The sequence below is a fragment of the Otolemur garnettii genome, unplaced genomic scaffold, assembly GCF_000181295.1.
Source record: "Otolemur garnettii isolate 467f Iridium unplaced genomic scaffold, OtoGar3 scaffold00238, whole genome shotgun sequence".
NCBI lineage: Eukaryota > Metazoa > Chordata > Mammalia > Primates > Galagidae > Otolemur > Otolemur garnettii.
The window spans coordinates 787,660-845,818 of NW_003852633.1; the positions used below are offsets into that span (position 1 = coordinate 787,660).

The 58,159-nt window shown below is 39.2% G+C and overlaps 1 long non-coding RNA gene and 1 pseudogene across 1 annotated transcript; one reads left to right on the forward strand and one right to left on the reverse strand.

The window, feature by feature from the left end:
- Window positions 1-23,777: 23,777 nt before the first annotated feature.
- Window positions 23,778-32,223, forward strand: LOC111722328. Its single transcript, XR_002771159.1, has 3 exons — window positions 23,778-23,787; window positions 24,439-24,441; window positions 32,134-32,223. It is a non-coding gene; the product is annotated as an uncharacterized LOC111722328 (long non-coding RNA).
- An 8,980-nt stretch (window positions 32,224-41,203) lies between these two features.
- Window positions 41,204-48,218, reverse strand: LOC100950789 (annotated as a pseudogene).
- Window positions 48,219-58,159: the final 9,941 nt, after the last annotated feature.

Genomic DNA, 58,159 nt, shown 5'->3' on the forward strand with positions numbered 1-58,159 from the left:
TTTTTTTTTTTTTTTTTGAAACAGAGTCTTACTATGTCACCCTTGGTGGAGTGCTGTGGCATCACATATCACAGCAGCCTCCAACTCTTGGGCCAAAGTGGTTTACCTGCCTAAGCCTCCCAAGTAACTGGGACTACAGGTGCCCACCACAATATTTGGCTATTTTTTGTTGCAGTTGTCATTGTTGTTTAGCTGGCCCAAGCCAGGATCAAACACACCACCTTTGGTGTATGTGGCTGGCTCTGTAACCACTGTGCTATGGGTGATGAGCCAGATATGTTAACTTTCTAATTAAAGTCCTGCAAGTTTGCTTCTAGTCTGATGGTATATAATCTCAATGTCAATGGAAATTTGACTTTGAGAGAACTTTCCAGCCTTTTTTATTATTTCCTTGAAGGGCAAACTTTGGATTTAGCCTTGCACTAGGATAGACCAATATTTTATAATTTTAGAACATACATGTAAACATAATCCACAGAAAATTAACCACCATTTTATATTTTATAATATTTTCCATACATTTTTAAAATACCAAAGAAGCCTAATATGTCTTTCTCAGACTTTCAGTGGTCTTAACATTTCAAAAAGATTAAATTTAGAGTTTTGACTTTGGAAAGTTTGTCAAATAACAAAGGCTTAAACATTTATTCAGCCAAGGTTACAAGCCAAAACATTCTAAAGGCAATACTTAAAGAACTGGATCACATTCAGATTCCTTCACAAATTTTCTTTTATGAGGTTTATTTAACATGCACAGACAATCTACAAACATTCTAAACCATCTTTCTGTCTTTTTTTCCCCCCTGACTTTTCTTTTTTTTTTTTTTTTAACCATTTTGTTTCAGGACAGAAATTTAGCACACAAGATCCTTTCTTACACAATGTCATTTTTATTTCTGTCTAATTATTCTTACTCTCAAAAAACCACTTTTCATAGCACAGGATCACAGTTTACTATGAAGTAAATTATTCACTAGCTATACTGCTAATTGAATTAGAAGGTCGAAAAGGTAAGAATCTTGTTCTTTGACAAAGATTCAGTTTCCAAAACAATCTAAACAACCAAATTATGACATTTTACAAATGAGAGATATTTAATGGACTATAACATGATTTTAACATTTTAAGTTACTTTAAAATGTTCTGAAACCACAACAGAGACATCATTTCTGATGTCTTTCATTGTTCCCTGAAGTCTTACATGGCCATGTGGCATCAAATATGGCCACAAGGAGAGAACCCATGTCCTTAATTCCTTTACCAGGTGCAGAGTTCAAGACAGAAAGTAGGAAACTGGAACATCCAGTTTCTTTCAGAATAGCCAGGGGATGAAGTCAGAGCAGAGAAGAAGGGGCTATGTGGGTTAGACTGTGTCTTGTGGATGCTGGCCTAAGTATTGGGAACATACCCTTATGCCTCACCATAGCTATCTCTCTAGACATCAGAATTCAGAGGTTTAAAATAAAGAACATAAGCTCACAGTCAAATCTAGCAAATTGAGAAATATTACAAAGGTGACAGTTTATAATCTTTGAACATTTGAACTTTAATAACAGATTTAAAACTAATTTAATCTCAAAGGATACCACAGTCACCTGAACAGCAAGGCATTTGAGTCATTCCTGCTCTCACAAAGTTCTTAGTCTCCCCAGTGACATAGTTACTGCATAATCTACTGCAAATCCTTTCTTAAAATGCTTCAGCACTGTTTCCAACAGGGTGTGCTTCCCCTTTGTGTTTCCCATTTCCTTCCCTCAGACAAATGACAAACATGTCACAGATAGGGTAAAAACAGGGATATGAACAGTGACCAGTGATAAAAACATTTTGCCCTGCGAGGTCTGGTGTTGGAGCCCCATGTATTGTTACTTATTTAAGTCAGTCTAGAAGTATTCATACACACACAATTCCAACCCATTTTCCCACCTAAGCAGCATTGGTTTCCCACTCAAACTGCTACTTAGCCATAGGAGGTGTTCTCCAGTACCATGGTTTGGAACCAACACTCCCCTAGGTCATGTGAGGGGACATCAGAACCCCCCACTTGGTGTCTGTCTCAGTCACACCACATCCATACTCTCTCATATACTTCTCACCAGGCCTGCAGGTGATCTAATGCCCAGGGGTTGATCAGACCCCTCTTCTGCCCTAATTTTGTGGGCCCTGACTAGCCCTACTTTGATTCAGATTCAATCTCCCAATGCAAGTGCCAATTCATGCATGCCAATTCCTCTGTGTGTTTGACTCCTGGAAGACACCTGAGGGGGTCCTTTTTATACCCATTTAAGGCCTCCATACAGGGATATGAAACTCATCCCTGGTGTACTCAGTAGTTCACGTTGCCCAGAATGACCAGGAGCCTCTCCATGGGTGTCCAGAGGATTGGTGGTAACAACCAGGTGTGCCTGAGCCTGTTCTTTCCTCAGGTGGTCTCATTTCCCAGTCAGGGAACCAGAAATGTTGCAGGAAGACAAGGCCCAAGGAAGAGAAAGAACACCATGTTTAAAAAAAGAAGGGTTTTATTTCAGCTACTCGAGAAATGGCACAGAAGAATTTAAAACAGCCACACTCCAGTCCTGGTTCAGTCTTCTCCTTTTTATCCCAGTCAAAAAGTTCTGCCTCAAAGGTACCCTTGAATCAAGCTGGAGAAGCAGCCTCCGGTTTTTGCAGAACTGTGGGTTTTTACAGAAGCCAAACCAAGTGTTAGTTCTCAGGTCCCAGGAAGTTAAATGTAATTCCTAAGAGCTGAGTCACCATGGGGAAGAACTTGCAGGTGTATCCTTGGCGTCTCGAGAAGACTTCTGTTCTCTTTGACCTTTTTCCAGGTATTCTCTCTCCCAAACACCTCATTTCTTAGTTCTATTTAAAATCTTGTCAGTGTAACCTTTAGTGTTTGTATTTATGTGAAGTACAATAAAATCTTAGCACCTCCCCCCCAACTAAATGGACTTCCTCTTGGCTGTGAGTACCCCAGAAAAATGTTAATATTGCCTTACTCTTTGAAAGGACAGTGCTGGTGTATATCCAGACACAAAACCAGAGAACAGAGAGGTTCAGGCCAGGTTTAATGAAAGGGATAGTGACTTGCCTGGACAGGACCAAAAATATCATCTGAACAGAGGATGGTTGGAAGCCTGTTTTTATATAGGGCAGTCAGGGTTGGTTAGATTACATTGCCTCTTGAACGATTTTAGTTGACTGGAACTTTTCATGAAGTTTTGGGGACAGGGCTAGCAAGACTTTTTGTAATCTTTAATTGCAAGGGAACATGAAAAGTGGGAGGGATCCTCTGGGCAATGTTAGTTCCCCAGCACTGTTCATGAAGTTGAAATTGGGAAACTGGAACCAGGAGCATGAATCAAATACTCTTGTGCTTTAAAGTAACCCTTTATTACCAAGATTTAGAATCCCAGGAAGACATGGAGATTATTTGCAAAGACTGCCTTCCATTGAGAGAACTTCATTGAGTTCTTATGCCCTCCCCTTTTTTCTATACATCACCCAGCCCAGTGCTCTGTATTTGAGGGATTTAGTATTTGTTACTTTCCTAAACTGTGCATCTGGTGTTTTTTCTTTAGCCTGGGATCATGATGGCCTTCATGTATCAGAATAAGGGTAGAACTGGCTGACATTGTTACCAGACAAAGGGGGTATGGCCACCTGTCACAGTCAGCCAATATGTAGAGATAGGAATAGGTCTACTAAACTTTGTCATAAGGCTAGCGATTGTAGAGAACACTGAATTGTGGCTGGTCCAAGACTATCCTATTCTTCCATTTCCAAAATCAGTTTTATACATGAACATTCAAAGTAAAAACCATGTTCTTCTTTATCTGAAACTGTTGTACAAAGATGATGCCTTGTAGAGAGAAACAATACCCAAATACTGTGTTTAAAAGAGGAAGGGTTTTATTCTAGCTGGGGAGTGATGGCACAGAAGAGTTCAAAATGGCTACGCTCCCCGATTGACTCAGTTTTCTGCTTTTTATCCCCAGTCATAAAGTTCCAGCCCATAGGTACCTTTCTCATTGGTCAGTTAGAATCCAGGTGGAGAAACAGACTCCAGCTTTTATAGAACCATGGGCTTTTACAGAAGCAGAAGCAAGCATTTGTTTCCAGGTCCCAGGAATTTAAGTTTCTACATACTCCTAAGACCAGAGTCACCAAGGGGAGGACCTTGCAGATGTATTGTTGGGATGAAAGGGAACATTAATGAAAGGGACAGTTACTTGCCTGGGCAGGGCTAAAGAACATCTCTATTCTTTTAGACTTAACTCTTTCTAGGTATCCTTCCTCAAAATAACAATAATCAGGATAGCATAAGACCCCAAACAAAATTCCAATTCAAAAATTAATACGCTAAATCAATCCTCCTAAACTACTAAAAATGGGCATCTTTAGGGTGGGAGAAAAATTTATAAAACAATAAGAATGGAAGACAGAAGGTAAAGGTCACTTACGATCTTAACCACCAGACCAGGTGTGTCATGTTGGCCACAGCCTGACAGACTCTATCTTAATTTCACCATATATACTTTCAATGTAATTGATGACTTGTTAGGTCATTAAGTAACCTTTACAGCTAAGGGAAAGCTGAAGCTAGCTTTTTTTTTTTTTTCTTACAAAGGGAGGGGAGGTTTAATAGGCCTTAGGCAGTAAGATACTAAATTATTTATTTATTATATAAACTATACCTATGCAGAGGAAAGGCTAAATCACCTACAAGCCATCAGTTTACTAAACAGAGACTCAAATGGGTATATGTGACTTGTACTTGATTAATATACTTCCTTATCTTAAAACATTTAGATAAAACTTCATTTTCTTTAACCAATCACAAATCAAATACTCTTTGAATTTACCTATAGCCTGTAAGCTTCTTCTTTTAGATGTCTAAACTTTGTTGCAGGAAGATGAGGCCCAGTGGAGAGAAAGAGCACCCAAACACCATGTTTATAAGAGGAAGAGTTTTATTTCAGCCTGTGGAGCTTACGGCATAGAAGAATTCAAAATGGCCATGCTCCCTGACTGGCTTGGTCTTTCCCATTTTATCTCCAGTCAAAAAGTTCCAACCCTTTCTCATTGGTCAGTTTGAATCAAGCAGGAGATGCTGTTTAAGCCCCCACAGAACTACAGGATTTCATAGAAGTTGAAATTTCCAAGTTCCAGGAATTTGAGTCTACAAATTCCCTAGAGCTGAGTCACCATGGAAAGGACACTGCAAATATATCCTTGTGGTCTCCTTGAGAAGACCTGTTCTCCTGGACCTCACCCTTCTCAAGTATCCTCTTTCATCTTCTCAGGCCAAACAAATGTATGTTTTCTAAGTATTGATTCATGATTTTTCCTGTAATTCTTATCCCTCTAAAATGTATAAAACCAAGCTGTGATCTAGCCCCTGCAGGACCACTTGCTCAGGAATCCTTGGGCATAGCATCTATTAGAGCCAAAGACCCTGAAAAGAACCAGGGTGAGTAGAATTAATATGTGACATTTTTTAGAACATCTTCAAACAGGTAGACTGTCATTAAAAATGGTTTTAGGCCCTAGTTATGGAAAGAAGGATATTTGAAAGCAGTTTAGGTTGTGACCCAGGTGCAACTTGCGAAATGATGAGCATATCAGTCATAGCTCAGTAACTCAGGACGTGGTGGAAAGGACTACAAGTTCATAAGCTAGAGGTCTTGTAAAAGGTCAGAGGGTTATCTTCGGGAAATTTACTGTAACCTGAAAGAAGTATTTAAACAGAACTAAAAAGCAAACAAACAAACAAAAAAAAACAGTAATAGTTCTGCTTTTTGGTTAATGGATGTCCAGACCTACCAGAGCTAACAGCCTGGTAGCTAACAGCTAGGATATTTGTTAAGGTGAAAGAGAAACCTAAGTCCATTTTGATATAATTATCTTTCCAGAGAATCAGTGGGAAGGCAAATTAGACCCAATTGCATTCTGTTGTTTTGCTACATTGTATTGCTTTTTTAAAAAAACTGGTTCCACTTGCCTCCCTGCCCATAGCATAGTATTTTAAGTGTACCTGGTTATAACTGTTAAAATTATTAATATTGTGTAGAAATTCACTAACTACCCTTGTGACAAACAACCTTTTTGATTAGTTTAAAGTGATCTTCATACCATCAGTATATAATATTGAAATGTTAACAGAACAAGCTTAACTCCATTTTACTGAAATTCCCAGGTTTAGAGAGAACAAGAATGTGCTGGTAATGGTGTATCAGACTTGGAATAGGTAAAAGCCTTCTCCACCAGGATAAAAAGGACTCCTGAATTAGCAAAAGTATTGCCCAGAGAAATCATCCCATGGTTTAGGTTGCCATTCTGGTTTAAATTTGACAATGGGCTAGCCTTCATAACAAAACTAGTGCAAATAATAAGCTATGTTTTAAATAACTTATAGGCCTCAATGCTTACACAGGATAAAGTTCATGAATCAGGACCATAAGAGCAGAAATCGGGAAACTCTTCCAGGAAGTAAAGCTTAATTGCGTACTGGCCTTGCCACTGGTGTTGTTCAAAGAGGCTTTTGTCAATCCTCTGCAATTTAGCAGGAACTCCTAAAAGAACTGGGAAAGACTGAACTGAATAGAGAAAAACCCTAGAAAGAGTGACAAGGAAAATCTCCACTGGGGTAATTACCCATGTTCTGTTTAGTCTTTTGTGTCTGTATATCCTTTCTATCTGGAGGATCAAGGGCACCAAGTCTAGTTCTAGAATCAGAAACTAGTCCCCCTGAAACCAAGGTAAAAAGGACTTTCCACCATCATCATGACCACATGCACAGCAGTAAAGGTGGAAAGAATCCTCACCTGGAGCCATCACAGCTTGCTGAATAGGACTTCACTGCCTCTTGGGAAGTAAAGGTAACTTTTAAGACAGTCAACATGCCCTGCTCCAGCACATATTGGGAGCTGTCTGGTCAATGCATGGCTGAAGCCTGAGGAAACTCTTTGAGGGACTTGTCTTAATTGGACTTTGGACTTTGGGAAAAGGGGAGAAAATATCACAAGGAAAAGTAAAAACTCGTATGAATATTAACCCACCACCATGGTACTATTAAGGCCTCAGTAGAGAACCCAAGAACAGTAATAGTCCCTAAAACCTCAGTGCTAAAAAGTAATTACTATCAGCACCTGCAGAAACAAGCTGATATTGAGACCCCAAATTAAAAATATATTGGAGTCTCAAAAGGGGAGGGGGATGAGAAAGAATTCCCGAGAAGGGTGAGATCTAGAAGAACAGGTCTTCTCAACGAGACCATGAGGATACACCTATAGGGTCCTCTCCATGGTGACTCAGCTCTTGGGAATTTGGAACTTGGAAATTTCCAAGTTCTGTAAAATCCTGTAGTTCTGTAGGGGCTGGAATAGCATCTCCCACTTGATTTAACTGGCCAATGAGAAGGGTACCTGTGAGATGGAACTTTTTGACTGTTGATAAAAAGAGAAAGACCAAGCCAGTCAGGGAGCATGGCCATTTAGAAATCTTCTATGCCACAAGCTCCCGCCGGTAATTAAAGCCCTTCCTCTTATAAATGTGGTGTTTGGGTGCTCTTTCTGTCTGTTGGGCCTGTCTTCCTGCAACATGAGTACTTAACATAAAGAATATTTTGAAATAAATCCATTCACAATCAGAAAGCATTGAGGGGATCTTCCTCTATCTGCATAAAACCAGAAAGACCTGATCAGGGGATCAAAAGGGGCAATTGACTTCCTTGCCTCCCCCTGAATGCAAGGGGACCAGGCCCAAATCATTTAAAACACAGTATCTGTCTTTCAGGTTAATTTACAAGTCAATCTGTTTCCCCTATCTGTTCATCTTCCCTAGTAACCACTTGTTGCACCCATACTTCACATTCTTTTTCCTCCCTTCAAAAAGGCATCTATAAATGTACCTGACCATTGTTGACACATTGGGTAATAATTCTTGTGGTTCCTCCCATGGGCATGGTATTTGAAAATAAATCTTTCTGCTATTAATCTGCATAATTGTGAGTTGATCTTTCAGAGAACCAACCAAGGGAAAAGGGGCAAGTTTCCCTGTGATCCCTATAATAGCAACACCCAGTGTCAGTTTTCTGGATTAGTCTCTTTTCTGTTGCTTATAACACAATACATACTATTGGGGAATTCATAAAGAAAATACATTTATTTCTAACAGTTTCAGAGCTAATGAGTCCCTTGTTGAAGGCTCACATCTGTTGAGAGCCTTCTTGCTGGCTAAGACTCTGAGTAGTCCTTTAGTCCTTTAAGCGTTCAGGTGGCCTGAGGGCTGAGCAAGGAACTTCAGGTCTCTGTTCTTCTTTAAAAGTTACCTATTGCCTTCATTATTCCATTAAAATATTAATCTTCTAATTCAGGAATGGATTGACCCATTCATGAGAGTAGAATACTCATGATTCAATCACCCCTTAAAGACCTCATTATTCAATACTGCCACATTGAATAGTAATTGAAGATTAAATTTCAAAGTGAATTTGGTAAGGGACAAATAGTCAAACAAAATCAGATGCCAGAGAATCTTACATATTCCAAACATACACCTCCCAAAATTCATCAGGAGTATTAGTCTAATACCCTACTGATAGCCTGGATCAGTCAACCCAACAAACATTGCAAACCCCACTTTAGAGTGTTGACTCAGGGACATGAGCCCTAACTGGCTGGACATCAGTCTTGCAATCCTTGCCTGTGCCTCCTAGGGGCAGAATTTCCCTTCTGAAACAAAGACCTCTATTCTTGTAGAACATAAATTTGCAAGAACAGGAAACAAACAAACAAAAAGTTTCTAGTGGATCAATGGGAGTAAGAGCAAGCGGCACCACTTTAACTTTTCTTTGTTTCAAATTAATATGAGGGTACATATTTTTAGGTTACATTCTTCTCACTTCCGTGGTAAAATTCTCCTGGAAAAGAAAAGAGCCCCTCACCACCACTCACTATGTGCACATTAGGTGAGGCCGCGCAGCCCCCTTCTGCCTCTCTCTACCTCTCTACTAGTCTATATTTGTTTTTTATTGTTAATATGAGCATGTAATTATTTATAGGTTGGTTTCATTTTAGTATACATTATATTGAATAAGAGTCAGTGGCTCCAATCTCATTTTTATCTCTTGATTCCAGAATCTGTGAATTCTGTTTATAGGAGAAATAGTACTTATATACTGGATGCTGATTCAGACCATAAGCAGCCTCTTGGATAACTTGCCCCAGTCCCAGTATTGTTCCATAGCTGGCGATGAGACTGTAATTTACAAGGGGACATTGCACCATTTCATCAAGCTGACTCCTTCAGGATTATGAGGAACATGGTAAGAACAGTGAAGTCGAGGAATGTGAGTTCATTGATTCCCTTCTTTGGCTGTGAATGAGTTCCTTGGTCAGAAGCAATGCTGTGTAAATATGAAGATGGTGGATGAGGCTTTCTACAAGTCCACATATGGTAGGTTTGGCAGAAAAGTTGTGTACAGAGAAGGGAAAAGTCTATATCCACAGTGTGATACTGGTAAGGACAAAAGGCTGTCCCCTCTGTGATGGAAGTGGCACGGTGCAACCTACCTTCCAGCAGGCAGCTGGCTGATCATTGCCAGAGAGTGGTAATGTATTGGGGGGAGACATGTGTAGTGCTGGTTTTTGACACTCAGAAGGGTCCATAGTGAAAGGGTGGCACTCAACTGACAGAAATCTCACAGACCACCAAGGCTTGTACAAAAGGTCTTTATTGATGGAGGAGGGAGGCTGCAGAGTAGCACCAAGGAGGAAAGAAAAGAGAAGAGAAAAAAGGAGAGAAAAAAGGAGAGAGAGTGGAGGAGAAGAGAGAGAGAAAAGAGAAGCTTGTTTTTATATAGGGAAGTCTTAGAATGGTGACGGCATGGTGAGATAGCCAATAAGGAGTTACTACTCCAGTGGGAAGAGCCATTAAGGGTGGGCAATGGGTAATTGGAACAGAGTGATGAGGTAAGTAGGCCATTCCCTGTGCTTGGGAAGGAGTTTTAACTTTCAGAGCATGTTGGGGCTTTCTGAAGAAGGGTCTTTCTGAGGCAATTATCTAACATTCTTCTCTTCTTGATATATAAAAATAGGAAGTTGGCCTTGGGATAGTGGACATTGAGTTCTCTCTTCTATAATTTCTTCCTGTTGGGAGGGGCACATAGTTTCAATTGGCCAACTAGAGAATGATTATGGTTTTTCATTGGGAAGATGTAAGTTTTTCCTCTCAGACTGCCCTTTCAGCGGTGGTTTTTTAGAAATGGTGTTTAGGAAGGTCTTGTGGCCTGGAGTAGAGTGTAGGCCATTCACGGAGAATAGTTTTTTTGTTTGTTTGTTTGTTTTTCTTGTAGGTTGGGAGCTGTATCTGGGGGTAGTTACCTGTTAAGACAACTTTTGAGAGTTTAGATTCAATAAAACAAGTTATGTATGGAGCCATAGTTATTAGTTTAAGGATGACAACTATAGGTGTGAGGAAAGGTAGAAATGTAATTTAGAGTGGGTTTTGAGTGAATTACTAATATTAAGAGGTATTTATAATGTTTGATTTTAGGCATCTGTGTGAAATTAAGTTGTCAGTCTTTTTTAGGAAGAAGTTCATTAGTCTGGTGATTTGGAAAGTGTGGGAGGTGACTTTGTGGGTTGGAGTGTTGGTACATTTTATAGGATGATGTAAGTTGATTTAGAAACTTTGAATTTATCTGTGAGAGAGGAAAGAAAGTTTTGAGAAATTGTAGTAAAGTTTGCCAGTTGGGGCCAAAACATCTTGTGGAGAGAGATGAGGAGGTTGTGAGTGAGAGGTTGATTTGTTTCTTTTATTATATTAGTAATAGGGGTAGAAGTAAGCGGGAGGTGAGAGGAGGTGTTAGAAGATGAGTTGATATGTAATTTTAATTGTGAGTGGATGACGAGTTAGAGGCAGTAGGTAAGAGGGATATAGGATTTAGTGTGGGGCATTTGTTAAAAGATAATGATAGGTTAGATAAGAGAGAGGTTTGAAAGTTAAGAATGCGGCATGGTGGTAGGGTTTGAAGATTTTTGTATGTTAAAAGATCAGATAGAGAATGAGGGAACTAGATAGTAGTAGGGGAACTAAAAGTGAGTTTTTCAATTCTTGTATTAGAGTAACTGCTGCTGCTAATGCCTGAGACAAGATGCCCAACCTCAAACAATGTGATTTAATTATTTTGAGAGATAAGTAACTGGAATAAAGGTGGGGCCTAGCTGATGTCTAAGTACATTGAGAGTAAACACAGTTTTTTGTGATATATAGGAGGAAGTGGTGAGAAAGATTAAGAAGGTGGAGGGCTGGAGGTTTTAATAAAGTATGCTGTAGAGATTTAAAAGGAGTGGAAATGAAGGTTATTTTGAGTAGTATTATATAAAGGAGCGGTTAGGAGAGAAAAGTTGGGAATTTATGTTTTGAGGTATTCATCTAATCTTAAAAAGGAGAGGAATTCTTGTTTTGTAGTGTGTAGAGGAAAGTTGTGAAGAAGGTTTTTTCTGTCTATGGCAATTTCTTTGAAGTCTGGGGACAAAAGGCTTGTATAATAGGTTGAAGTTTTAAGAGATTAGATTGGGGAAGTGGATATTGATGTTGAGAAGGAAAAAAATAAAGGGTTTTTTTAGTTTAACAAGACTTGGAGAGTAGGAGGTAATTGAGGGGGGTTTTGTATGTCAAATCTTAGGATTTACTTATTCAGGTGGAATGGGCCAGGGCAAGGGGTATTTGGTGGCTTGGGAAAGGATGAGGCAGAGTGAGGCAGAAGGAGATGGGTCAGCATCTATTAATTTAAAATTAAAAGTGAGGGTGGGGGTGGCACCTGTGGCTCAGAGGAGTAAGGAACTGGCCCCATATGCCAGAGGTGGTGGGTTCAAACCCAGCCCTGGCCAAAAACTGCAAAAAAAAAAAAAAAAGTGAGGATGGTATCTAATTTGGAATGTATGTCATGTTCCAGAAGGGGAACTGGACAGGAAGGTAATACTAAAAGGAATATATAAATGAGAAATTGTCTATTATGTAGTGTAAAAAAGGAGTCTGATGTGGATGGTAGGAAAATTACTTTATCCCGACAATAGAGTTAGGTAATAGGAGGTAATAGGAGGTAGGACCACTGAACTCTTTAAGATCTAAGAAGCTAGCTCCTGTGTCTAATAAGAAGGTGATCATTCTACCTGCGATCATCAGGGTTATTCTTGGCTCTGTAGAGGTGCATCAGGTGAGAGAAGCCAGGGTCCCAGTCAGTCTTCAGAAGAGGCAAGCTCCGACAAGTTTGCTGTGTGTAAGTGCTGTATGTTGGTTGGCTCCGTGGCCTCTTTGGGCCAAAGGGCAGTCAGCCTTCCAATGGCCCTTTTTTTTGCAGAACAGGCATGGCCCTGGTGAAGGCTTGAGATCAGAGTAACATTGTACTCAGTGGCCTTCTTCACCATATTTGTAGTATGGTTCAGGTGTTGAGTTATGAGGTGGCCCTTGGCCCTGATGATTTAGGCAGGTTAGGAATGATGGCCTTAGTGATACTGCTTGTAATGTTTTGAGCTAGCATTTGATAATTTTGAGTTTGAGAATTTTTATTCTCCCTTCAGAAAATATCATCTCACCCTGTGTAAACTTTAAAGACTGTGTCTAAGATCACGGCCTGGGGTGTCAGAGGTCCATGCTCCAAGTGCTTTAGCTTAAGTTTGGTGTTGGGGTAACTTTGGTTAAATAAATAAGTTATAAGAATGTTTTTCTCATTTATTGTTTTAGGATTTAAGTTAGTATACTTTATAAAAGCCTCCATAAGATGCTGGAGGAAAGATGAAGGATTTTTAGATTTCTTTTGTATGATTTTTCATAATTTATCATAATTGATAGTCTTTTGGTGGAAGCTCTAAGTTCACAAAGAATGCAGGTAATAATTTTTTTTTTTTTATATTTTAAAACTATTTTACAACTATTTTTAAAACTATATTTTAAAACTATTTTAATACTTTTTCTCCCAGTATTATTATTATAATTTTAATTTAGTTGGGAGTTAAGGATTGTAGTGTTATTTGTAGGATGCTTATTTTACTTATGAAATTGATCTGCTGCCTCTTTTGCCCTCTGCCACACTCATTTGCACTTGTTAGAGGTTATTATTAGGTAAAATAATACAAATACTATGTTAGGTAAGTTGATAGAACATAGTAATAAATTGAAATTTGTGAATAAAATGAGAAGGATTAGAAGTAAAGGAACTTAGTTTACATGGTGGCACTATAGGACCATTACATGGAGGAGTTGGAGGAAGAAAGGGGTAAAGAGGTTCGGAAGTGTTTTTTTTTTTTTTTTTTAAGTAGTCAGTATTGACCTGAGAGACCTGAAAGAATTTTGAGGCCTAGTTGGAGGGGAGGAGTTAGGAGATAAGCTTAGATTAGTTGACAGGGAAGTAGGAGGGACAGAGGGTGGAGGCAACTGGGCGTTTGAGGGAGGAGCCAAATATGGCGGGGCTGAAACAAAAATCACTTCATTTCTAGGACCTGTGGTTGCATGCCTATGCAGCAGGGGTTCGTTGGCCAGGTTCAATAGGTTTTGTTTAGGGAGATAGAGAATGGAAGAGTTCTTTGTTATAAGAATTTTAGAATTATTTGAACACAAATTTGGTTTGGTTCTAAGATATGAGAAGTCTTGAATATAGGGGACCTTGCTCCATTTGCCAAGGTTCTCACAATAGTTATATAAGTCTTGAATTAAAGAAAAATTAAATGAACTATAGCTTGGCTAGATACTTTGGTTGTTTAGTTTGTAAAGTGACCAAACCTGGGTGGAGAGTTTAACTGATTTTTTGGCTTTAAGTTTAATCCTAATTCTACCAGGTGGCATGATAAGTACCTTGAGGGGGAGTTAGGTGGGACAGAATTGCCTGCACTCTTGGAAATTCATTGCAGGAATAAAGCATGAGTATAATCATGCAAGGATGAGGACAAAGGGAGGACATCTCTGCTGCTTTGTGGCTGGCCATGAGAATGAGGACACAGTCTAGGACAGTATTCACTGTACCCAGATCAGTCAGACCCATGGGACTGAGGAGAGCTTGAGACCTGGCACCAGGAATTTTCCTGCAAGCTGTGGAAGCCCTGGGCTAAGGCCACACAAGGTTGATGGGAATAGGGAACTCAAGCCTCGATAAATGGGTGAATCACCAGGAATGTAAGCCCATGATTATGGAAAATTCACTCCCACATGGGTACTCACCAAGTTTGGATGAGGCTGGTGTTGCATGCTGGTTAGAGCACCTTGGCGGATGGACACAAGCCGAAGTGGTGGTGAGCCACCAGACGTGCGGAAAGAGAATAGGGAATCTCCAGTAGCTAAAACCCTGTGGAGGGAGTACAAGTTACATTGGGGAGTGTTCCTTAATTAAATCCCAGTTCTGACACCAGATGAAAGGGTGGCACTTGACTGGCAGAAATCTCACAGACCACCAAGGCTTGTACAAAAGGTCTTTATTGATGGAGGAGGGAGGCTGCAGAGCAGCACCAAGGAGGAAAGAAAAGAGAAGAGAAAAAGGGAGAGAAAGGAGGAGAGAGAGCAGAGAGGAGAGTGAGAAAAGAAAAGCTAATCTTTATATAGGGAAGTCTCAGAATGTTGAGGAGGTGGTGGGATAGCCAATAAGGAGTTACTTCTCTGGTGGGAAGAGCCCTTAGTGGTGGGCAGTGGGCAATTGAAACAGGGTGATGAGGTAAGTGGCCATTCCCTGTGCTTGGGAAGAAGTTTTAACTTTAAGAGCAGGAGGGGGCTTTCTGAAGAAGGGGCTTTCTGAAGCAATTATCGAACACATAGCCAAGTTGTCCTTAATGATTTGAGGTTTATATTGCTGAGCTCATGTGTCACCTTCACTCCTGCCACCACAGCTACATTGTTCATGAGCCCATTGGGCAATGACAGATGTGGCTAAGGCACAATAATGTGTTATCCTCCCCACTTTTGTTATTAGAGTTTTCCTCTGGTGACAAACATTTAGTAAGCATTCCAATCATACATAAATATCTCCCCCCCAAACAATTTGTCCATATAGTTCTTTGTCACTCATTTTAAAATTGTATATGTTCAAAGCCCCTGATCTTCTGGCCAAAACATTGTATTGGCAAAGTAATGGCCAAAGTTTAAAGCCAATTTCTCACCATTTTCTTTCCAACTAAAGTGCCCAACTAGGTCTGTGGCCTGAAGTTCTGGTCATTGAGAAAATTTTTCTTAACTGCTGACCTTCAAGGAAGTCACAGAGAGGGGCTGTGGTGCTAAAGCTGTGTACATTTTTTTTTGGGGGGGGGTAACTGTATGTCCTGCAGAGCCATCAGTAACCAGGCCCCAAGCTTTCCTTCCTTTGTAAAATCATATGGAGGCCTCCAGGAGGCCATGGGTACAGTTGGGAGAGAGAAGGCAGTGCAGCAGAGTGGGGACCTGAACTTCTGGAACATGAAAGCATGTTGTACCTTTAGGTTTTCTCTGGCCTGAGCACATGTATACCACTCCATTTGACCCCTACAAATTTCACTAAAGTTGAAGGCCCCTGAATTTTAGTTGAATATATTCTCCACTGTCTGATATTCAAATATCCTAGGAATATGGCCAGTTACCACTCTATAGGCTCAGTTAGCTTATTGTTATCAATGTATCAGAGCAGTGAGATAGCTTATATCTCCCCTTATTGCAGAAGGGGAAAGTGATCAAGATTCTTCCAAATTGGGAGTTAAGAATGGAGCTTTGATGTACCCCTGAGGTACGGCACTTAATTTGAATTTCTGGCATTGTTAACTAATAGCAAACTGTTTCTGGTTAGCCTTATGGCCAGAAATAGGAAAATAAGAAGAGGAAACAACAAATACAAAATGTTCATCAGATCAATCCTGAAGTAATCTTTATAAGATATGTTATGTGTTACTTCACTCAAGCAATAAAACCATATCTAGTACAACAGCTGCAATTTGAGTTACCACTACATTAAGGTAACAGTAATCCATCTTTTCCTCTAGGTTCCATCTTTGCTCTACAAAGGCCAAATAGAAGGATTGAGTGGAGATGATGTGGGAATCACCACCCATGCATCTTCTAAACCCTTGATGGTGGCACTAATCCCTGTAGTACTTTCAAGAATGTGGTTCTGTTTTTGAATCTCTACCTTGAGCTCTGATGGCTTCCACTAGTCTTTCCCCCAATCATAGCCCTCACTCCACAGGTTGGGGAACCAGTGCGGGGATTCTGCCAGGTACTCAGTGTGCCTATTGTAATTATGCCCCCTGTATATGGGGAAATGTCTAGAGGTTTGGTTTGGGGACCAACCAGACCAACTGTGAATAGAACTGATCTAAGACTGTGCAAAGTATCTGACATCTGTAGGGTCCTACTCTAACTATTGTGGTGTTTTAGGCCTCCTGGCATCATTGTCATTTCAGAGCCAGTGTCCAATAGCGCCCCAAAGTTATTATTTGTTTTTCCACAAAGCACAGTTTCTCTGTTGAAAGAATGTAAGTCCCTTTTAGGAAGGATGGGAGGAAGATTTACAGTATGAAGTTTTAATAGTGTATGAATAGTATGAAGTTTTAAAGTGCTTCATTTAGGGGACCTTTGCCCCATATTTCAAAAGATTTGAAAAAGTAAAGAGGCTCAAATCTGGGAAGTTAGGGAAGCACTGTCATTCATTGTGTTAGTGATTTGATTTGTGTTTTATTCACTTGACCTGAATATTTTCTGCTTATTGAAATTAAGTCAGAATTTAATAGGCCTTATACATATGTCATGTCTAAGAACACCCTTGTTAACAAGCCAGCATCAAGTATCTACAGGAGTCAGTCCAGTCTGAATAGTTCTGTGCCTTTACTGTCCTGTAAATTATCTGTCCCACCTTGTCTTTGAAGATTGACTGCTGCCACTTGGTCCCTTAGCCCTGTGAGGTCCAATTATTCCCACTGACATTTTCCCATTGAGTGACCATGATTCCAACTATAAGGTCTAAACTACAGAGAAGAGCAAATCAGGAAGCTCTTCAGGGAGCTGGGGCTTCCCCAACAAATGTGTTTATCAGTGTATTGGTGAAAAGCGTGCCTTCTGGAACCTTCCACTGTTGCTGAGTTGGTTTTAAATGTTAAATCCACTCTAGTAATCTTGTCTCCCTGAGCTATTGAATACTTTCTGCAGGGTCATCCAAGGCAGATGGTGTTATTGGCAAGGAGGGTCCAGATGCCTGTCACACTGTCAGTCAGATGTAGAGACAGGGATTTATGTCCACCAGACTTTATTTGTCACTGTTCTGGGAATTCTGGACAATAGTGAAAGTGGTCTATTAAAGACTATTCTGTCTCAGTTACCATTCTAATAATTTTTATAGTAGGAAGACCGGGACACAAACCTAAAATATTTAACCTTATCTGAATGAAAACAAATTCAATGTAGTCTTTGCTGTAACAATGCAAAATGCTTAAACAACATAAAGGTAATTTCACTTTAAGAAAATATCTAAGGGAATTATTGAGAAAAACATATCATCAAAGTAACCTTTACCAATATCAGAACACTTATTATCTGTGTGTGACTACTTCCTCACAGTCTTCTGAGACAAACCTCCTCACAGTCATGGTGGAACCTTGACTAGATAATCACATGGGGAGTGTGGAAAATAATGTGAACTGAGCAGACTAGGTCAGCTCTACTGCTTCAGCTCAGCTTCTCAGCCTCCAACTTGCAGCCCATTTTTCTAGCTTCAATAGGCCATTTCCATCTTGCTTGAGGAGGATCATATTTTAATCCAAGTTTCAGCCAACCAGTCAACAAACTTTTAGAGCCATTTCTAGTTCCCTGAGCTGCAACAGTAAATGTAGAATTTGTACCTAGTGGGTTCATGTCAATAAAATTGGCCTGATCCAATGTTACGTTCCTTCAGCACTATTCCAATCCTAAATCTACATTTCCACACACGTTCCTAATTTATGCTTATATAAATTAGCAAATTCAAGTAGTGCTTGTGAAGTGTAATACTCACCCTATGGGTCACTTTGTGAAATAGCACTGGTCAGCCTTGAGTCTGGTTATAGGTCTGGAAGCAAAGAGGAGTGATGAGGGTGCATCCTGAAAACAATCAGGAGTGTCTTGCTTGGCACCTGTCTCAGAGGAAGCCATGATCTTTTCCTCAGATAGTGTAGAAGGAGGTAGACAGAGGAGAAAAGGCCTGGACCACCTTTAGTGGGCATGTTGCTACCTTGAGCTGTGCATGGGGAGGCCACTAACTTTGGTAAACAAAACTCATCAAAATTTCAGAGCTCATTGACTACAGACTCATCAAAATGTTCCCAAAGGTACCCATTAATGTTTAGAGAATCCCTTTTTTTCCAACCAATGCTATCAAATTACTGTGTTGTCCTTGCTAGACTGAGAATTCAACTTTCCTTATAAATTATTCAGTCACATTATGAAGGTTTACATTAGATTTCACCAACTTCAGTCCTATGGCTAGAGGAAAGGGGATTCTCATTCAAAGCACATTTAAAAGATCCAAAGCTATTTATGAGGAGCTTATCCATGTAAGTTGCACCCTTGAGCTTATCTTTCATTCAACTGGTTTCAGGTTATAACAGGCAGTGTCACCCATTCCATATATGGACAATTACATTACTAGAGCAATGTTAAGTACCCTGTGTGCTTTTGCACCTGGATTCTCCACTCTCTTTTCAGTGTAACAGGAATGACCTGATTTCTCAGTTTTCACAGGTGATAGGTGTCAGTGAGGTGGAGTGTGTTGTATCCAAGTGTCCTATGTAGAGTGGCCTCCTAGAGTGGTTCCATAAAGAAATAACTGGAATGGTCATACTGAGGAACACAGAGGAGGCCATGCAGTAGGAACTGTCATAAATGACTAGACCCCATTTCTGGTGTGAGTTTGCCAAACTGACATGTACAACGAGCACCCGGGTAGTGTAAAATGATAAGAATTTATTGCAACATAAAAATAGGAATATCCATCACCAAATAATAATGTCAGAAGGGAACCTTCCACTTTACTCTGGAACAATCAACTCACAGAGAGCCGATTAATAAGAGCACAGTTTGTTTCCTGTTACATGAGGAGAATCACAGAGTGATTATCCAGTATAACAATGTGGTCTAGAAATTTAAATACCTTTATTTGACAGGTGAGGAGAGAGATGAGAATATAAGTAATGCTATTTCAGGGCAATAAATGGTTACTATGGAAGATGAATAGATAATTGGGAGAGTGAATTGATGGAGCTGGAAAAGATTGATTTGTAAATGATTCTCTTTGAAAATGAAATTAACCTGAGAGGTAGGAATTGTATTTAAAATTATTGGGGCCTGGTCTTACTACATTCTTGATCTTATCTCCTATAATATAGTGAAATAACAGTAAGGGGATGGGAAATCTGTTGTTCTTTATGATAGGTCTGTCTGGGTTGATGCAGATAGAGGGAAAGCCCCTGTGGAAAGCTTGTGGATCTCTTAGAGCCTTTAATTCAAAATTATCTTTATACAAATTAGTCACATATTAGGTGAAATTTTCTGAAATCTTTCAATAACTTATAGTAAACTCTATTCAAACATGTTTCTTCAATAAGAGAGCATAATATAGTAGATAAGCTTAAAAGGTGTAGGAAGTGGCACTCAGAGATGAGAGCAGAGCTGAAATGTTCAGGCCTAGTTTATTGAAATGGGAGAGGGACCAACCTGGGCAGTGCAAAAGTGGCATCTGTGCTGAGAAGCAGTTAGGGACCCCTTTTTATGGGGCCATAGGGGGTAGACAAATTTCACAGCCTGCCCAGAAGGTTAGGGTCCCTTGCTGTAAACTTTGGGGGTGGGGCTAAGTAGACCCTTTGTGTTCTTGTCTTAGGAGGAGAAAAGGAGGAACAGTTGAAAGGGTTCATGTGTGGCTGTGTTAGGCCCCTCAACACTCCTAACTCTTTTTAAAATGGATGATGAGGATGAAAATCTTTCTTCCAAAATTGCTACTGGCTGGATAGGGTCATAGTTGTCCTCAATGGGATGGACTGGATGTTGGTAAGGCTGTGAGGGTTTGGTGTACACAGGGACAGGGTTTGGGGAGTAGAAGGAATTGGGTTGTAATTGTGGCTGACATCTTTTTTACCCTATCTTGAATAAATGAGGGCAGAAATTGGATTAGACCAGGGGCAATTGTTAATAGCAGGAGGATTGCAGGGAGGGGGCTCAAGAGGAGTAAGATCCAACATCCTCATGTGAGTATTGAAGTAGGATCCCTCATTTTGAGAGTCTAGCTGGGCAGCTGGTTCTCAGAACCAGGTAATGCCCTCTTAAACCAGACCACACTTATTGGTGCAGAAAAAGCTGGTTTCCTGTAAAAAGCACAATGATCTCTTTCTCCTGCTGTGAGTAGATTTAAGCCTCTAAGATGATTGTAGAAAGGATAACTGGAAAGTAATAAAAGGATGAGCAAAATAACTTTATCATCCAGTGAACTGAGAAACTGTGGGGTGCAAATTGCCATTTTAGTGTTGGTGATAGGTAAGAAAAATAGAGGTCTGTAAAATTTAGGAAGACTAGAGGACAAGGGTCTGGTATTTATTAGCATTAACTTACTTACCTGCATTACAGTTTAAGTTACATAAGGCCATCCTGATGTGATGAAGTTGAGCCCATTTTCAAGTCAGAAATGTCAGTTGAAAGCCATTCCCATGGGTCTATGGTTATGGAGGATGTTGATTCAGGGACCACTGGTTCCAGAAGGTGAATATAATGTCCTATTTTAAGAATATAATCATGTTAAAATGGGAAATTATATGTTCTCTTCTAGTGCCTTTTTTGTTGAGAAGAAAGTTCCAGGGTTCTAGAAAAAGATGCCTATTGGGGCATTTTATTTTAGTAACCAAGAATCATAGTAGTGGCCAGAGGTCCATTCTGTAGAAGAGTGTAGTCTTCTTGCTTGGGTCTTTTGAGTCACTATCTCTGGAGAAGGTGCAAAGTGGCAGCCACTACTTTTTTTTTTTTTTTTTTTTAAGTAAACTTATTTCAGGTTAATGCAAAGGTACAAACAACCAGGTCAAAACATTTGATTCTGTTAAGTAAAGTCCCTCTTATGGCTATGTTCCCCACACAAAAAGTGTGCCATAAGCCCTCACCCCTGTGTATATTCAATGAAAGCACCCCAAAACCTTCCCCCTCCCTTTCCCTCCTCATCTCTCCCTCCAACTTGAATTGAAATGGGTTTTTCAACCAGGTTAGCATGCATCTTGTCTACTAGCTTTATATTAGTATTGTGGACATTGAATAATTGCTTTTCAATTCCTTTTTTCTTTTTTTTTTTTTTGAGACAGAGTCTAAAGTGCTATGGCATCACAGCTCACAGTAACCTCAGACTCTTGGGCTAAAGCAATTCTCTTTCCTCAGCCTCCTAGGTAACTTGAACTATAGGCACCCACCACCACACTCACAATTTTTTGTTGCAGTTGTCATTGTTTGTTAGCAGAGCTGGGCTGGGTTTGAACCCACCAGCTCTGGTGTATGTGGCTGATGCCTTACCCACTGAGTATGGGCACTCCCCCAAGAAGTATGAAACTATGAATTAGAACCTTTTTTTTTTTTTTTTTTTTTTGAGACAGAGTCTCACTATGTCACCTTCAGTACAGTGCCATGCTGTTACAGCTCACAGCAACCTCAAACTCTTGGGCTAAAGCAATTCTCTTTCCTCAGCCCCCCTGTAGCTTGGACTACAGGAACCTGGCACAATGACTGGCTATGTTTTTGTTGTTGTCATTTTTGTTTAGCAGTCCCAGGCCGAGTATGAACCTTTCAGCCCTGGTGTATGTGGCCAGCACCCTAACTCCTGCACTACAGGCACTGAGCCTTGCTTTTCAATTCTTGTGATTCTTTATTAAGAAGAATGTATTTCAATTCCATCTAGGATATTACAAAAGGTGTTAAGTCACTGCCTTTTTATGGCTGAAAAATATTCCATGGTGTGCTTGTACCACAATTTGTTAATCCATTCCTGAGTTGATGGTCATTTAGGTTGTCTTCACATCTTGGCAATTCTAAATTGAGCTGCAATAAATAGTCCAGTGGCAGATATCCTTAAGATAAAAGGTTTTTTTTTCTTTTTTTCTTTTAGGTAGATGCCTAGTAGTGGAATTGCAGGGTCAACTGGGAGATCTAATTTGAGATCTTTGAAGATTCTCCATACTCCTTTCCAGACAGGCTGTATTATTTTGCAGTCCTATGAAAAATGTAAGAGTATTCCCTTCTTGCCACATCCCTGCGATCATCTGCAAATTTGGGACTTTGCAATGTGGGGTAATCTTACTGGGGGTGGGTCATATCTCAGGGGGATTTTAATTTGTATTTCTTTGATGATTAGGGCTGAAGAGAATTTTTTCATATGTTTGTTAGTCTTTCATCTGTGTTTCATAGAGCAGGTTCTATCCATGTTTTGCCCAATGATCTATGGGATTGTTTGCTTTTTTTGTTGATTAATTTGAATTCTCTGTAGATTCTAGTTATCAAATCATAAAATCAAATACAAAATCATAAAATTCAAATACCTTTTCCATTCTGAAGTTTGTCTATTTGCTTTGCTTGTTGTCTACTTAGCAGTACAAAAACTTTTCCATTTGATTAAGTCCCATTTATTTATTTTTGTTGTTGCAATTGCCCCATAAAAGTCTTCTTCATAAAATCTTTCCCCATGTTGATATCTTCAAGTGTTTTTACCACATTTTCTTTGAGGGTTTTTATCCTTTCATGCCTTAGATTTAAATCTTTCATCCTTCTTGAATCAATTTTTGTGAGTTGTGAGAGGTATGGGTCTAATTCCAGCCTTTTACATGTGGTAAACCAGTTCTTCCAGCACCATTTACTGAATATAGATTCTTTTCTTCATGGTGTGCTCTTGTTTGGTTTATCAAAGATCAAGTACCTGTAAAATGTTAACTTCTTCTTATGGTTTTCTATTGAATTCCAAATCTCTATGTCTCTATTTTTGTCCCAATACTATACTGTTTTGATTACTATGAACTTTTAATATACCCTAAAGTCTGGCAAGGTGGTGATTCTGAATTTGTTTTTATTACCAACAATTACCTTGGCTATACAGGTTTTTTTTTTTTTTTTTTTTTTTGGTTTCACATAAAATGAAGAATTATTTTCAAAGCATGTTGGTAGAATTTTAATGGGGGATTGGATTAAATCAGTAGATTGCTTTGGGAAGAATAGACATTTTAACAATGTTAATTCTTCCCAGCCATGATCCTGATATGTCTTCCATTTGTTAATAACTTTTGCTATTTCTTGTATTAAAGTTTGGTAATTTTATTTGTAGAGTTCCTTCACCTCTTTATGTATATTACAGAGGTATATTCCTAGGTATTTAATTTTTTAGAAGCGACTGTGAAGGGAATTGTGTCCTTGATTAGTTTCTCATCTTGGCTATTATTGGCATAAACAAAGGATACTGGTTTGTAGACATTGATTTTATATCGTGAGACCTTACTGTATTTTTTGATCACTTCCAGGACTCTTGTGGTTGAGTCTTTGGGGTTATCTGATTTAAGACCATCTCATCAGCATAGAGCAAGAGTTCATCTTCCTCTGCCCCCATTTGGATGCCCTTTATTTCCTTGTCTTGCCTATTGTATTGGCTCAAACTTCCAGCACTATGTTGAATCAGAGTGGTGATAGAGGACTACCTTGTCTGGTTCCAGTTTTATGTAAAAATCTTTTAGTTTTATTCCATTCAGTATGATATTATCTGTGGGTTTGTCATAGATGGCTTAAATTGGTTTCAAAAATGTGCCACCTCTGCCTGTATTCCTAAGTGTTCTTGTTAGAAAAAAGTGCTGAATATTACCAAATACTTTTATGCATCTATTGAACTGTTCATTTGGCCTTTGTTTATATATCCCAGGGATACAAGTTTGGCTTTACATATAAAAATACATAAATGTAATTGACTATATCAACAGAGACAGCCACTATTGAAAAAAATTTCTGCTTTTAGGACTGCAGTCAGTCCATTTTTCTCTCTTTCTCTATCCTTTCTATGGGCATATGGAAGTTTTCAGGGTAGAGGTAAGTCTTCTGTGGTATCAAGGAAATTCTGCATTACAGCAGAAGGAAGACGGCAGTGGGGAGGAATGTTGTCAAAGGGTATTGGGCAAGGCAGCTGCCAGGCCTGTGAGCTTGCCTTGCCCTGCCCTTTCCTGCTGTAGCTCATACCCATGCTTGTGTCTGCTGCAACCCAGGGAGCATGCATGGTTTCCTGAGCCAATGCCATTGGAGTTTTCATGTCTGCAAGCTCATGGTTGGTGTCTTGTGCCCACAGCCCTGCTTGTGCTGGGAGAGGATTCATGCAGCTGTTGGGCAGGGGAGGAAGCCATGAGAAGTCCAAGAATCGGTGGGATAGGGAAGAGAAGAGGGTGTTTATGCTCAGAGGCAGGTTAGGAAGTGGAAGAGCCATAGGAGCTGGAGGAATCCCTGCAGGAGGGGAGATAGAGAGGAGGACTGAGATGATGTGGGGTGTGTTGAAATAATGAGTGAAATCAGAGGGAGAGAAAAGCCTGAAGATAGGACATTTTACACCATCTACCATTTTTTTGTTTGTTTTTTGAGGAAATTAAGTTTTGTAAGACATTAAAATTAAAGGTCATGTTTTTTAATTTGTATTGAGGATGAAGGAAATACCTTTGGAGTGTCTTTGTTTATGGGGTTAGAAGGGTTGTCTCCTATGTCCAGATGTCTTTCTCCTACCTGGGTTGAAAAGAAGGCATCCCTTGTTTCACAAAAACCAGGACATGGAGAAGCAAAAATATGGAAAAAGAAATAAAGGTCAGACATTCTTATTTTTTTCTCAGAAAACTTGAGGTGCCTAGAATCTTAAAAACCTAAACAAGGATCCAGGATTGGACTTGAAGCAAAAAACAAAAGACAACATATTTTAAGGTCCCCAGGACTCCAGGAGAGAGCACAGTACTAGGACAAAACCTTCTAATAAAATGTGAACAAATGAGTGAACAAAGAAGAGGAAGAAGTGAGGGGGATGTGAAGACATAGCAGCAGGGAGCAAGACCAAGAGGGATCACAGGGAGGTTCTGTGTGAAGCTGTTTCAGAACTAAACTCACCCTTAAATGGTAGTTGGGATGAAGTCCTGTAGGATTCTCCCACAGATGGGTCAGTGGAATAAGGTCTGGGCAAAACTGGACTAGGTTCCAAAGAAACTGAGATGACTATGGAGGCCACCCAGAGACAAGGCTAGAGGTGAGATGTTTAGGTCAGGTTTAGTGACCCAAGTGGGTCATACATAGGTGCCATCTGTGTCAAGGGGGAAGTTTCAGACCCTTTTTATATACAGCCATAGGGGGTAAGAAAATTTCACTATTTGATTTGAAGTTTATGGTCCTTTGGCACGAACTTTCAGGGTGGGGCTATCCAGATCCTTTGTGTCTTTGTCTTAGGAGGAAAGGAAAAAGAGGCAGAGAAAAGGTTCATGTGTTGCTGCAATTAGGCCTTCCAACAGAGCAACCTTGATTTGACTTTGAGAAATGGGAAGTAGGAGGTGCCTGTGGCTCAAAGGAGTAAGGCACCGGCTCCATATGTAAGAGGTGGCAGGTTCAAACCCAGCTCCGTCCAAAAAAAAAAAAAAGAAAAAGATAAACGGGCAGTCATATAACAAATGCTGCATTTAATTTATTCTAAAAGATACGTTCTTACATCATTCAAATAGAGATGTGTCTTAACACTGACACCATGAAAGCACTGTAGCTCAGAAGGCAGTCGTAAGGTTGTTACTCTCATACATGATGTTGGTGTAAAAATTTCCCATTGTCATCTTCTGGTGATATTGTCAACAAGCAGACTTACACATGATGTAGGTAGGTTAGGAAGATAAATTAATAGAAAGCCTTCTAGGACACTCAGAATAAATGTAGCACCAACAAAACTTCTAATTAGCAGAGATAATGTCAACCTGGAAAAAAATCATAGACAAGAAGAATTGAAAAATTTTTCAGAACAGTGTAGTTTCAATGGCATTAAATTTATAGCACCTTAGTATATTTTGTCTTTATTTCTCATCACATATAATCATAGGAGTGATGAAAGGTAAAAATTGTACTCTCATAATCACTGTAACTTGGGAGTTTGAGGAGGGAGGATCACTTTGAAGCTGCAACAAGCTGTAAAGAAAAACATTGCACTTCAGCCTAGGTGACTGAATAAGACTCCATCTCAAATACATAACAATATAAAAATACATATTTTTATAAAAGTCCATAACTTTACTTATTATAAAGAGTTAACTTCTTATATATAAGTAAGAGGTAATATTTTAGAGTGATAAGAAGTATTCGTATCATAGTTTGTCAGTATTTTTATGTTTTCATTATACCTTACAGAGGCATTTACAATGAAGTCAAACAATACATCTTGCAATTACTTAGACAAAGCTGCCAATATTAGCAAATACTAACTTATTATTTACTATAGACTGATGAACTTATACACTTTGTGTCTTACCAGTTAATATTCAATCATAGCAACCTCTGAACAGACAGCTACTAATTACCACTCCCATGGTCCATTTGTGAATCTGAGTTAAAGAAAAATAATAGAAAAGGAATAGAAGTACATAAACTTAACTATGTCTATTCCCCCAGAAAAAGGAATAGAAGTACATAAGCTTAACTATGTCTATTCCAGAGTCTCTGCTCACATCAGCTATGTTAGAATATCTTTTTTCTTATAGGGCAAAAGTATTCTAGATGCTTCTTAAGAATTTGTACCCTACCTTATGGTCATGAAATTATTCTCTTAAATTCTAAATGCTGTATTATTTTTTTTAAATAGTCTTTAAATAGTTAGTACACCTGAAATAGATTTTGTATGTAATTTAAGGGCACGTTTTATTTTACTAAATAGATACTGAATATTCTAGAATATTTGCTGAAAATTCAACTTTTCTACATTCATCGCTTTTCATAAATTATTTGCATATGTATACATGCTTGTGTTCAAATGCCACCATTTTCTTGAAAAGATAATTCATTTAACACAAATTTTTTTCTTCCAGAACCCTTTCTCTAAACCACTGTGCCACTGGGCCATAAAAGCAGAGAAAAGTATAAACATTCATGCCTTGATACCAGGCCAGTATTCACAGTTTTACCTAGAAAAAGAAAAAAAAGAGAGAGAGAGAGAGAGAGAGAGAAAGGTTTAGTTTAGAACTTCAGAAGATTTCTTTTGTTGATAAGGTTCTAGTGAATCTAAGACGCCCCCCCACACACACACACAAATACCACTCTCCTTGTTACTTTTTAATATATTCTTAGGGAATTTCTTTTACTTCCATGCCTCCATTCTCAGTTCTGCTTTCTAGGGCCTAGGGCAACATCTCCTTCCCCCAGCCACAGAGAGCAGGGCAAGAGCTTGTACAGACCTCCTTCAGTGTCCCCTCATAGCCACCCACAGCCCAGTGGGCGTGGCCTGACTACTTTAAACCACACCCACCACTGACAGAAAGGGCGGATGAAGGGGGTCCACAACTGTGCTGTGAAGGGACCTGAGACAGGGGTATGGGGATGGTGACAAGCTAGGAGCAAAGTGTTTTTGCAAGGAGGTGGACAGCAGGGGCCAGTAAGCAGCGTGCAGGGGGCCAGCTGTACAGGACATTTCTCTGATGGGATGCACATTCACCCATCTATTTCTGTGTCTTCTTCTTCTTCTTCTTTTTTTTTTTGATATTCTCATGTAAACCTCATGATATTCCTGTGTTTATCAGACTGTGACATGTATTTTAACTTCATTCTTTGTATTACATGGGTCCTTTTATGTATGTAGGAAGAAATAGTCCTAAATTTCTTATCTGTGGATTATTCATAAGTAAATAATTTTCCAACTTATTTATTTTTAATTGATAAATAATAATTATATATGTTGCTTACCACATGATACAGTAGAAGGTCTGTAAGTTGACCACCCAAGGGACTATAACAAACTTGTTAACATGTAGAGGTGATCAACATAAGGAACTAGGCCTACTGTACTGATATGTCCATGTGGTGTACATTTGGTCTATGAAAATTAGGCCAACTTAAGAAGGTAGTCAGTTTATGGGGCTGGTCAACTGTATATGTGTTTTGGTCTATCTATACATTATAGAAATGTTCAATCAAGCCAATTAACATATCCATCACTTTACCAAATTATCATCATCACACACTAATTTTGTGTTGAGAATGTTAAAAATGTACTACTTTAGGAACAGTGAAACTTTCAACTGACTAAATAAGTGTGATTACCTCAATATGCCTTTCGTTGATCATTTCTGAAAACCAGTTATCACTTCCTGGGTTTGGGCTGCTGTGTTTTCTCTCTGAACTTTTAATGCTTCCATTTTCCTGTGAATTATTAATCTAACCATTTATTTAAAAATTCCAGTAACATGGTTTAGTTTTTCTTTCATTTTTATTCTCATAGCAGTAGTATACTTTTTCCATTGCTTACTATGAATTTAATTAGTTTATCTTTTTCTAGATTCTGAAATTTGAAACTAAGATGATTGACTTTACATCTTCCATCTTTTCTAATGTATACATTTGGTGCCATAGGTTTTCTTTTACCCTTTACTTTCCTTGCATACCATCAGGTCCAATGAGTTCTAGTTTCATTTTTCTTTTCTTTTCTTTTCTTTTTTCAGTTATTGGCTGGGGCTGGGTTTGAACCCACCACCTCTGGCATATGGGGCCAGCACCCTACTCCTTTGAGCCACAGGTGCCACCCTCATTTTTCTTTTTTTAGTTTAAAATATTTTTTAGAAGTTGTCTGGAAATGTTTTATTTGGCCCATATGTTGCTTAGACCTCAGTTCTTCATTCCTTATGCATTTTAGAATATTCCAATTACCTTACCAGTTATCCTTTGATTTCTAGTTTGATTTTATTATGATCTGAGAGCAGTCATGATATTGAAACAGGATTTGATTTCAAGTTTTGAACATTTGTTATGGTATTTTTTATGCCCCAGAATGTGTTCTATCTTGGGGTAATGTTCCATGTGGACTTAATAAGAATGTGTAATCCATGTGTGGTGGCTCACACCTGTAATTCTAGTACATTGGGATTCCAAAATGGAGGATTGCTTAAGTTCAGGAGTTCAAAACCAGCCTGAGCAAATAAAAGACCCATGGTCTTTCATTCCTGTCAACCCAGCTACTCAGGAGGCTAAGGGAGGCGGATCACTTGAGGCTAGGAATTTGACATTTCTGTGAGCTATGATGATGTCACTACATTCTGACTGGGATGACAATGTGAGGCAGAAGAAGAAAAAGAAGGAGAAGGAGGAAGAGGAGGAAGAGGAAGAAAAAAGAAGAAAGAGAAAGGAAGAAAAGGAAGAAGGAGGAGGAGAAGAAAAAGACAAAAAGAAGAAGGGGAGGAAAAGAAGGAGAAAGAAGGAAGAGGAGAAAGATGAAGGAAAAAAGAGGAGAAAGTGGAAGGAAGGAAGAAGAGAAAAAGGAGGAGGGGAAAAGAGAGGCAGAGGAGGAATCAACATAGCTATCCTTGCTATATCTGATTAGTAGTAGTGTTGCCTATCCTGTTCTACTCATTTACCTTTGTTTGGTACATGTCTTTATATTTAATAAGTTTTCCTTGTCTTTACTGTTACACTCTGGCAATTTCTATTTTTTACATGACGGTTTTATGCTACTGACATTCAAATTGACTACTACAATAAGGGATTAATATATATTATATTTTTTACTGTCTTCTAATTTTTGCTTTTTATCAAATATTTTTGTCTTTATTCATTCTATGTCTTTTATAATTTTAATTGAGCATTTCATATGTTCTATTTTAACTCCATTTTTAACATACCAGTTACATATCTTTTCCTGGTTGTGCCAGGAAACAAAACCTTTATTTTTCATATTCTTAATTTATTGTAACCCATAAGTTTCTTCAAAGTAATAATGGCATCAATGTATTTGATTATTTATATTTTAAAGGTTATATAACCTTAAAAAAGTAACTCCATCATGGAAAAGACTCCACCTTGCATTTCAAAGGAATCAGGCCTTCAGGCACCATATGTTCACCTAATCAGTAGAGAATGTACCCAGCCAGACAAGGCATAACTCTTTACTATCAACCTTAACCAGAGGACTTAGGAATCTTAAAAAGAGCAGGATATCACCATATTGATGTTGCCATCTCAGTAGATATTGTCTTACTGTCACTCATGCTGACTCCCCCCACCCCATTGTATGCTACGCAAAGCTCTGCTAATATCAAGAACTCTGCCTTGTAAGAAGTCGAGGCCTTTCTGGCTTAGCACAGAGCACCCTCCTTGTCTGTGTCACTCTCCTTGAACTGGTTTCTGAATGCCTTTTTCTATCCTCCTATTCTCTTGATTATAAATGTTACTGTGAGGTGAAAATGTTTATCTATAACAGTAATATGTATGTTAAGCATGCTACTATGTGTATATGTGGTTTGCAATATCTATTGACTTGTGGATCAGCTTCCATCTGTGTGCCCTTGGCTCAGACTACAGAGTGAACAGGTCATACTAACAATTGACCCCTTGGGAAGTTCATGTAACTCATTTTTTTAATGATTGAATAGGCATTGATAAATGACTGATTATAGAATAACACAAATGTGTGTGGACCTGGCTATGTCTGACCTTCTACCACACAACTATTGGCATAATGAGCACCTGTCCTCCACTGTCAGATAGATTTCTGAAATTAAAATCAACTGACATTTATAATAACAGAACTGGGATAACCAGATTAAGAAATTTCATAAAGCCCAAGGCCACACTAACATTTAAATTAGCAATTGAGCCATTTGACAAAACAAATTTCCACCTTTTCTAAAAAGAGCCATAATCTGTGTCACCTTGAAAGACTGGATCCTTGAGGAAAACACTGGGAAAGGGAGTGAATTTACCCATGTTAGGCAGATTTAAAGCTAACAAGGTCTTGGTTGATGCCAGGCTAGGAAGCTAGTGGGGCCAAAAGAGCTCACACTGAGCAGGGTCTGAACCTCTGAGATAGGACATACTAGGAACACTCAAGTCAAAAACAACAATGGTGAAAACAGACATTTTATAAACATTTTATTTTTATTGTTTGGTCAAAAATCTAAAACTCTTTAGTGAAGTGCATAATACTCAAACCTGGGAATAAAAGAGCAGGTATACAACTGTACAAATTACCAATTGTACACAGATACACACCTTTGTTTTAGGTAACTGAATAAAAGTAAGCCTTCTGGACATAACACATCACACTGTGACAGAAACACTGGAGGAAGATTAACCAAGGCTTCCCAAAATCTGCTATTATACTGCCCTATAACTGTAATGCTGTACTTTATACTTCTCACTGTTCACTCAAATTAGAAAACAATATAGAAATGGATCTGACCTGGAAACTTTTTAGCCTTTGGTGGCCTATTAAGAAATTTAAGGAACTTAAATTCTTTAACTTAACATTAATTAAAATGAATCCCATAACATTGCCTATACCACACCAGGCTACATATAATAAATAATACCCATGAAAGGGGGGCATAAATATGTAACCCTAAAGATTCTAGAACTCCTTAAGAAATACATAGTTACAATTGGCATTTCAATGAACTCTAATAGTTCAGTACAGTCTGTCTGAAAATCAAATGGAAGCCAGGTAACTATCAACCATGGTAATTTGAAGAATATATCTCCTAAAATGCCAGGAATATTACCAGATGTAAAGAAGTCATTTCATCAGATTCCTAACTAGAATGGCAAATAAATTTTACTTACATATACATTAGACATGTTCTTAGTCATACAAGTAAAAAAATATATATATACCATAATAAGTTTGGGTAGCCAAAAAATACTGCTTAAAAGGTGACTATAAGAACATTAAAAGAGTTCAGTAACAGCTCACTTTATTTTATCATTATACATAGGTGACATTACAATGGTAAACAATTGCCAGGAAAAACATATAAAGACAAAAGTAATCAATAACACAGTTATGATTGTTGAGATAGATTATGTGTATTATTACAGAAGAGACAAGTAATTGCAAATTTGTAAGGCTTCAGTGGTCATCACCAGGGATAAATAACCATGGTGATGTATAAAAAGCATGGGGTGGTGCCTGTGGCTCAAAGGAATAGGACACTGGCTTCATATGACAGAGGTGGAGAACTCAAACCTAGCCCTGGCCAAAAACTGTAAAAAAAAAAAAAAAAAAAAGCATATGACATAAAACAATAAGCAGGAAGCAGCAACATTAATGGATACTGGAGACAGCATGTACATGCTTCAGCATCATCCTGAAACAATATGTAAGATAAGTAGAAAGTCCTAAGACTCGAACTGGGGACAAGAACAATCAACTGAAACACTCAACTAGAGACATTACCACATTCCAAAAATTGCATCATCTATCTCTAGATTCACTCTTCAGTTAGAAATTTTGATGAGTGAGGAATATTGAATGTATACATTATAGATAAAACCAGACTCTGCACAGGGTGTCATAGCTCACTTCTGTAATTCCAGACATTTGGGAGGCTAAGGTGGGCAGATCATGTGAGGCCAGGAATTCAAGACCAGTCTGGACAACATAGTGAGAACCTATTTCTGCACACAAAGGAAAACAAACAAACATGTACTCGTAGGCTTAGATACTTAGGAGGTCGAAGTAGTAGAATAGTTGAGCCTTTGAGCCCAGGAGTTCAAGTTTACAGTGAGCTATGATCCTGCCCTGCACTCTACCTGGGAAACAGAGAAAGACCCTATCTCAAATTTTTTTGGTAGAACTAAAAAAAAAAAAAGTCTCAGAGTCCTTTCTACTGGTAAGATTATGGACAACAAAAAATATCCCATACTTCAACAATAAATTATGCTAATTTGAAATATATATATGGCTTACAAATGAAGCTGTTAAAAACCCTGAGTCTCTGACTGATAGCAACAACAGCACAATGAAATGCCATGTGCCTGTCCTTCCTTGGATAACACTGAGTCCTGAAGAATTGATAGGTATCCAAATTGATCAAGGGCTGCTCCCATGGACATGGTACATCCAGGGTTGAGACGTAGGCTTTAAGAGTCAACTAGGTCTTCTCACAGAGGTGAGTCACAAGACTGAAATAGACTTGCTGGAGTGCACTCCAAGGACAGGGACAATCCATGCCAGTACAGCAGAATGGGGTCCTGTCTGGTCTAATATCTTGCCTAAAACCTGGTTACGACGGATCAGCCTCTGTGACCCCAGGCCAGACCCGGTGGACAGCAGCAGCCCTCAGATCCAGGACCAAACAATCCAGAGGAGCTGGGCAAATTGCTTTGCATGCAGCATGCAGGGCTGACTGAAGCTGTTCTGACATCAGACACTCAGTGTCATAAAGTGAAAAGAAAAGATGCATATTCACAGACTTATGGGCAGTCATGAATGGCATAGCCCTATAGTCACACAAATGGAAATAATATAATTATACAATTATTGATAAAGATATATGGTCCAAATCTTACTGAGAGGAACTGTATGAATTGTGAAACAGAATTAAGATGTTTGTGACATGTATCAGAACACCATAAATATTAATCTGAGACAGTAAAATTTAATACCAGGTTAAGGCTCTGACAAGAAGCACAAGCATTGACACACAAATCGGACCTAAATTAAAACTGCACAGATATCAAGACAAATTTTGGAGACTTTTATTACCACTACTACATCTCAGGAGAAAATCAAAGAAGAAATGTGAGGTACCACGGGGACTCACAGTGACTATACTACAACAGAGATGGATGACTTTAACATGAAACAAACACCAGAAGCAGGTTACATACCACAAAAACTCCTACCATTACATAAGCAAAAAATACATTTAGGCACACAATAAAATGTGCCTAATAGACAAAAATCAAAATTGACTTTGCACAAGGTTAATAAGGCTGCAGCTAATTGTGAACCATGTAAAAGTCACCTAGACAAATAGAGATATACTAAACCCAAATATGCATGTTAACCCAGCAACTTTATCTTCTTATAGATAGATTTCATAGTACCATGAAAGCATCCCTACCCAAGGAAATACACAGTAACAAAGATGGAGATAGAATATGCTTAAATGTAAGTCTGACCTTATGGAAAGACACAAATTTAGGTGGACCTGGTGATGTTGCACCTCTCATGATATGTGTGTATATGCATACTATGTGCTTGTATGCTTGCATACCTGTGTAAGTAAAATGTATAATAGTTATAAGGATGAGGGAGAAGTAGGATTATTTTGTTATTGAAAGGCAATCACTTTACTTGTGAAGTGATAGAATGTCTTTTTGAAAAGTGCCTTGGAATAAATGTAAATAATACTGGAAAGTTTAAGGCAGGCTATTGAACCAAGGACATCAGTTTCTTCCTGGTCATTGACCTGCAGAGTTCTTTATCATGTGGGCTTCTCCCAAAGTTCATAAGCCTTAATCAAATCCATGGAGATATTCCTAATAAGATTCAAAACACAAAGTTATGTAATGTAACCTTTTGGTTAATTTTTCTTTATCTTTGTTATGTAACATAATCAACTGAGTCTTGTCCCATCACATTTGCTGTATTGTATAGATTCAAAGCAAACCATAGCCCCTAACCATTCTCATTAGGAGAATATTTGAACAGATGTTGTAGGATAAAAAGTGGGGATCATTCTTTAGGATTGGTAAGTCCATCTGGGTGTTGATGTTTCCTGGATCATACTTCCAGCACCAAAGCATGAGCACTTGTGCCTAGCCAGTGCCAGAGTTCTCACAAGTGTAAGTAATCACAATCACAAATATACACACATTTATTGCAGAAGAAAGTAAACTGCAATGAGTATGCATCTCAAAGTGTGAGGTATGCCCTTCTCCCTAAGTTGAAAGAGATGCCACAGACTGAACAATCCCCTTCTTTGGTATACTAGCTAGTTTGTCCTGCATTTCACAGGCAGGATTGGCTGTTACTTCCCACTTTTGGGGTAGTTGACAGGTTGGGATTACACAGAAAATGTTTTAATACATAAAAGTTTTCTGCCACCCTTCCTGAAGCATCCACATGGGGTATAAATTTGCAATTTTAAGTACATGATAATGAGCCCAGCTCACTTTAAGGTCCCTAGGAGCTCTTCACTAACCTACCAGGGAACAGTCCTTATCTGTAAAGTGCTTTCTGCTGTCTGCCCTTAGCCACTCCCTTTTTCTTCCGCCCTACCTATCAAGAATAGAAGCTAGGGGCAGCAGTGTAAATCTACTTCCAACCCCAGCTGCTTCCACATTGTCAAAGGGAGAAGCTGGGAACCACAAGGGAACATCTCCCCCTGGATAGAAAGTCAGAAGCTGAGATCAAAGGCAGGATGTCTCCCCATAGACCCAGCAATCCCAGAGAGTGGGACAAGGTTATGTTTTGTGACAACAGTGACTTTGCTGGATCAGAGTCATGACTTCATTGGAGGCCTCTGTGTATGAGCAATGCTCAGTGCAAAGCAAAAAGAGGTGGTGCCAAGCCAGGTCAGTACTGCTCAACATTCTCCTACTTGAGAGACATGAAACCTGAAGAACTTAGTGGATTAGGGGTGAAGATCCATCTTCTGTAGCTCCTTGAAGACAACTAGGGACACACCATTTTTCTAGTTCCTGATTCCATTGGGAAGACTACAGGTGGAACTTGCTTGCAATTGGGTCCAGTGGCTCAAGGAGTATCAAAAGGATGGGTTCAATGTGTTCTTGTCTGGGAAGAACATGGAATCTGTGGCCTAACATAAGCTTTATATCAAACTATTGGGGTCTAGAAGACACAAACTTTACCCTAAGTTTAAAAAGATATGGTCTAAACCAGGGGTCCTCAAACTTTTAAAATGGGCCAGTTCCCTGTCCCTCAGACCATTGGAGGGCCAGAACCATGGGCCATGGGATGAGTTGGCTGCTAAGCAGGATAGGCAGCTGTGGCAAAAACACCCAGCAGGCCAGATAAATGTCCTAGGTGGGCTGCAGTTTGAGGACACCTAGTAGAAGAATTATTATTATTAATGGTCCCACAAAAGGAAGAAACATAGTTCTTTCCTGGCCCCCAAGATCCACTGAGGTCGGGAATAAATTGATATATACAAAGTCATAGATGGCTTTAATCAACTTAAGAATTATGAAACTAATCTAAACCTTTTTATATGAAAGCTATAACCTAATAACAACCTAAGGATATGGGGAGGGGGGAGCTAGGGGGGAGAGAGTGGAGGGAGAGGGATTCGAGGGTTCACTTCTGTGGTTCATCTTGCAAGGGTACAAGTGAATCTTTCTATGAGTAGAATATGAATGTTTTGACATAATAACTAAGAAAGTTACATGAAGGCTATGTTAACCAGTTTGATGGAAGTGTCTTGGATTGTGTATGAAAACACCACACTGTACCCCCAAAGTGCATCAATGTACACAGTTACCATTCAAAAAAAAAAAAAAAAAAAAAAAGAATGGGCGACCTAAGCCTGTTTTCTTAAGTATTCTTATTAGGAAAGGATGTAAGAATTTTTTTATTCTCTATTAAATCATAACTGTGTACATTAATGCATTTATAGGGTAAAATGTGCTGATTTTATTTACAATATGGAATGCTTACATCTAACTGATTAACATACCCATCTCCTTGCTTACTTGTTGTGTCAAGACATTTACACTCTATTCTTAATAGTTTTGAAATGTATTATTGCATTATGCACATAAGGTGTGGTCCCCCCAAATACCCTCCCTCCTCCAGATTTCCCCCCTCCCCTCTCCCTCCTCTTTCCTCCTTCTTTCTGGACTATAGTTATGTTTTACCCTTCCTATGAATGTGTAGGTTATTGTATACTGATTTCACAGTAGTACTGAATACATTAGATACTTTTTTCCCCACCTTTCTTGAGATACTTTACTAAGAAGTGTATGTTCTAGCTCCATCCAGGTAAACATAAAAGATGTTAAGTCTTCATCTTTTTATGGTTGTATAGTATTGCATGGTATACATATACTATAATTTGTTAATCCATTCATGGGTCAATGGGCATTTGGGCTGCTTCCATAACTTGGTGATTATGAATTAGACTTCAATAAACATTATAGTCTACATGTCTTTGTTGTAAAATGATTTTTGATCATCTGGGTAGCTATCTAATAGAGGAATTGCAGGACCAAATGGTAGGTCCACTTTTAGTTCCTTGAGTGTTCTCAAAACTTCTTTCCAGAAAGGTCGTATTAGCTTGCTTTCCTACGAGCAGTGCAGAAGTGTTCCCTTCTCTTTGCATCCATGCCAACATTTGTGATTTTGTGATGTGGGCTAATCTTACTGGAGTTAGATGATATCTCAAAGTGGTTTTGATTTGCATTTATCTGATGATTAAAGGTGACTAGCATTGTTTTCATGTATTTGTAGGCCATGCGCCTATCTTCTGAGAAGCTTCTGTTCAAGTCTCTGACCCACATAGAAATGGGGTTATTTGTTATTTTCTTATTGATTAGTTTGAGTTCTCTGTAGATTCTAGTTATCAGACCTTTGTCAGAAGCACAACCTGCAAATATCTTTTCCTATTCTGAAAGCTGTCTGTTTGCTTTACTTATTGTGCTCTTGGCTGTGCAGAACATTTTGAGTTTGATCACATCTCAGTAATATATTTTTGGTGTTTCTTCAGTTTCCAGGGGGGTCCTCCTCAAAAAATTCTCCCAGGCTAACTTTTTCAAGTATTTTCCCTGCACTCTTTTCTAATATTTTTTATAGTTTCATGTCTTAAATTTAAATCTTTTATCCAGTGAGAATCAATTTTTGTTAATGGTGAAAGGTGTGGGTCAAGTTTTAGTCTTCTACAAGTTGCCATCCAGTAAACCCAGCAACATTTGTTAAATAGGGAATCTTTCCCTCATGTTGAAAAACATTCAAAAAATGAATGTTTTTGATAAGCTTATCAAAGATCAAATGATGATACGTGATCTATATCAATACAATACAAAATCTCCCAAGAAAGAAAAGTCCTGGACCAGATGGCTTCACATCAGAATTGTATCAAACCTCTAAAGAAGAACTAGTTCCTATAGTACATAACCTTTTCCAAAACATAGAATAAGAATGAATATTCCCCAACATATGCTATGAAGCAAAGGTCACCTTGATCCCCAAATCAGAAAAAGACCCAACAAGGAAAGAAAACTATAGACCAATATCATTAATGAATATTGATGAAAAAATGCTCAATAAGATCCTAGCAAACATAATTCAACAATACATCTAAAAAATTATACACCATGATCAAGTTTTTACCCCAGGGTTACAAGGTTGGTTCAACATACATAAATCCATAAATATAATACATCACATAAATAAAATATAAAACAAAGACCACATTATTCTCTAAATTGATACAGGAAAAGATTTTGATAATATCCAACACCCTTTTATGATCAGAACACTCAAGAATGTAGGCTTAGAAGGGTCATTTCTGAAACTTATAGAGGCCATCAATAGCAAACCCATAGCTAATATCATACTGAATGGAGTAAAATCGAAAACATTTCCACTCAGATCTGGAATTAAGCAAGGATGCCCATCATCTCCACTGCTATTCAACATAGTAATGGAAATTCTAGCCATTGGAATCAGGCAAAAGAAGGGGATTAGAGGTATTCAAATGGGGTCAGAGGAGATAAAACTCTCTTCATGGATGATATAATCCTATACCTGGAAAACCCCAGGTACTCAACTGCAAAACTTTTAGAAATGATTAAGAAATATAGCAGTGCCTCAGGATACAAAATCAATACTTACAAATCAGTATCTTTTATATGTCAACAATAGTCAAGCTGAAAATATAGTCAAAGACTCTATTCCTTTTTAAGTAGTGCCAAAGAATATGAAATATCTGGGAATTCATCTAACAAAGGATGTAAATGATCTCTATTAAAAGCATTATGAAACTCTGAGAAAAGAAATAGCTGAAGATGTTGATAAATGGAAAAACATACCATGCTCATAGTTCAGAAAAATAAAATATGTTAAAAGATTTATACTACCCAAAGTAATATGCAGATTTAATGCAATCCCTATTAAAGCACCATTGTCATAATTATGGATCTTGAAAAAAGTGCTTCATTTTATATGTAATCAGAAAAAACTTCAAATGGCCAATACATTAATCAGAAATAAAAATCAGGAGGTATCACATTACCAGACTTCAGGCTATACTATAAATCTATAGTGGTCAAAACAGCCTGGTACAGGCACAAAAACAGAGAAGTAGATTTATAGAACAAAATAGAGAATGAAGAAAGGAAGCAGGATTTTGTCAAATGTTTTTTTTGCATCTGTTGAGAGGATCACATGGTCTTTTTTTTGCTTCTATTGATATGATGTATTATGTTTATGAGTTTGTGTATGTTAAACCAGATGTACATCCCTGAGATGAAGCCTACTTGACTAAGATGTATATATACATATATATGCATACATATAAATATATATTTAATGTGTAGCTGCAGTCTATTAGCTAAGATTATTTTGAGAACATTGCCTCACTATTTATTAGGGACACTGGTCTGTAGTTCTCCTTTTTGGCTGAGTCCTTTCCTTGTTTTGGAATCAAGGTGATATTTGTCTCATAGAATGTTGGGGAAGACTTCTTCCTTCTTGATGTTCTGGAATAGGTTCTGCAATATAGGTGAAAGCTCATCTGTGAAGATTTGATAGAATTATGATGTGACACCATCTGGAACTGGGCTTTTTTTTTTTTTTGTCAGAAGCTTCTTTATTATTTCTTTAATCTTAGTGCTTCATATTGATCTGTTCAAGATATCTATTTCTTCCTGGTTAAGTTTAGGGGGATGATGTGATTCCAGGTATTGGTACATTTCCTCCACATGGTGAAATTTCTGAGCATAAAATTTTTGGTTGTAGTCAAAATAAACTCTTATATTTCTTTAGTACCAGTTGTTATAAGATTTTACTTTTCTATTTCTAGTTAATAGGGTCAATGCTTATCAATTTTATTTATCTTTTTAAAGAACTGACTTTTTGTTTGATTACTTTTCTGAATGATTCTTTTATTTTCTATCTCATTTATTTCTGATTTAATTTTGGTTATTTCTTTTCTTCTGCTAGGCTTAGAATTGAACTGATCTTCCTTTTCTGTTTCCTTAAGATGATTAATTACATTGTCAATGTGCTCTCCTTCTGTTTTTTCAGATGTAAGCATCTAATGTGTTAAACTTTTCTCTTAGGATGTCTTTTGCAGTGTCCCACAGATTTTGGTAGCTTGTGAATTTATTGTTGTTATGCTCAAGGAAATTCATAGTTTTTTTTTGCTTTTTTTTTTTTTAATTTCTTCCTTGACCCAACTGTCATTCATCATAAGGTTGTTTAATTTCCATGCCTTTGTGTAGGGATGACTATTTTTGCTAGAGTTGAGTTCTACCTTAATTGCTTTGTGGTCTGAGAAGATACAAGGTAAAGTTTCAATTCTTTTGATTTTGTTGAGGTTTTATTGGTGTTCTAGGATATGATCTCTTTTGGAGAATGTTCCCTGGGTTGAAGAGAAGAAGATACATTCTTTAGCTTTGGGATGGGGTGTTCTGTATATGTCTATTAAGCACAGTTGTTCTTGGGTCACGTTTAAGTCTTTTGTATCTTTGTTTTGTTTCTGTTTAGAGGATCTGTTCAACTCTGTATGAGAAATATTAATGTTCCCTTCTGATATTGAGTTATAAAATATCATATTGCTCAGACTAATTAAAGTCTGTTTCATAAAAATGGGAACATTTAAGGAGGGTGCATAAATATTTAGAATTAAAATATCCTCTTGTTGCATTGTTCCCTTGACCAAAATGAAGTGTCCATCTTTTTTTATTATTATTAAATGATAGCTGCATACATTAATGCAATCATGGGGTACAGTGTGGTGTTTTCATATACAGTTTGAAATATTTTCCATCTTTGACACTTTTTTTTTTTTTTTTTTGTCTTTTGGTTTGTTAATGGGATTGGGGCTAGTTTTGCCACAAGTGGTTCACATTTTGGGTTGAGAAGGAAGGCTAGCTTTATTACTACTTTTGTGTGTTTGTCAAAGCTGAAAAGGATTTGTTGGTTTCCTTTCATTTGGAAGTCAGAGTTGGAGTCTCTGTATAATTCCTACTTTCCAGATTAGAGTTCCTTCTGAGATCAGGCTCCCATGCTGCTTCTGCCTGCTGGGAAAGATCCTGCAGCCTCAGCAGCCATGGTGATAGACTCCTGAGTGTCCAGGGTGATATTAAGGAAGCTGGCCTTGGTAGCACCACCTCCCTTGGGGGAAAGACAGGCTGTGGTGACACCCCAGCCTGGCAGCACAGAAACTGCTTCTCTTCCTAGGTTGCTCCTAGGTCCTTGTGGAACCTCCAGGCCTGATATCCCACCCCAGAGGCTGAGGCTATGGGTCCCTTGGCAGTCTGAGGGCAGGCCCAGGTCACAGTCCACATCCTCTGGAATGATGAGTATGCACTGGTTCAGGTCCCAGGTCCCTGTGTAGCAGCTGGGCAGTGGCTCCTCAGTAAGTGTGTACTGTATACTCACTGAATAGTCCTCAGTGTAGCAGCCTCACCCTCTGCCACCACCATGGGTCAAGTGCTTCTCTTCATAGAAGCAGCAGGGCAGGCCCTCATATTTCACCCCATCTATGCTGGGCAAATGGTCTTGGTGAAAGCTGTATAGGCCCTGGGCATTTCCTGGCTGTGGCTTTCCCACTTGCAGGGCCACAGCCCTCATAGAAGGGGTCCCCAGGTATAAGGTGCTGCTGTTGGCTGCCCCTACACTGGGCCCCACCCCCTTCCAGGTTGTTCTGAGATCGGGGGCAGCTCCAGGAGCAGCCTCAAGCCCCACTTCTGGGCTCCAGGGAGGAGTTGCTGCTGTAGTTTATCTCTAGGCTGCAGGTGGACAGCTGGTCCCCTGAGGAAAAGGTAGGGCCCAGCCAAGTCTCCTCTCACTCAGTACCATCACCGGGTGTCATCAGAAGATCCTTAGGTGGCACAGAGGCCTCGAAGCACACAGTAGGCACCCAGCCCAAGCTGCCTGAACCTCCCCCCCAAGTCTCCATTGGTGCAACAGGGGCTCTGTCTGTGGTAGATGAATGGGTCGTAGTCACTGCTGAGGGAGCTGCAGAAGGTATAGCAGCTGCCATACGGGCCCTGGTTGCTGACCTCAGTGCAGTCTACCACAGAGTCACTGGAGGAAGAGTAGCACTGGCTAGAGCTTCTGCTGCTGCTGCTGTCACTCCATGGGCAGTTAGCCAGTTAGCCACAGCACACAGAGCATTGGCTGTGGTAGCAGCTGAAGCTGGATGTGTTGTCACTCTCCAGGTGTGTGTGTTGGCAGGGTGTACATGCACCACAATGGGGAAAAGCAGGTTGCTGCTGATGCTTGGTAGAAAGGCACAGGACTGGCCCCTGGCAATGAGACTGGATAACGGCTGCCCTTCCTACTCTGGGTAGGTGAAGCCCTGGAAGTAGTAGTGTTGGTACATGGTCTCATACTGGGAAAAGCAAACTGCCTTGGAGAAGCTGTGGCCACTGAACTTGGGTCTGTGGATGGGTTGAGCTGGGGAGTAGGCCTGGTGCTTCAGATCACAGCGGTGGGTGGCCAGTGCATGGTCCAGTTGGAGGGGCGGGTACTGATGGATATAGGCTGGGGTCTGTGGGGGATAGAGGCTCTGCTCCTGGTGCTGGTCCACGGTCAGCAGTGTGACAGGGTTTCCATGGGAGTCCATGCTTGTCTTTGTAGTGTAGACCGGATGGCACTGGTCCTATGCATGCAGCAGAGGTAATGCACCCTCAAGGTCACTCTCCTTTGCTGACTGGGAATGAGGTTGTTCATCTCCACACACACATGTTCTACGATGTTATGCTGACAGTGAGGGCAGGTGTGGTGCTGTAGCAGCCATGGGTCCATGTACTTTCTGTGAAGCTGGCAAGTATAAGGGATAATCTGAAGCTGCTCTTCATCAATGTACTTCTCTAGGCAGATGGCACAGTCAGATGTAGAACTGCTTCTGAGTATGTCCAGGGGCCCACAGCTCCCCTCCCAGCGCCCTTGCTCTCGGAGTTGAACTTCCTGGTTTCCATATTCTCCAGAGCCTGCACAGCCAATCTGTTCATAGAATTTTGACTGTGTCACTGCTTCAGTTTTATTTTGATAAGGAGGATGAGGCAGACCAAGGAGACTACGAAGAAGAAAGCCAGGAAAATTCTCAGGTCAAAATACTCAGTGGGTGTCAAAGAGGGCAGTGTTGGATCTTTACTGGAGCCACTTTCTGCTTGTTGATAATGTTCATAAGCTTAATGGCATCTGCATTCTTCACATACATCACTGGCCTCTTGAGTGGGTCTTCCAAGGCCTTGTTTAGCTTCTGGGTTTTCAGACACATCAAAGATGACCACAGCAGCTCCTCACTGCACCACTCACTTGGCCTTGCCCAGGACAGTAAGGAATGGTTTCTGGTCCAATTCTGGCTGTTCCAGCTTCACCACTCCTACCCAGCCATATTTATACAAGGCCTCTTCATGACTGTTATTACACTTGCCCAGTGGGTATATCTACATGGTCTCACCCTGGACACTGAGTGTGGCCCAGCCCACCAGAAGTGGCAGGTGAGACCCGTGGTGTAGGTGGTTTAGCTGGGGCTTGACTCAAACAGTACCACCTCCCTGAACACCATCTCATTGTCCTACATTGTGCAGAGTTTGAGGCCACCAGCAGCAGCCTGAGAAGCAGTGGCCATGGCCACTGGGCCCTAGGGTGGCTGAAGCATCCTGGGGCCCCTGCATGCCTGCCCTAGTGCAGCTTCATTATACAGTGGTGGAAGGGCATGTAGGGCAAGCTCAGCTGGGCATAGTCGTGGGCAGAGGACTGAGTGTAGGTGGATGCCTCACAGCCTCCAGTGGGCTCCCTGGACCTCTCCCTTGGCCCTTTCATCTGCTCCATGTGAGGGGTTATCCCCCCATCTTTGACATTTTTTACTTTAGTTGCTTTAAATTCTCTTGTATCTGAAAATAAGATTGCAACTCCTTTCTTCTGATTTCCATTTGCCTGAAAAATTGTTTTCTATCCCGTAACTCTGACTTTTACTTTGTCCTTCAAGGCTAGGCGTATTTCCTATGGGCAGCAAATATATGTCTTCTGCCTTTTTCCCCCCTCCAATCAGCCAGCCTATGCCACTTCAGTGGGGAATTCAAAACATTAACATTTCTTGAGATAATTGATTAAGTGTGGTAGAGTTCTATTCATCTTATTTTGTGAAAGTCCATTGCTTAGTTTTTTTTATTATTATTAAATCATAGTTGTGCACATTACTACTATCATGGGGTACAGTGTGTTGTTTCCATATACAATTTGAAACATTCTCATCCAATTGGCCAACATAACCTTCATGTCATTCTCATAGTCGTTGTGTAAAGACATTTATATTCCACATTTAGAGAGAATCACGTGTACCCTTATAGGATAGATCATAGGCATGATCCCAACCATATCCCTCTCTTCACTCATCCTCCCACCTCCCCTCCCCTCCCTCTCCCCTTTCCCTGTAATCTTGGGCTTAACTTGGGTTATAGCTTTCCTATGATAGCTAACTATCAGTTTCATAGTAGGGTTGAGTACATTGGATACTTTGTCTTCCATTCTTGAGATACTTTGCTAAGAAGAATATTTTCCAGCTCCATCCATGTAAACATGAAGGAAGTAAAGTCTCCATCTTTCTTTATGACTGCATAGTATTCCATGGTGTACATATACCACAATTTATTGATCCATTCATGGGTCGATGGGCACTTGGGCTTCTTTCATGTCCTAGCAATTGTGAATTGGGCTGCAATGAACATTCTGGTACAAATATCTGTATTGTAGCATGATTTTTGGTCTTCTCAATATATACCTAGCAGAGGAATTATAGGATCAAATGGAAGATCTACTTTTAGTTCTCTAAGTGTTCTCCAGATGACTTTCCAAAAGGGGCATATTAGTTTGCAATCCCACCAGCAGTGTAGAAGTGTTCCCTTTTCTCCACAACCCCACCAGCATCTGTAATTTTGGGATTTTGTGACATGGGCTAATCTTACTGGTGTTAGATGATATCTCAAAGTAGTTTTGATTTGAATTTCTCTGATGATTAATGATGGTGAGCATTTTTTCATATGTCTGTAGGCCATGCATCTGTCTTCTTCAGAGAAGTTTCTCTTCAAGTCCCTTGCCCACCCTGAGATGGGATCACTTGTTCTCTTCTTGCTAATACGTTTGAGTTCTTTGGGGATTCTGGTTATTAAACCTTTGTCGGAAACATAACCAGCAAGTATCTTTTCCCATTCTGAGGGCTGTCTTCTTGCTTTCCTTACAGTGTTCTTGGCTGTGCAGAAGCTTTTAATTTGAGGAGGTCCCAGTAGTATATTTTTGGTGTTGCTTCAATTGCCCAGGGGGTCCTCCTCAAAAAATTCACCCAGGCAAATTTCTTCAAGTGTTTTACCTACACTTTCTTCTAGTGTTTTTATAGTTTCGTGTCTTAAATTTAAATCTTTAATCCAATGAAGTCTACCTTAGTTAGTGGTGACAGGTATGGGTCCAGTTTCAGTCTTCTGCATGTCGCTAGCCAGTTTGTCCAGCACCATTTTTTAAATAGGAAATCTTTACTCTGTTCAATGTTTTTAATTGGCTTGCACATTTTTGTTTGGGTCTGCAGATTTCTGTTGTTGCTGAGTTCAACTTTTATTCCATGGTGGCAAGGGATAATTTCTGTTCTTTTAAATTTACTGAGGTTAGACTTGTGACCTAGAATGTGGTCTATTTTGGAGTATGTTCTGTGGGCTGATGAGTAAAATGTGTACTCAGTTTTATTAGGGTGAAATGTTCTATAGATGTCCGTTAAATCCAAATGCTGAATGGTTAAGTTTAAATCCAAGATGTCTTTTCTAAGCTTCTTGTTGGAGGATCTGTCCAGTATTGCCAAAGGAGTATTAAAATCTCTGACTATGATGGAGCTGGGAGTAATCAGGTTGCTCATGTCTGTTAGAGTGTCTCTTATAAATTGAGTGCATTCTGGTTGGGTGCATAAATATTGATAATTGAAATCTCATAGTATTGAGTATTTCCCTTAACTAATATAAAGTAACCATCCTTATCCTTGCTCACTTTTGTCAGTTTAAAGTCTATTTTATCTGTGAATAAAATTGCAACACCTGGTTTTTTCTGGTTTCCATTAGCCTGGAATATAGATGACCATCCCTTCTCTCTGAGTCTATGCTTGTCTTTCAAAGTAAGGTGAGATTCTTTTATGCAACATATATCTGGCCTGAGTTTTTGTATCCAGTCAGCCAGCCTGTGTCTCTTTAGATGGAAATTTAAGCCATTTACATTGATTAAGAATATTGATAGGCCTGGTATACTTTTGGGTATCGAATTTTTCAAAAGTCCAGTGGACTTTCATCACTGTGAAAATTAGAATTTGATCAAAATTTTCTGGGTGGAGGATTGCACTGATCGTTATGGAGAATAGGTCTGAGAATATCCTGAAGGGCTGGTTTAGTTATGGCAAATTTCTTCAACATGTGAATGTCATTAAAGTTTTTAATTTCTCCAACATAAATGAAACTCAGTTTAGCTGGATACAGGATTCTGGGTTGAAAGTTATTTTGTTTTAAGAGATTAAAAGTTGATGACCACCCTCTTTTAGCCTGAAGGGTTTCAGCAGAGAGATCTGTAGTCATTCTAATATTCTTCCCCTTGTAGGTTAAGGTTTTCTTGCATCTAGCTGCTTTCAGGCTTTCCTCTTTCATGTTAAATTTGGTGAAGTTGATTATGATATGCCTGGGGGATGTCTTGTTCAGGTTGAGTTACACTGCGGTTCTGAAGCTGTCTGCTATGTGAATTTCAGATTCTCTTGGCTTGTCTGGAAATTTATCTTTCATAATTTCATGAAGAAGTGCCTCTGTGTTTTGTGAAGCAACTTCATCACCTTCAGGAATTCCTATAAAGTGAATATTAGTTTTCTTCAAATTATCCTAGAGCTCTCTGAGCAAATGATCTATTTTTACTCTCCATTTGTCTTGTTCTTTGAGTGTCTTGTCGCATTCAGAATCTTTGTCTTTGTTGTCAGAGATCCTTTCTTCTGCCTGGTCCATTCTATGAATGAGGGATTCAACTGTACTTTTCAGATCTTTAAGGGTTGTAGCCTCTTGCTTGAGTATGTCATAATCTTTGATCATTTCATCTTTGAAATCATTGAATTCTTGAGATAGCTTTTGAATAATTTGAAATTCTAGTTCCCTCCTTTCCTGCAATCTGTTGATCTTATTCACTATCCAGATTCTGAACTTGATTTCTGACATCTCGGTCATCTGTTTATGGAAGGGATCTTTAATTGCATCTGCCCCATCCTTCCTTGGGGGATTGATCTACTCTGTTTGTTCTGGTTACCAGTTCTTCTGCTGATTCCACCCCATGATGAATTTGCACCTTTCAAAGACCATCCCTAAAATTGTTCTTCCAGTGGCTTCTTCTGGTTATCTAGATAGACAGGGCATGTCTACCCAGAAAAGCCTCAGGAATGTAAGACTTTTGTTCCCACTGCTGCAGCTGTTGCTCTTCCCCTTGGGGTATCACTGCTCCAGTGTGGTTCCCTTTCAACTGATCATTCTCTCACATTCTCAGAGGCAGCCTGGAATGCCGGAGCCTCCCTGGGGAGCAGGGGACCAGGGGCCAACCTGGAGGCAGCTACACAGGGAATGGATGGATGGATCAGTCCTCGGTGGATGCCACTGGGGATCCCCCAAGGAGCAGAGACAGCAACAGTCAGGTAGCTGTGCAGGGGGAACACTAGCTGGGTGAATAAGTGCGCAGGCACCTGGGCATGGGACGTGCTGGCCGGCAGAACAGTCCTGGGTAGGCACAGGTGGGGACTGCTGTCAGGGCAGGTAAGGAGGCACAGGATGCGCCTGAACATGGGATTCAGTCCTGGGCATGCAGTGGTGGTGGCGGCTGCACCGGGGGAGTGCAGGCAGGCAGGCATGCGTGGAAAGCGCCAGCCCACAGATTCAGTCCTGGGCATGCAGCGGCAGTGGTGGCAGTGGTTCCTGGAAAGTGGGGGACACGGACCCAGCAGGCAGGCAGCTTGCAGGAAGCGTCGCCCGTGGGATTCAGTCCCATTGCTCTGTTGTGTCATGACAGAAACTACTTTTGTTCTTTAGTTTCTGGGTTTTTAGTTTGCTGGTGGTCCACTGTGAGGCTAAGTGTGTAGAATAGGTTTATGTATTTCCTATAGAACTGGTCTGTAGCAAACTTCCTTAATGTTTGCATGTAGGTAAATGATTTTATTTCTCCATCAATTTTACATGGTTGAGGATATTTATAATGCTGATCAATTAATAGCTTACCAGGATATAGAATCTGGGCTGAAAATTATTTTGTTTATGTACATTAAAGTTAAGTTATCATTGTGTTCTGGCCTGAACAGTTTTATATGAGAAGTCTAGAGTCACCCTAATGAATTTTCCCCTGTACATCAATTGGTACTTACTCCTGGCTGCTTCCAGAACCTTCTCTTTTATCTTCACTTTGGACAGGTTCATGACAATGAGTCTTGGAAAAGCTCTGTTTGAGTTTATGTGACATGGGGTTTAATATCTCTCTGAACAGAGTGTGTCAGCATCTTTGGTAATAATTGGGAAATTTTCATTAATGATATCCTCTAGTAGGGCTTCCATTTCTCTGGGGTGTTCTTCTTCCCCTTCTGGGATACTTATAATTATTATGTTTGAATGCTTTGTGAAGTCCCTTAATTCTGTCACCAGAAAGTTCTGCTTTCTCTCTCTTTTTTCCCATCTCTTTAATTGCCCATGTTATCGCAAGAGCTTTATTCTCTACTTCTGAGATTCTTTCTTATACATAGTCTAACCTGTCATTGATACTTTCTACTGCATCTTTAAGTTCCCTGATTGACTGCTTCAATTCCTTAAGCTCCGTTTTATCCTTTTCTATATTCTTCATATTGTTCATCTAGTATTTGATTCTGTTTTGGATTTCCTTTTGGTTATTTTCCACTTTCTCATCAATTTTCTTCATTGTTTATATTATCCATATTTTAAAGTCCCTTTCTGTCATTTCTAATATTTCTTCATAGGTGGAATCCTCTGCAGTAGCTATCTCATGATCCCTGTGTTTGTGAAGGGGGTTGCTCTCTTCTGGTTTCTCATGATGCCAGTATTTCTCTGCTATTTTGTTGTGAACCAGTGCAGTGAAGGGGAGTGAACCAGAGTGGAATTGGTGGAGAATGAGGAAAATACAGCACGAGAGAAGATGCAGAAACAAAGGATGGGACCGGGAGGACTGACTGAGCTGATGGCTACAGCCAACCCCAAAGCACAAAATCAGCTTTATTTTATAGTATCTCTACAGGCTTGTCTAGGGGGAAGTAGCATAGACAAAATGGGGAAATACCATAAACAAAAGACATAGTTTTAGTCTTATGGTACAATAGGAAAATGTAGATGACTTTAACAAAGGCAAATCATCTTGTCAATGATTTCTGCTCAAATTCGTTAACATATGACAAGGAGAAATAAGGGAGATATCTCAAGGATCTCTGCATAGATAACTATAGAAAGAAAGGTCTACTTGAATTCTGGCAGAGGGAGCATGAAGGAAGGAAAATGGGTGTTTTGGGAATGGAGGAAAAGTAGTTGGGAGTTTATCCTCTGAATGTTCCCCAGGCTGTGAGGGCTCTGCCATCTCACAGCTCACTCTCTACAATATTTCTTCCTCATGAGTGTTTATTTTTGTCAGTTTTCTTTTACTTCCTTCTGCTCTTTACATTACTGTGCCTCTGATCTAAGGATTTATAGTGTTCTTTTTGTAAAGGACTATAAAGAAGAGAAGAGTGAAAAGCAATAAGGGATAAAAGATAAAGAGAAAATGAAAGCAAAGGGGGGAGTAAAAGAAAAAATTGGCAAAAAGAAGAGAGGAACAGAAATATAGAGACAGGAGTAATATTGTTATACAGTAGGGTACTTGATCCATACCCTCAAATCCCAACCTCTGGTGGGGGGGATGGGTTGGGTGGGTCTCTCAGGTCTGGAGCTCTTTGTCAGCCTGAGCAGATACAAGACTCTACTTCCACCAAATGAAGAATAAAAACAAAAGTGCTACAAATCAAAGTAGGACAAATGAACAAACAACCTTATGGGATACAACCTGGAGAAGAAAAAGAATAGCAGGGTAGAAAAAAACCTTACAAAAATGAAGCCCTTAACAGTAAAGAAGGAAATAATGAAAAATTATAATGACACAAGAAAAAGAAGAAAAAAGAAAAAGAAAAATCTAGGGGAAAGAACTTGAAAAAAAATTAAAAAGAAATAAATTTATCTATCTATCTATCTTCCATTATATATTTGCTATATATTGCCTGGGTAATAGGTGATCTTCTTTGGTATGAGATGAGAATCACTACACTGATACAACTCTATAAGATGGAGACTGGAAGCCTCTGCCTTCATGAGGTGACCATGTCCCATCTTTCTTACTTCTTTGCCATCAAACCCCACAAGGTTGGGAGCCTGAAGCTCTCCTCATCCTGCTTAATGGACATATCTTGACCTTTCCAAAACATGTCCTTTGGCTACACTTATCAGGCACACCAGAACCAGTCTCGCATTAGGATGCTGTGGGCCAAGACTTCATGGCAGCCTTCTCAGAATGGCTGCACCTGCTACAGCCAAACAATGAAAGCTCCACTCCACCTGGGTGGCTTAGTTCTTGCCCCTGAGCACTGTTCAAAATCACTTGCTCACTGGCCCAAGCTCTCCCAGTGTAACTCAACCAAGCACCAGGGTTCAAAAAAATCCAACAAGGCAGGCCAGCCTTCACCCAAAGGGAAGTACCTATTGTTTCTTCACTGCTTTCATCCTTGTCTTGAGGTCCTGAAGTGTTCCACTGCCTCTCTGAGATGCCTAGAGTCTTTTCTCCCCAATATTACTATGCAGAGTTGTAAAGATGCTGTCTCAACTCTGCCATCTTGCTCTGCCCCACAGGAATTCTAATTATAAAAGTAGAGATGTAATTTCATAAGTTATGTTTCAAGAATTTTTTTTTTTTTTTTTTTTTTTTTTTTTTTTAGTGCCATGGCATCATAGCTCACAGCAAGCTCAAACTCAGGCTCAAGCAATCCTCTTGCCTCAGCCTCCCAAGTAGTTGGGACCCCAGGCACCAGTCACAAAACCCAGCTAGTTTTTCCACTTTTAGTAGAGATGAGACCTTGCACTTGCTCAGGCTGGTCTCAAATTTCTGAGCTCAAGAAATCCACCTGCCTTGGCCTCCCAGAGGCTAGGATTATAGGCACAAACCTGGCCTAAGAATTCTATTGAGAAGAAAGACAGAATTTGCAAAAAGTTTGTTTCATATTTACACTAGAATGATAGTTTTCTCTCTCTCTCTCTCTCTTTTTTTTTTTTTTATTTTTTTTTGAGAAAGAGCCTCAAGCTGTCACCCTGGGGGAGTGCAGTGGCATCACAGCTCACAGCAACCTCCAGCTCCTGGGATCAAATGATTCTCTTGCCTCCACCTCCCAACTACCTGGGACTACTACCTGCCTCCACCCACCACAACACCTGGCTATTTTTTGGTTTCAGCCATCATTGTTGTTTGGCAGGCTGGGTTGGATTCGAACCCACAAGCTCAGGTGCATGTGGCTGGTGCCTTAGGTGCTGAGCCAAGTGATTGTTTTCTAAAAAAACACTGTGTCCTGAGAATCTCTAGCCTAATTTTAAAAGAATGAGCAATTATTCATACAAATTTCAATGCTAGAGTCTATTACCTTTATATCTATATTGTACTTTTTTCTCATCTAAATTGACAAATTGCATTTTCCTTTTACATAGCTCTTACACATACTAAATTGATTAGTGTATTACTGGACCTCTATTTTTTGTTGTGAATTTTTGTAATCTTATGTTACCTTAATATCTATGTTTATTTGGGTTTAACTTGATTTTACCAGAAGCAGGACTTTACTATCCTTGGCAGAGTTTTCAGTTCTCTACCTCCTCTCAGTTCCTCAACATTTTTGAATCACACACACTTTATATGCTTCCTTCTTGTGACCACCTCCCTATGCAGTAGCTGGATATAATACTCAACTCACCCAATGTCCTCCACACTGAGTGTGGACTGCAGACCTTTGTTACAGTGACCACTAATCATCAGACATAGTGTGACTCCATGGAACCTGTGCTGCACTGTTCTTAAACTACCCATTAGTCTTCTCCTGGGGATATCTGCTTGGGTAATGCCAGGGACCCTAATAAAAAACTTCATCCCATAGCTTCTTTCCTCTCTCTCTCTTGATCCTCAAGCACTAGGTCAGAGGTCCTCAAAATTTTTAACCAGAGGGCCAGTCCACTGTCCCTCAGACTGTTGGAGGGCTGAATTGTAGGCCCCAGAACTAGTTTGCTGCTAAGCAGGACAGGCAGTGGCAGCAAAAACACCCAGCAGGCTGTATAAATGTCCACGGTTGGCTGCTTGTGGCCTATGCACCATAGTTTGAGGATGCCTGCACTAGGTGAACCACAATTCCTGGACAGCTTCTCTATTTTGGCCCTGTGAGTTGTGATGCTCTCTTCTGTCTTAGATATATAAATAATATAGTGCTTCTCTTATACCATGTGTTTTGTTGAGTTGCTCCCTCTGTGTATTATTTGATCAACATACCTGAACCTAGTTCCCTTCTGATTCAGGGCTCTCATAGGGAGCACCTATCTTAGTACAAATAAACTAGACGTAAGTCAGAAGAAAGCTAGCAAGGCATCTGCCAGCGCAAACAGGTTTGCTGTCAGAGGGACAACTTGTCCTGGATCAGACACTTAGGAATTAGGCTATTAGCTGGATAAGGAAGCATCTCACAAGATTACACTGTAAATGTCCTCAACCAAATCCTCTAGAGTGCCAACAAGATAGCCCTCAATAGCAAACAAAATTAGAAAGTAAAACAACTCGCCCCCAAACACACACACACACTCAGAGACACATACACATACACATACACACACACAATGGAGAGGTCATTTTTTAAACTGTTGCTCAAGAAATGCCCTGAGAAGGAAGACAGAAATCACAAAGATTGTAACTGCTATATACATCACTGAGATGAAGAGGAAAAGTTTATTTGCTAAGTTATGTAGCAGACACAGGGACTATAGTTAAAAAAGTGGCTTAAATAATACTCTGGGTTTTAAAATGAGGAATTTTAATGTGTGTTCTTTCTCAAGGTGTGAATTACCAACTTGAAGAGAAGTGAATGTTTATTGAATTACAAAGGAATAAAACAACAACCCTAAAAGATGACTATCCTGACCTCAGTAATATTTCTCCTCTGGGTCTCCAGTTCTGAGAAGCTCTTTCCTCCCTGAGGCTATGAATTGGGTGTGGAGAATACACTTGGAGGGCTTCCCAATTCTCTGCTTTCTTTCTGTGACCTGACTGAATGTCACAGAGTGCCTTGACCATTTTTTGACTCATCTAGCTATAGGTTCTCTTTAGCAAGCTTGAACTTAAACTAGAGCCTTGAATGTTCTGTGGTACTGATAAAGGTATGTACGTTGTTGTCCAAAACACTGAAAGGTGCTGGCTCTAGCCTGGAGCCAAATACCTAAACATTCATGAAAACTCTACACCTATACCCCTCACTGTGGACATGCCTAGGTGGAAAGCTATGTTCTCTCACTGTTGATCATAAGGGGATACTTCATCCCTCTCTCAGTAAGTTCCCCCAATAAATGCTTAGGACTGACCACTCTGGTGTTTAATGCTTCCCTCTGTAGAATACCAGCCAGCTCTATCCTCCATATCAGAATAGTTTGGGGCATTGCCTTGTGGGAACGACCCTGCCACTGCTTTTGAAGCAATTCTAGCTCCAGCTTCTGCAGGAGGAAACAACACCCCATGCTTATAGAATGAAGAATCAATAATCTTGACTTTGTGAATTTCCATGGCAGTATGTTCTGCAGTCCCATGTCACTGTAGTCTTTTCAGGCATGGTGATCTAAGGTGGAGCTGAGGCTGTCATGCTAGTGTGGTACCATCTAGTTGTAGGAAAACAAGCTCAGGGCTCCCACTCATTCTGCATTATGGTGAGATATTCCATTGTCTATTACAGTGTAATCATAATAGAAATAAAGTGTACAATAAATGTAAAGAACTTGAATCATCCCAAAACTGGTCTCCCCACTCTGGTCTGTGGAAAAAATATTTTTCAGGAAATTGCTCGCTGGTGCCAAAAAAGGTTGAAGACTGTTGTTTTAGATCATGGCAAGGAGGGTTTGAAATACACTATACTGCATTTGTAGGGTTTTGGTGTTGTTGTTATTTACTTATTTTTTTGTTTATTTATTTATTTTGCTACCTGGCTTTCTCTAATTTTGTACATGTTCTGACCCTCCCACTTGAATCTGTATGCCAAAAACCTGAGTTTAAAGGGTTAATTTCTAGGTTTGTGTTAGCAGGGACTATTTTAAACCACCATGTTTCTAAACATTGATATTACCCAGTGAAACTCTTATCATGACTATATCTAATTTGTGGATTTGGGGCTTAGCAATGGGTAATAAAATTTGAAGATATGTGTAAGAACATCATATATTGTTCTTAAGAATGCATGATGGTTGTGGTCTGTAAAATGACAAAAGGAAAAAAAACTTAATTATCACAAGGTTTTCTCGGTGACTTAAAAGTATAGCTGTTCTTTGAAAGTTGAAGCAGCAAATCCTATACCAAGAAAACCCTACTGAATGCAGAAACATGTTTTCTGTCACTGATATTTCTCACTGTGGCTTCTAATGTTATGTTTTTAGAATATCTTTAGTGGGATTCTGCAGATGTAGGGACAGATGAAGTACAGTCCTATCTTTGAAGAAGTAGTTAATGACACAAACTTGTTACTGGACAATGGGGAGCATGAGGAGAAAAGAAAAAGGATGAGAGTCTTCAGAGCTTGGTTTTTATGATATGATGCTTTTAATTTCTTAATATAATAATTTCTAAAAACAATTTTATTTTTCACATAATTTTATATTTATAGAATGCTACAAAGAGAGTACAGAGATATCTTCTATCTTTCAGATTCCTATAATGTTAAAATCTCACAAAACCCTCTAATAAAAAAAAAATTGATAGTGGTACAGGACTATTAACTGAACTACAGGTTTCCTCCCATATTTTACCATGTTTTCCAATGTTATCTTTCTGCTCTAGCACACAATCAAAGATATCATATTACAGACCATTTTTAGATGTATTACCTTTCTATTGCAGCATAATAAATGGAGCATATCTAACCATGTTTACACCACACAAATATTACTATCTCACAATTTCTCTACATTAAGAAACCAAGTATAGGCCAGGTGTAGTGCCCCATGCCTGTAATCCTAACACTCTTGGAGGCTGCAGCAGGTGGATTTCTTGAGCTCTTTGAGATTTAGATCATCCTGAGCAAGAGTGAGACCCCATCTCTACTAAAGATAAAACCTAGCTGGGCCTTGTACTGATTGCTTATTATAGTCCCAGCTACTTGGGAAGCTGAGGCAAAAAGATCACTTGAGCCAAAGAGTTTGAGATTGCTGTGAGTTATGATGCCATGGCAATCTACCCAAGGTAGTGTACTCAGACTCTGCCTCAAAAAATGAAGAGAATAAAGTAAAATAAAATAAAATAAAATAAAAATAAAGAATCCAGGTATAGAAAATGGCCATGGCTGAGGTTTTCCCTGAAGGATCACCTAGAGAAAAATACCCTTCCAGGCTCATATGACAGTTATTAGGATTCTATTTCCTGCCCAGATCAAAATGACTTCAATTGTGAATTTGTGCATTCATGTAAATAATAAATATCAATCCTTCATATACTCTTCTTTTGTTTATTTTGTTTTGTTTTATTTTGTTTTTAATTAGGTGAAGGCTATATTATTTAGTAGGATGTAAACATTCCAATTTGTTTATTTTGTTTTGTTTGCATAGAGTTATAACCAATATTACTTCTCAATTTTTACCCAGGTGTATAATCCATACATTTTCCTTTGAGGATTCTGTCACCTACAACCCTACCCAATGAGCAGTTTTTCATGTTCAAAGTCCACCAAGACAGTTGTTTCTTTCTCCTGGTGCCTAGGTCTATATCAGAGTAATTTATGGAGCTATTTCTAACTATTTGTTAATTAATCATATAGTTTAGAAGACTTTTTTTGAATATCACTTAACTAAGCTCAGAATCTTCTGGATGTCTTTGTCTTAAGGATTGTTCGGAGATACACCCAAGGGTCCTTATAAGTCCTGGAGTGGAATTTCTCCAAGTTGGAGATTTTCATGCTCTTTCCTGCCTTTTTTTTTTTTCTTTTTGAGACAGAATCCATTTCCCTTGGTAGAGTGCCATGGTGTCATTGTACCTCGTATTGTCAACCTCAAACTCTTCAGCTCAAGCAATCTTCTTGCCTCAGTCTCCTGAGCAGCTGGGACTACAAGCATGTGCCACAAAGCCCTACCAGTTTTTCTATTTTTAGTAGAGATGAGGTCCCACTCTTGCTCAGGCTAGTCCTGAGCTCCTGAGCTCTAGCAATTTACCTTCCTCAGCATCCCAGAGTGCTAAGATTACAGGTGTGAGTCACCTCACCCTGCTGTTCTTTCCTACATAAAAGGTAACCGGATGGCAGCAGGGAGTCCTTACTTTTCCACATTTAGTCCTGCTGGTTCCCCAACATTCCTTAGCAGAACCTCTTTTTTTTTTCCAGGAAAATCTCTGGTAGACCTCTATATATCCTTCATATACTCTTAAAAAAAAAAAAAAACACAGAGCAAAAGAAAATATTTCTCAACTATCTTAGACTGTTCATGCTGCTATAACAAAATCCTAAACCCTACAGATTGAATTATTTATAAATAGCTCTGGAGCATAGAAAAATGAAAGAAAACGACACTGTTATATTTGGTACTTGGAAGTGACTCACTCTCTGCTTCTAAAATAGCTTTTTGTTACATTTTCACAGGAACAAAAGAATAAATGCTGTGTCTACACATGGTGAAAGAAAAAAAGTCAAAGTCACTATCTAGATCCTTTCAATTTTTTTTTATGAGGCACTAATCCTATTCATGAGGGCAGAACCCTTATGACCTGAGAACCTCCAAAAGGCCTCACCATTAAAACCACCAAAAACGAGGTTAAAATTTAACAATACTTTTGAAGAAACAGAAACCTAATTAATTTTGAGGAGCCAGTTTACCATATCACACCAGACAATAATGTTACAAGAAAGGAAAATTACAGACAGATATCTATCAGGGATATAGAGCAAAATCCTTAAGGATATACTGGCAAACCAAATCCAAGAAAATATAAGTTCAAATGTATTTGTATCAGGAATGCAGGAATAGCCCAACATGCAAAAACAATTAATGTAATGTGATGTATTAATGGAATAAAAGACAAATACTATATGAGCGCAGAGAAAAGATCATTTGACAATTTCAAAACCAGTTCATGATGAAAACACTCATTAAATTAAGCATAGAAAAGAATGTTCTTAACTCAAATTTGGCATCCACAAAACCCTCAAATAATATCATATATTATCATTAAAATCTCTAATATTTGAAATAGGTTAAGAGTATCTACTCTTACCCCTTCTATTTGATACTGAACTGTAGATTGTAGCCAGAAAAATGAGGCTAGAAATTTAAAAATAAGAAAGACATCCATATTGGAAAGGAAGTCAAACTATGTTTCTTTGCCAATTACAGAATTTTATGTATAGAAAATTCTAGGAAATATAATAAAATATTATTGGAAATAAAAAAGCAGTTTATCAAGTTTACAGTATACAGGGTAAATGCACAAAACACTTTTATTTCTGTACACTATTGATTAACAAACTAAAAATGAAAGAAGGAATAATCCCAAATAAATAGCATCAATATAGAAAATATACTTAGAAATAAATAAGGGATTCTGGGAAGATGGCCGACTGGTAGCAACCCTGGTCAGAGGCTCCTGAACAAAGGAAGAAAATCTGGTTGGAATCAGAATCTATGAAGTCAATGACGGGGAGCTGAGCCCAGAAAGAAGTTC